Source organism: Barbus barbus (genome assembly GCF_936440315.1).
Source record: "Barbus barbus genome assembly, chromosome: 48".
NCBI lineage: Eukaryota > Metazoa > Chordata > Actinopteri > Cypriniformes > Cyprinidae > Barbus > Barbus barbus.
The window spans coordinates 18731786-18803874 of NC_136726.1; the positions used below are offsets into that span (position 1 = coordinate 18731786).

At 37.7% G+C, this 72089-nt stretch overlaps 1 protein-coding gene across 3 annotated transcripts; it reads right to left on the reverse strand.

Annotated features, from left to right (window-relative positions):
* Positions 1-9641: 9641 nt before the first annotated feature.
* lingo1a (leucine rich repeat and Ig domain containing 1a) lies at positions 9642-47675 on the reverse strand. Of its 3 annotated transcripts, none has more exons than XM_079411553.1 (2): positions 33147-33462; positions 9642-13650 (listed from the first exon to the last, which is right to left on the reverse strand). In XM_079411553.1, exon 2 carries the CDS (start codon positions 13636-13638, stop codon positions 11791-11793), a length of 1848 nt encoding a protein of 615 aa, XP_079267679.1. In that variant the 5' UTR covers positions 13639-13650; positions 33147-33462; the 3' UTR covers positions 9642-11790. The 3 variants fall into 3 exon arrangements, with proteins under 3 accessions (XP_079267679.1, XP_079267681.1, XP_079267680.1); XM_079411555.1 differs by lacking the exon at positions 33147-33462 and adding an exon at positions 47531-47675 and having other exon boundaries at positions 9649-13650; XM_079411554.1 differs by lacking the exon at positions 33147-33462 and adding an exon at positions 28281-28372 and having other exon boundaries at positions 9649-13650.
* Positions 47676-72089: the final 24414 nt, after the last annotated feature.

Here is a 72089-nt window from a genome sequence, read left to right on the forward strand (position 1 = left end):
ATTAGCTAATAGTGAACTACCACATTCGACTAAGCACTATTACTTACTAATTAATTAATCAGAGTTTCTTGTTAGTTACTAATAGCTACTAGAGTGCTAATATTGCATTACTCATGTGTTCTTGTGTAGTTATTCATTAATGATGGAACAGTATTCTAAAGTGTTACCAAATATTCTTATGAAGTTTTCTAGGCCACTTCAGGGAAAGGGCAGGGGCGGAGGCACGGGTGGGCCCGATGGAAATAAATTTTTTTAGAAAACAATTTTAACAATTTTAAAAAGACGAGTTCCAGTCTCGGGCCGAGAATTCTGATAAACTGTCGGACAAGGGCCGGGCTAGGGCCTAGCCTATTTAAGGCATGGGCTCTAGTTCACTTCATCCAACGCTGCTTTGTTTTCTGTTGTTTTCGTCTGTGAGCATGCTCTTTACCATTTTGTTGAGTATAAAACGTGACACATTTGTTCTGCTCTCACTGGTCCTCCCCAAAAAAACCTCTGTGCGTACCCTTGGAAGAAATGCTGCAGGCGCCCCTGTTTCTCATTATAACAAACAAAGAATAGACATGGTGTAAATAAGAGCAAATGTGCAGTGTAAAAAAAATCATAAAACTGTCATGAAACAAATCAGACCAGGTTCGATTTTCTGCGTTTTCGCGATCATAGCAAGCATTTTGATATAAGGATGACGAATACGAACCCCCCCCCAGAAAAACACATACGAAAATTTCGGAACTCAGTGTACAAGATCCTTTAGGCTAAAAATCATTCATAATTTAAAAAAAGGGTTTATTAGTCTAAAGAGTGCCCTTGCTAATGAAGCAGCGAAATGGCTCTATGACCAGGCATGCACTTGTGCGTTCATACTGATCAGATAGCTATCCGATTAGTTAAAACTGTTCCATGTACAAATGGCCACATAAATGTATCTCCACAAAACGAATATAAATATGACCTTCAATTCCTACGCTAATGGGAGAGTGAACATCATTACTGGTGAGAGAATTTACTCACAGTTTGTGAGTCTGCTTGCTGTAGACGTTCGTCCACGGCGGATCATATCTGTGGAGATGCGTATTGCAGTAGCGCTGTGGTAAAATTAATATCTTGTTCAACAACCAGATGCATTTACACATGTCCAGTTGCTTCTGGAATGCGTGTAGACCACCTTCTGAAGTGTTTTGCGAGATCTGATTGATTGAATGCATTTCAGACCAGTCCATCGTTCGTTCCTTCTTTCTTTCTTTTATTATTACTATTATTATTATTGAGCCTGCTGATGTGAATTATTCAGGCCCACCCACTCTTTCAGAGGCCCACCCACCAACAACTTTCTGCCTCCACCACTGCTTCAGGGGAATCAAAAAGAGAATAAGAACTAGAGTTCTACTACCGACTTTAAGCCTGTTCACCACCAAGATTCTTTTTTAAAAAACAGAAATATATAGAATATATTTACAGTGCCTTGCGAAAGTATTCATACCCTGTTGTTGCTGCCTTAGGTTAAACTGCTTTAAATTACTTTCCCCCCCACATCAATCTACACTCCATACACCATAATGGTAAACCAAAAAAAGGTAAAGGGTTTTTAACATCCTTGCAAATTTATTAAAAATAAAAAAACTTAAATGATTCCATTGCATAAGTATTCATACCCTTATCTAGGACAGTTGAGATTTAGCTCAGGAGCATTCATATTGCTTATAGATGTTACTACATTTTGAAGGTAACCTGTGGTAAATTCAAATGAATGGGTATGATTTGGAAAGGCACACACGTCTTAATAAAAGGTCCAACAGCTGATAATGCATATCAGAGCAAAAACCAAGCCCTGAGGAACTGCCTGTAGATAGAGCTCAGAAACAGGTTTACGTTTGCAGAGAAGGGCTTTAGTTAGTGTGGTGACCATGAACCTAATGGTCACTCTAGTTGAGCTCCATGATCATATGTAGGAGATAGGAGAAATATACAGAAGGACAAACATCACTGCAACACTGCAAGACTCAATCCTCTCCTCAGTGAAGACACTTGGAATTAGCAAAAAAGCACCTAAAGGACCCTCAGACTCTGAGAAACAAGACTCTCTGGTCTGATGAACCTCAATTCTAAGCATCCTGTTTGAAGGGAACCAGCTCTGCTCATCACCTGCGGAGTACCGCTGATATGGGGCTGTTTTTCAGCTTCAGGGACTGACGGACTCATCAGAATAGAAGAAAAGCTCAGTGCATCAAAATATTGAGATCCAGAGTCCAGAGCATTCAGAACCTCAGACGGGCAGAAGGTTCACCTTCCAACAGGACAAGGACCCTAAACACACAGAAGGAGTGGCTTATAGACAACTCTGTGAATGTCCTTGAGTGGCCCAGCCTGAGCTTGAACCCAATCAATTATTTCTAGAGAAACTTGAAAATGTGCATCTGACCCCATCCAACCTGACAGAGCTTGAGAGGTGAAGAGGCGAGGAGAAGAATGACAGATAATTTCCAAATGCTGATGAGCACAGCTTGTCACATCAAACGAAAAAGACTTGAGACTATAAGCATGCTTCAGCTAAGTATTTAGTTAAGGGTATGAATACTTATGCAATGTACTTATTTCAGTTTTTTATTTTTTAACAAATTTACGAAGTTGTGACAATTCTGTTTTTGCTTTGTCAATATGGGGTACGGAGTGTAGATTAATGTGGAAAAAGAGTAATTTAAAGCAGTTTAACAAAAGGCAGTAACATAAAATGTGTTTTTTTTTTTTTTTATAGCTATACGAGTATACATTTATATGTAAAGTAACCATTGTCACGGTGCGTCTGGAAGGAACGAGGGGACACGGAGCTCTCCAGCAAGTAGTGTTTTAATAATATACTTCTAAGACACGGCGCACGAGCAAGACAAACGGGCATGACAATATAATACCGGACACCAAGGCAGGGGAACACAGGGCTTATAAACACTGGGACATCAACAAGGAAGGACAGAAACAGGTGCGGGGCAATTAAACACAGGGCTAGGGACTAATTAACTAATAAACAGGGAACGAGGACAGGAACAGGAAGGCCAAATATGGACACGAGAGGCGGTGAAACACGAGACACAGACTGACAACCATATACAGAAATACACATAACTAATTTTTAAATGTTTAATGGTTTTTAAAGTTCAAATGTATTTACGTAAATTCCTATTTTTTTACATTTAGTTTTACATATATTTCGTTTTACATATTAATATATTTATATATTGCATATATTTTTTTATATTGCCCAAAATACCCTAAAATTGGAAATGCATTTTCTTGGCCCTTAAAGTACATGTTGTACTAGATAGATAGATAGATAGATACTGTAGATAGATACTGTAGATAGATAGATAGATAGATAGATAGATAGATAGATAGATAGATAGATAGATAGATAGATAGATAGATAGATAGACACTGAAAATATAGGCTATAAAAAAATTTGACCCAGTATTTGTTTTTAAATATCAGTGTTATTTGTATGTCATGTGGAAATGCTGTCTATGTAGAAAAGCTGCATGATAGTTTGGATGCTTTCTTAAAAGTCAGCTGTCTATGTAGCTAGCAGGCAGTAAGGCAGCTCACTAGGTTTGAGAACACAGCTAGTTTTAATAAAAGATTGTGGAGCACTTGAGGAATCCTTCTAAGGGAAAAACTGTCCAAAAAAGTCTCTTAATGCTCTTACCACATGACTGGAACAGAAGCTAATGAATATTGATTATTTCTACACAAAATGATGGGATAAGAGATGGATTTCCCGTAGGTGTATGTGCTCCGAGCATCAGCCGTGCATCTGTTGTGAAACGCTGTTTAAAAACCCAGCGTAAATCCATTGCTCTGACCGTCAGCTGCTGGCCTGCAGCCCGCAACGTGCAAAAGATGTGAAGCGGCCAGCAAATATTGCCAAACCATAAACAGCACGAAACTAATGTGATTTCAAATGCCACGTTTGTCCCTTACAGCTCAACCGATCCGTGAAAATGCTTTTTGTCATGGCACAAAGACAATTTGACAGTATTGATAGAGCGCTTTATGAGGATAATCATAATCTGGTTGCTATTTTGAAAGCCAATCCATGAGGCATTTTGCACTACTTAGATGACAGCAGATAACAAGTGTTAGATTTTATAATATAATCTCCTGCAGTAATCAATAGCCATAAACAGAGTGCATGTAAAATGAACTAAAAGCATCACTAAAGGAAAAGTTCACCCAAAATAAAACGCTACTATCACTTTAAATGTGGTGGTTGGCGAGTCAAAATCATGGTGAGCAGGATTCCTCAGAGAGCAGGTGTCCGTTCTGAATCTGATCATTTCAGAGGGCAAGCTTCAGAAACCATACTGTTACCTTGAATTCACTGCCATTTAAAACAAAGACTTTGACCAACAGGAATCGGCCAGCAAAAAGAAAGCAGATGAAGCCTCTTACCTCTCAGCAGGGTTTGTCAAACGGCGTGATGTTCAGTGTTTTGTGAGAACGGCAGGTGTTCATCATCTGCACAGGTGTTGTGGCCTCCTCTGACAGCAGCAGCTCTCAGCGTTAAATACTGACATCTGGACTGAGCTCAGCTGATCTGGCTTCTGATGTTGTTCGTGAACACCACCAGTTTTTACACTCTTTTTAAAATGTTAACAGTTTCTCTTCCGTCAAGTCAGCTTTGGCGTAATTGTCATTAGCAAAACATTTAGCAAGCTAAGCTAACAGCTGCATCACAGAACAATGAACAACAGAAACAAAATAATAGCTAAGTAATGCTTAAGATAGATTATATGAATTCAATGTAGTAAGTTTTTATTGTGGCAAAAATGTATTTAAAATATAATATTATGCTAAATATGCTATACAGCATAGCTTAAGGAAATATATTTCACCTTTCAAATGCCAAAATATAATGCAAAATGTACTTCAAAGGCAAGAAAATATATTTTGGGGAAATGCAGTATTTTCAACAATATAAAAATATTTACATTGAAAATAGATTACAAATGAATAAATATAAGTAACTAAAACATGAAAAATGTATCTATGTAGATATATTTAAAAATAGATTTTAGCTATATATATATATATATATATATATATATATATATATATATACACACACACATACATACATAACTAAATTGTTATATATATATATATATATATATATATATATATTTATTTATTTTTTCTCTAATACACATTGGACACAATTAACGGCACCCTTTTATTCAATACTTTTTGAAACCTCCATTTGCCAGTTTAACAGCTCTAAATGTTCTCCTATAATGCCTGATGAGGTTAGAGAACACCTGACAAGAGATCAGAGACCATTCCTTCATCCAGAATCACTCCAGATCCTTTAGATTCCCAGCTCCATGTTAGTACTTCTTCTCTTCAGTTCACCTCATTCATTTTCTACAGGGTTCAGGTCAGAGGACTGGAATGGCCAGAAGCTTGGTTTTGTGCTCAGTGACCCATTTTTGTGTTGTTTTTGAGGTTTGTGTTTGGATTATTGTCCGGTTTGAAGATCCAAACATGGCCCATTATAAGATTTCTAACAGAGTCAGTTATTTATTGATTTTTTATCTGTTGGCATTTGATAGAATCCATGATGCCATGTGTCTAAACAAGATGTCCAGGACCTCCAGCAGAAATATAGGCCCACAACATCAAACATACAGCAGTATATTTCATTGTACACATGGGGTACTTTTTATCCCTGTGTTCACCAAACCCATCTTGAGTGTTTGCTGCTAAAAAGCTCATTTTTTTAGTTTCATCTGACCATAGAAGCCAGTCCCATTTGAAATTCCAGCCGTGTCTGATAACTGAATATGCTGGAGTTTGTTTTTGGATGAGTAGTGAATAGTGAAACATAGTGAATTTTTCTTGTAACCCTCCCGAACAACATGTGGTGATGTAGGTGCTGTTTGACATTTTTTTTTTAAGGTTTTCTGACTCCGAGACTCAACTATTTTCTGCAATTCTCCAGCTGCGGTCCTTGGAGAGTCTTTAGCCACTCAGACTCTCCTTCTGAAATGACAAAAACATATGCATATATTTAATTGTTTGATCAAAATTATTGCTAGGGACAGTTTGGTAGTGGCTGGATATTGGTAGGGACACGCCCAGTTTTGCAAACTGCTCCAGGTCATTTTTGAAGGATGCTTTCTGAAGGATGCCCAACTGCTGTTTTGAGATCTCTCCACAGGTGTTCTATGGGATTCAGATCTGGACTCATTGCTGGCCATTTCAGAACTCTCCAGCGCTTTGCTTGTAACCATTTCTGAGTGCTTTTTGAAGTGTGTTTCAGGTCAAGTGTGTTTCAAGACCCATGACCTCTGATGGAGACGCAGCTTTCTGACACTGGCCACTATGTTGCACCCCAAAATTCTTCGATAATCATCAGATTTCATGATACCGTTCATACAGACAAGGCATCCAGTGCCAGAAGCAGCGAAGCAACCCCGAAACATCTTTGAACCTACACCATGTTTGACTGTAGGGACTGTGTTCTTTTCTTTGAAGGTCTCATTTCTTTTTCTGTAAACAGTGCCATGATGTCCTTTACCAAAAAGCTCTACTTTTGTCTCATCTGTCCACAGTATTTTCTCCCAGAAGGATTGTGGTTTTGTCACATAAGTTTTGGCAAACTCCAGTCTTGCTTTTTTATGCCTTTGTGTCAGCAGTGGTGTCCTCCTGGGTCTCTTACCATAGCGTCCCTTTTCATTCAGATGGCGACAGAGAGTGCGAGCTGACACTGTTGTATCCTGTGTCTGCAGATCAGTTTGAACCAAATATATTCTTCTAAACAATGTTTTAATACATTAGATACTATGTATAGATTTAAATAGACATATAATGTAAATCACCTTAATTAAATTTCTTTAAAGAAAACTCGCTTTTTTAATTAAAGTTAAAATGGCTGCTGTGATGTTAGCTTTTCAGTTCTCAGGAGGGTTTCTTTCTCTTCCTGTGTGTTAATCTCAGATTACTTCATACAAAGAGACATTCATTAGCAGGTCTGACCAAAGAAATGAAGCCTCTTTAGAGCTCAACAAGAGAATGGAAACAGATCAGTAAAGAAGTGCAGTGCGAATTCATCTAATGTCTCATAGCGATCCGACAGACCTCTCAGAATCACGGCAAACGCTAAAGCACTTTTAGTTGAATGAGAACAGAAGTAGTTATCATGAAAAAATGTACCTCAATTAAATGGAGTTATTACATTCTTTAAAACATGCCTCAAAAGTATTTAAGCAAATGAATTAGCTTGTGTTAATTTTCCCCAAAAATGTTCTCAAAGTCCCTCAAACCGCTTCCAAGATGGTTGTAGTTTGACCGGAGGTTTATAGTTGGCTTTAAAGGTAATACATGTGCAGTTTTATAAACTACGCTGGTTTAAAATGCACACTGCAGATTTAATTGTACCTCTGTCCCGCTCTCCTCCATCAGATCTGGCCTTGTTACGCCCGTTCATTCATCATCTAGTCACACATTAACATAATATTAACATAATTAACATGCGTGTGTCACTGACCAGAGGGCTGTTAAACATTGTTCACACATCTCCTCTAGCATGTTTGACATTTTAAAGTGCTGAGCGTGTAGCTTACAGCGCAGGTAGAGCTACACACACGGTCAGTAATTATGCAACATGCTAGCCTCGGGTACAGGAACTTTGGAGATAATTAATATATTAAAATTGCACTCACATCCTCTCTACTACACCCAAATGATTAGAAAAGAGAATTAAAAGATGAAATTCAGTGTGATTTTAAAAAGATTCCCCTTCAAGTACATTCCTGAGGACAAAAAAATGCAGCTAATGTTAGCAACAGCATGCTAAAATGCTACGTGCACTATTTCTGCAGTATATTGAATTTTAGTATGCACTGAATGCACAGATGACTTTCAATATTTGACAAAACGTGTAGTATACAACAGAGCATGGAGTAATGTATCCCACAATGCAATGCAACTTCCTTTTAGAATGTTGATGTTGCATTTTGATGAACATTGGATTAAAAATACTAAATGATTTGGATGATAACGCCAACATATAATGCACATTATGAGGTCATGTGACAACAATTTATCATATGACCATTTTAAATGTTTATGTAGCATGTTCACATACTAAATTCTCAAAGTAAAAGTAATGTAATCTAAAAGTAATCTAAAAAGTAGTTGGAATAGATCACCTAAAATGAGTTCTGTAATCAGTAATAGACTACAATTTGTAAGTAATATACCCAGCTCTGTATAACACCGGATGGTTGGATTTATATTTAAAAAATATATATTTTACAGTAAGTGAAGCTTTTATTCTGAGTCTTCTTTGTATTGACAGGTGGTGGGTGTTTAAATTCCTGCTCTCTCTGTCTGTGATATAAAAAATCTGTGAGAATAAGCAGGTGAGAATGTGTTACTGACAGAACGTCTGTATGCGTTTCTAATTTAGCTGAGACTCCTGAAGCAAACCCAAACTGCAGGAAATATCGTTCCTGTCAAGAGGACATCTTTAAATCCTGTTCAGATGCGTATGACGATAAAACAAAAGCTTTTACTATGTTAAAGTGCATGTCTTTTGAAGGGAAATGAGCACCCTTCAAATGGATAATTACACCTTAGTCTTCGGTTCTGTAGTGAAATCGTGAAACACGCCTGTCAGAGGAAATCAGAAATGAAAACAACATTGAGAGAGCGAATCTAAGATGTCTCTGTTTGTATGCGTCAGTCAGCATCCAATAAACCCAAAACAGTTATTTTCTATTCATTAGAAAAATTAGTCGGAGTGCCTCATTCTGGGAGTTTCCGGATGATTCTGCATCTCTAAATAAAACCATCATTTTCTCTGCCTGTCTCTTTTTCCTCTTTCGATAAGTGATTACGGAATTATTTCCAGTCCTACGAAGTGAATTCATTTTTATGCTCTCAAAGCTCTATAAAGTTCTCTAGACTGCATAATGTAATTTCAGTGGCACCTGGTTTTCTGTGTGTTCCCTGATAAGATCCTGCAGGCATCTGGTCATCAGCTCAAATTAGGATCAGACAATGACCACTCTTAAAACCAGCATAAGTATTAGGCTCTTTTCTCCTTTAAGCTTCTAATTATAATAAATCCTCCTGATTTTTTGTGATTTTCTTAAGCCCCGTTCACACATACAGTGATTTTATCATGGAGTTCATGAGGTTTCTGTACTGTTGGTTGCTAATAGGCGCTGGATGAGCGTTAATGGAAGCTTCACATCTATTGAAAATCTAATGAGATGTACTTGTGATAAAAAAAGGTGAAAATGACCTGAAACACACTTCAAAAAGCACTCAGAAATGGTTACAAACAAAATGTTCTATTTTGATAAGAAGCACCCAATGGCTTCCAGTCATTGTGTCGCTTCAAATAACTCTATGTGTGAACCCTATTATTCAGAGAAAATAAAAAATGTTCTTGCTCAGCTCTTACATATAACTTTACAACTTTCAGAAGGTCCTGCATTACCATAATGACTCCGACAGGGACACAGGAAACCCATTACGATAAATTGACACTGTTTTCTATACCTGCTGGTTAATATTATTTCCCATTAACTGCACAAATGCCAAAGTTTCCCCTACAGAACAAAATAAACAAGGCACATTTTTGGTAAAAAATCTCCATAGATTGTTTAATACAACATACCATATTTTCAACAATTCAACATCAATAAAATTGTGTTAATTAAAAAAAAAGAAAACAAAATGCATATTACCTTTATTGCACAGAACAATTTAAACATTTTTCATACTAGATTTTTTAACCTTTTTAGGTTTCCGTTTTTTCTTTAGTATAAAAGAATATAATGGACCACATTAATGCACATTATCGTCCTGGGCTGAATGTCGGAGAGGGCAGAGGTCATATAAAGATTTATTCGACGTAATAGGATGAAAACAGCAGGTAGACCACAGAGGCAGAGGATCGGAGAAAGATTCAGGTGTGTGTGTCAGATTAACGCTAAAGTGGATCAGTAAGGGTTAAACCATCAGTGCAGCTTCTCCATCTGCAGCCTCAGTCAGCAGTACAAACCACTTAGCGAGGCGAAACCCATCTACACCCGAGCAAAATCCAGTGCATAAACACAGCTCAGTGTCCTTCCACGGAAATCACCTGCCCTGCTTGGCCCAGATTAAACACACACTTAAAACACAGCTGGACTGTGGAGCGAATTCGTTTAACCGTTGCATTTCAGCACAAAAACCTGCTTCATACTCACTAACCAGTCCATTTTAACCAGTCTCTATCTAGCACATGCGCAACTGTGCTCTCTTTTCAGTGCAAAACATGCCTACTTTCAGTTTACCTACATTTTTAATTCACAAACACTGTGCTATTACCTCCTGTGGAAATAGATGCGAAACAATGTTATCCTAGAGCGCTCATTCTTAGTGAATTCCCCTCTTGCATGTAGACATCTGTCATCGTAACAAATCAGCACCATTTGAGTCCTTAGATGTGCTGGGTAGCTTTAAAACAGTTTCTTTGGGTACCGACGCTTCATATAATGTAAAGAAAAATTGATCTGAGACCATAAGACAGGTCTAAGACTAAGACCATTAGACAGGCGTGAGACCATAAGACAGGTATAAGACCCATGAGACAGGTCTGAGAGCATGAGACAGGTGTGAGACCTAACGGCAGCCACAGGTGAAGATGATTGAGTGCTGTCGAGCATATTAACACTCTCACCTTTTGATGAAATGATTGATTCTGTTAGGAACTCGCTTGCTTTCACACATACACACTTTGAGATAGAGCTATACATTCTCTGTGTAGCTTCTCAGGCGAATAAAACTCGAAATGGGTTTGTTATATAAAAACGTGATGCTGCAGTGCCGTTAAATGGGTTTAAACCTGACCAGGTACTACAGAAATGCTCACTGCAGGCTACAGTGATCATTTCTACATAAAGCAAAACACACAACAAAAGTCACATAATTACCGCTGCTTTCACTTGCCTAGCCATTAATCCAGCAATAAACAACCTCTACTTGTTTATCCAGATGCTTGAGTCATAAAATTCCCTCAGCTTATCCAACAAATGCATTCAAATACGGATCTGAAAGCAAAATGAGAACCAAACAGCAGAGTACAGATACAAAGAAAGAAATGTGCTGTGAAAGTTGCACTATACACATATTTCTCTGTGGCAGGAATAGAAATGCTATCTATTATATTCCACATTCTGTTGTTAGACACAATGACGAATTTGGGCAGCTGTTAGGTTTGTTAAATGTGCTTTTCACCCCTGATTTATCTACTGTTATTTTGTCATAAAACTTTTCATGTAAGTAGAAAACAAGAAAAGAATGGGTTAAATAAATAAACAAACAAAAAGGATGCGGGCAGCAGGACAGTAGGGAGAAGGATGCTCTGCCTTTGCATTCTAGAGGTTGACACAAAACATATTGGAGGTTCGGTTTTTCCTTTTTTTCCATGTTTTTTTGCCCATAAAAATCCACAGGAACTGAACTGTTTTAAAACAAAATCCTCTCTCAAAGATATTGGTCCCCGTAGGCTGACTTTAAGCGGCCATCACAGAGGAGTGCGCATGAGGACATTTTCCCCCTCCCATGTTCAATATTGAACAAAAGCACCGATCCCTGTGCCACACATCCATCTTTAGAAAGGGGGGAGAACACCCCTCCTCTATGGGGAGCTCTTCAGAGCCAGAGGTTGTTCAGGCAGGGAATCTCTTGTTTTTGTCTTTACGAGTCTGTTTTTGAAAGGGTCTTTTGAGCTCCCTGGCTGGATTATATCATTTTCATGTTAAATTTCCGAGGGGCATCGGCACCGCCGCTGCTCATCCCAGCGTCCGATTTGCGCGGGACATACTCTATCTCAATGTTGTGTTTGCTGTTGCCTTTGCCTCTGCTCCAAAGAAAGAGCAGAACAAGGCAGAACAGAACCACACCCAAAAAGGAGATGAAGCCCATGGTGGTGGCGATGATTAGCGTCTTTATATCAAATGGGAACGGGACTGTTGCTCTTGTTCCATTGGCTCCGTTGTCGTTGGGTTGGTTGGAGATAAACGCCAAGGTTTTGTTGGGTTGGTTGGGCCAGTCTGGCGAATAACTGTGGACGTGTAGGTGGGCCAAAGCAGTGTCGTTTCCACCGGCATTGCTAGCAATGCACACATATGTCCCATTGTCCTGAATCTGAGCATAGCGCACCTCTAAGGTGCCATCTGGGAAAACAGTGAGCCGTCCTATCGTTTTCGTGGTGATGAACTGTTTTTGTGGGGAACGCCACATGATGATGGGTGTCGGGTCTCCATCTGCTTGGCAGACGAAGTGGATGGTGGTGCCTTCGTCAACGAACTTCTGCTGGGGTTTCCGGTCTCGAATCCTAGACTTGCGACACGTGAAGTAATTGGGTTGCAGCACGTCAGGGAAGTCCTTGAACTCTTTTCCCTGAACGAACTCGGGTGAGGAGCAAGTTGGCTGCTGGCGGTTGAAGTTGAGCCTCCAGCGGCGTCGGAAAACCCAAAGCAGACGGCAGTCACAAGCCAACGGATTGTCGTACAATGCGAGGGTCTCCAGGTTCCCCACCGAATGGAACACAGACTCCTCCAGGGTGGTAAGGGAGTTGCTGGACACATTGAGGACTTTCAGGTAGTTCAGTCCTCTAAAGGAATAGGGTTCAATCATCGTCAGTCGACCGCCCACCAGGTGGAACTCTTGCAGTCTGAGCAGGTCATGGAGCCGGTTGCCTTCAATCAGCTGGATGGGATTGTAGGACATGTTTAGGAAACGAAGATAAACCAGGTGCCGCAAGGCCAAATATGGAATTGATGTCAAGTTTGCGTTAGTGATTGTTAGGGAGGTAAGATTCAATCCGTACAAGCAGTTGGTGGTCATGGTATCCAAGTAGGGCCAGTTGGCGATCTCCAGCACTTTGAGACGATAGAGCCGCTTGAAGCTGTAGTCTCTGATGCTGTTGATGTTGAGGTTTCGCAAGCGCAGTGTGACCAAGCTGTGCAGGTGCGTGAAGGCCTCTGTCGGGACAGAGGTCAGGTTGCACTTTTCGAGCGTGAGCTGCTCCAGGCTGCTGAGGCCGTGGAACGCCCTGTGGGATATGAAGACAAGGTCATTATCCCCAACCTCCAGAGAGCGCAAGTTGAAGAGGTCCTGGAACACGTAGTCCAGCAGAATTACGATCTTATTTTCACTGATGTCCAGCTTTGTTAGGTTACTGAGGCCCGTGAACACTCCCAGCTGGATGAGCTTCAGCTTGTTGCTACGCAGTCCAAGAGTCTGCAGGACATAGAGGTTGTTAAAGGCCCCTGGCTCGATGGTCGAGATGGTGTTTTCATTGAGCTCCAGCTCTTCCAGCTGCGGGAAGGTGGAGAACTCATCTGGGTTGATGGTTTTTATCCGATTCTTGCTGAGGTCCAGGAGTCGTGTTTCAGATGGGATTCCCTCTGGAACGGACATCAGCTTCTTGCGGTGGCACAAGACAGAACGCTCCGGAGCATTGCACTCGCAGCGTGATGGGCAGCCCGTGGCAGAGCCAGACAGCACTGTGCCCAGCATTAAGATTAGAATGGGCTGCCAGCATGCCACCAGGAATCTGTGCCCACTCACTTCCCCTGCTACCATCCTACCGGTTACCTGAACAGAGGGAGAAAAAGAGACAAAGAGTGCTGAGTTATAAAATATGAAATTCAAGGCATCCAAATCAATAAACAATTATACCACACAGTATTGACTGAAATTCTAGAGGGTTATTTTCTTTGGCGAGCAGGATATGGCTCTAAAACATGAGTGAATTGTGTATTCATTGAATACTATTCATTGAAAGAGCGGAGAGGGTAAAATAGTGTTTTATTAAGAATTTGACTAATATGGCAGAAATCACTTTCCATTTCCAAAGTGTCAACTGCGTGTTTCATAACATTATAGGCTCATAAAACTACTGTACTAAGGACTGTTGGATTATTTCAGAACTGTGAAAAGGAAGAGCCAATGGCGTGTACTTGCATAACCGTGCGAATCGGCACTTTTGGATTCTATCTCCTTTTTTTTGACCCCAGCTAGTTCAACTTCAAAGGCTTTTAACACACAGTAGAACTCGTGCTAACTGAGCTCAGGGACTTGACTTGGAATCCATTGCAAAGGTTACATCACCATCAAAAGATATTTATGAATCTTCTAAACCTCTGGTGCACCTTACACAGCTGAGCAGTGAGTTAGAGGGCTGTATCTGTGTCCCAACCAGCCTTTTCACTCTAAAATCATAAGTGTGTTCACACTTCCATGTCTGGGATCCATATGAAACGAAGGCACGGAGGCATTTGTGAGAATTTATCCACAATTTTCAAGGAGAACTCCACTTCACAGGAAGTCAGCAGGTGGACGCATTAAATAGCTAGCATATGCCATCTGTGAGAGAGACCAAAAGACGAGGAATTGGTTTAAGACCCATCTGAAACACTCTCGCTCTCTGATGAATTACTAAAAGTATGCTAACCATTGAAATCTGTACACAGAGATTCTAATGCTTCCTGAATCAGCAAAAAAACACTATGTCTGCATAACTTGTGAGGTTTAGCTTCTTAGCTTTGGTTTGGTTGAGCCTTCCAAGCACTTAGACCATTGTATAAGTCTTCAACATAAAAGCAGACCCTAACGAAACAAAAATATATGGGAATATATTGCAACATATAATGCGATATATTACATAAAACATTTACATATATTGGAAACTAGTGCTTATATTTTTCAATATACAGCAATATATGCATTGACAATATATGGCTATATATTGATACATATAAATATATTTAGAAATTAAGAAATAAATATTAATTGTTTGATCCTTTATTGAGTATATATTGCACATAGATGCTCCCATATAAATGTGAATGTATGTACACACCTTCACTGAATGAGTTACAGCAGATTTCTAATTCTCAGCATACTTTGCTTCTGACTTTTAAAATGTTAAAATTAAGTGTTATTTCATGTGTTTTTGCTCAATATTAATATAGGGGGAGATCTGTTAGTGTTTAATGTTGTATTATGTTGAAATGTAAAAGTATTTCTGGTATGTCTGGGGTCACCATTGCGCAGAAGAGTAGAGCCTGTGGTCAGGATGACGACTGGACAAACACCATTCGATTTATGTTATGATATATTTTCTTTGCGTAAGGGGAAACACAACTTCACAACTACAATCTTTTGAAATTCATCATTAAGTGGAAACTGTTCCAAAACCTAGTTTGCCACCTTGCTTATATAGACAGCATCCGAATAGAAGCTCATAAGGGACTTATTCTGAACAGGGCCGTAACCACCATAGACAATGACAAGTCCCCCCCCAATAATTAGAAATTGCCAAATGCCCCCCCCCCCCCCCCCCCACCCCCACAACAACCTGCAGAAAAACTGTTTGCACTACAAACCAGTGTGTTCATAATCAAGATAATACATTAAAATAATAAGGTAAGACACACCAATTTGCAATGTCAAGCAGCAAAATGAGCTGTTTTGTACAGCTAAAAAAAGCTGGATGTGGATGACACTGGAGGCCAGTCCCATAAAGATTACAAATGGCTCTTACGGGAAAAATAAGGTGGATAACAAACATAACAAAAACAGAACACACAAAAATAGTGTAAAACAGTCAATTTTAGCTGTTTTTTTGGTATCTCTTGACTGATCGACCATTTGGATTTTTTCACAGAGTTCCTTGCAGTGCATTCTGGGATTGCCTTATCTGTATACTGTGTTGCCTTAGAATATAGCTAAAAGGCATCTAAGAAAGATTTAATAATTCATAACAGTTTCTGCATAGATAGCACACATACAATGCCTTCAAATGCTGGTAGGCAGCTCACTTACGTTTTGGAACAGAGCTTTTTTTTGATTTGCCGTCACACTATTCTCTGCTGGCCTGTCGTGTCTCTGATTATGGTTTCATAACCACCAACACAGCACTGGAATACTTCTATTGAGAATGTTCATTTCCTGTTCGTGTAACACAACATCCCTGTCAATGATCATAAAAAAGATGCATAACTTGCATTAGGAAGCCTGACGCCAGTGATGATTGCTTTTGTCCTGAAAGACTGGTAAATATTATGCATTGTGATGCTGATATCAGAGACCCCCCACAAGCAAAGGACTTTTCAGTTCAAAGAACTTGTAGAGCTTTTGAGAGCCTTAAAATGGTTCTTTAGGGAATCGCAAATCTTGAAGCACAATGGCCATTAAACAGAGTCATTGGTGTGCAGAAGAACTCGACCCACCCACACAAACACAAAATACATTGCATATATCTCCAAGATGAGCCTGTTATAGGAAGCTAAAAACAGAAAAGATCTTGTTAGCCAATTCCCAGTGCAAATTAAAAGTAAAATATTCTCTGATTAATTGGCATATCCAATTAACTCTGTTTCACAAAATAATTCACAACTATGTGAATAAAAAATTATATGCAGGGGTGCACATAAGTGGTCCGCATGCACGACCAAAATTAAAAATGCGCTGTGTAAATAAGTTCTAACAGCGCATTTGCGTACCAACATGGATGACAGCTGTTAATGCACAGTTACAATTTTAGATCGACGAACTGTACTGTATAAGATTTCTATTAAAACTGAAAGTATTACATAGGCTAGCTGCTGCAGTTTTCAAAGCAAAACTGTGACATTTCATTTCATTTCACGCTCTTCCATCAGCAGCGCTAAACCCAGAAGCGCATATACTTGGCAACCCGCCAAAATAAAAGATTTTACGTATGAAAATTCAAATAATAATAATAAAAATGATAATAACAATATTAGCATTTTATTTTTAAGTTTACTATAAAATAATTGTATTTGTATGTAATACTCCCTTTTTATTTTAAAATAAAATAGTATTATCACGCTTGATTATATAGTTTATTATTTAAAAAAAACAACTAAACTAAAGTGCAATAATATTATTATCACTATTATTATTATTATTTTTTTTTTTTATAGTTATATTTTATGGGTCACACTCCATGCCGTGGCCTGTGTGAGGACCAAACCAAATCTGAGAATATAGGCTGAAAAACTTATGTGCACCCCTGATTATATGGATAAGGAACTTATCTGGAACTTGCAAATGTGTGCATAAATATCTGCATACATTCGTGTAGTCAAAAATACTATTTCCAGTTCTAATGGAATATGTATAGGAAGTGATTCACAAACATTCCAGGAGAGGCCAATTTGGATTTTTGTTTGTAATTTGCTGATTTGTAATGAATAAACTGCAGTGATCTAACTGTGAGCCCCAGTTGTTCATCAGGATCAATAATGAAGCCAGTGAAGGGTTGAGTTTGGCTGCAAGCATTCAGCATGTGGCCCAGAGGCCCCGTGTTAAACCATTAGCGCTGCTGAGGGGAGGCTGGGTTCTGTTGAAAGCAAATTAAGCAGCCTACAGTGTATGCTGCCAAAACCTGAGAACATATGTAAATGTTCTTCATATGAATCTGACATGAAAGAACTATCATCGCTGTCTGGTCATCAGGCTAGCAACAAGCTGAAAAATTATTCAGCTAATGATCTGTCTTTGGAAGTCTTATCAAATAACATTATGTATTATCTCACAGTGAAAACAGAAAAGAAATGACTGATTGCTAAGCCCTCCTACTGAAAATCCCATTGTTGGAGTCTGTGACCATCAATCCCCTGTAAAATAAAAGAAAGATAGCATGTAAAATAATGACGCAAGTGCATAAAGTAATGCAATGGGGTAGTTTGTACAGTAATGTGGTGCATTAATCTATAAAGTAATGCAGTTTGTTTGTGTGTAAAGTAATGCAGAAAACAACTATATAAAGTAAAAGAGAGGCAGAATGTAAAAGATGCAGTAAGGTGGTGTGTAAACTAAAGCAATGAGATAATGTGTATTGTAATATAGTGAGGTAGCATGCAAAGCAAAAGAAACATGTAAAGTAACACATACTGTAAATTAAAATATTGCAGTTAGGTAACATGTATAATAACTTAGTGCATTAGTGTGTAAAATTACACTGTGATAGTGTGTAAAGAAGCAATGAAGCCAACTAGTGTGTAAAAGAGAGAAAGCACACACAATAAAGATGTATGGTAGGGTGTTAAGTAACAACAATCTATCATTGAATATGACAGGTAACATACTGTAAACTGAAATAATGCAGTTTGATAGATTGCTGCATTAGTGTGCATACTGTGTAAAGTAACAGTATGTGTATCGAAAGCTGCAAAATAGTATGTAAAACAGGTAGGACGTAAAATAATATAGTGTAAAGTAACACTACAAGTAACAGGTAACAAGTACTGTAAATTAAAAGCGAAGTATAGCATGTATTTTTTATGCAGTGAGGTAGGGTGTAAAGTAACACTACAAGTAACAGGTAACAAGTACTGTAAATTAAAAGTGAAGTATAGCATGTATTTTTTATGCAGTGAGGTAGGGTGTAAAGTAACACTACAAGTAACAGGTAACAAGTACTGTAAATTAAAAGTGAAGTATAGCATGTATTTTTTATGCAGTGAGGTAGGGTGTAAAGTAACACTACAAGTAACAGGTAACAAGTACTGTAAATTAAAAGTGAAGTAGGTGGGGGGAGGGAATGTCCAGCGCTCTCTCCACCCTCAATACCACGACTGAGGTGCCCTTGAGCAAGGCACCGAACCCCCAATTGCTCCCCGGGCGCTGCAGCATGGCTGCCCACTGCTCCGGGTGTGTGTTCACGGTGTGTGTGTGTGTGTGTGTGTGCATTTGTTCACTACTCACTGCTGTGTGTGTGCACTTGGATGGGTTAAACGCAGAGCACCAATTTCGAGTATGGGTCACCATACTTGACAATACGTCACGAAAAAAAAAAAAAAAAAAGAAAAAAAAAAAAGTATAGCATGCATTTTTTATGCAGTGAGGTAGGGTGTAAAGTAACACTACACGTAACTGGTAACAAGTACTGTAAATTAAAACAAAGTAGCATGTAGTTTTATGCAGTGTGGTGGTGTGTAAAGTAACGCTACAAGTAACAGGTAACAAGTACTGTCAATTAAAATAATGCAGTTTGGTAATGCATATAAAAACTTTCTGCATTAATATGTAAAGTATGAAAAGTGACACCAACTTTTCACACTGAGAGTGTGAAAATTAACGCAGGAAACTATCAATTAAAGTAACAGGTAACAGGTACTGTAAATTTAAATAATGCAGTTTGGTAACGCATAATTTGCTGCATTAGTGTGTAAAGTAACACTGTGATCATGTGTAAAGTAACAACACATTTGTATGTACACAAGTTGTATGTAGCGCATAAAATAATGCAGGAGGGTAGAGTGTAAAATGCAATGTAAAAAATGTAATGCATGTAGCCTGTATTGTTATGAAGTGAGGCAGTGTGTAAAGTAACTGTGGTAATATGCAAAGTAACAGCAGTGAAGTAAAGAGAAACAACATATGAAAGAATGCAGAGTGGCAATGGGTAAAGTAATGTGATGGCAAACAATGTAAAGTACTGCAATATGTTAGTGTGTAAAGTAATGCAGTTAGGTAGCATGTAAGTAACATGGTAAGTTAGTATGTGAAGTAATGTGGGAAGGTGATTTGTAAAGCAATATGGTGAGGCAGTTTCTAATGAACATGACAAGGTTGCATCTTCTCTATTCTGACGTGATCGTATTTCCATCTGTTGCATCATTTACTATTATATATTTATGATACATCTGAAACTATCAACAGTAAGACTATGAATTACTGCAGTCTGGAGCAGGACATTGTTTCCCAGCGGCAACAATCCCACTTAAACATGGCAGTTAAATACCTGAGCAGCAGAATCCTCCTCACATCTGTCACTGCTAAAGGAACAGCACGCTAAGAGTCTAATCTAGTTCAGAATCAGCCTGTTCGCTAATCCTGTAAACACACACACACACACGCAAGGCGCACTAACACACATGCAGGCACTTATTTTACCTCAGCTTCATGTAGGTCAGTTCAGCACACAGACACCTCACAGTACAAACAAAGTTAAACACACACTTGGACAAGAATAACACAACTCCGGCTCATCCGTAAATCAATCTGATTAATTGACTTAACAAAGCTCTGCTACTATTTAGAAGATTTTGAGTCTTCCAAGTGACTTAAATCTCTTGAATCCGTTCACCAAAACATCAAGTACAGATTGCTTGCCAATTCATTAAATGAAAATTGCTAACAATTATGCATTTTTTAATGAGTAAAAAAAAATATCCCTCAAGGGACAAAAATCAGATGAGAGCTCATTAATATCACAAATGAAAGTAGTAAGAATACATGGAGAACTAATTGCTAAGTAAAATCATACATTTCTCCTCTAGAATTACAGAAAAGATCAATAACGTCTCAAGATGTGCTCAGATTTGACAAGATACCAAGCCTGCAATTAAAAATCAGAGATCTAAATATGAAGAATTCCTCATTCATTTCCAAATTCCAGAAATGATCTGAGTTGCCATCCATTAATTTCATAGCATTGTACTTCTAATGTATGTGAATAATTATCTCATTAGAGTCAATTTTAATTTCTCCTTATGACTTTTAAAGGTAGTACAGGCGATTTCAAAGTGGCTAGCAATAGAAAGCTAGTTTTGAAAGCATAAGATCCCACTCTCTCTGCAAATCACTCTCCAAAGCCATGCCTCCTCCAAAACACATGACCGTGCAAAAGGAGACCAGAGGCTGACCAGTAGCACAATGAGTGACGGCGGAAATATTCCAGAAATTTTGTAAACTTTTCGAAAACTGTCAGAAATTTTTGTTACGTTTCCGGGAATTGTAAAGTTTCCCCTTTGCAACCCTAGGGAAGTAAAATCAACTACCCTGCCTTTAAGGTCCAGTAACAGTGGCTCAATCAATGGCATGAGTTTGGGGCGAGGCTATCAATTAATCTGACCAATGGAAGTCAAGGCAAGTGTTCAGGAAATGTGTTCCATTATTTTTTACAATTCTTTTTGGTGATGCTAGTGGCACAGATCCGCAAAAACCACTAAAAACGTTTTACAATTATACAAGAATTATACAAGCCAGGTGATGTCCCTTTGTACAGAAATGCCTACGCACATACCTATAGACTAAACACATATTAGACATACACGAGACGTTACAGTTTTCACAAATTTGCATTTTTGCAATTTACACAGAGAAACTTTTTTTTAAAAGTTAGCATTTTCAAGCCCCCAAAATGGCATTGTTGTGTAAATGAACAGCCAAAACACACGAATAGAGTTTTGTTTTTATTTAATAATAAAAACGGTAAAATGGTGTTGTTTAAATGCCCCTTAAGTCTCCTGCGGTGTAAAAGAGCAACATCTGTGCAACAAAATGTTTCTCTGGGTTCCTCTTTAAAATCAGCCTTTGAAGGTAAAAACAACCAACAAACCAGTCACATCTCTCTGCTGCAACAGAACGCCTACCTTTCAATAAAAACAAGTGTCAGGAATGACATCGTATCATTCATTTAAAACATTTGTGCACAGGACGCAGTGTTCAAGATCGCAACACATCTAAAACTAACACACACTCACACTCCATTTCTCATGGTCCGTGGCTGAATCCGCTCATTTATTTGTTGCACTTGCTGCAGAATCAGCAGAGTGTGACTGAGTGTTCCCTCATTAGAGACCCACTACTCGCCTCTCCGCTATTATTGCGTCTGTAAAGTAACTCTGGCTCAGGGAGTGCAAACATTACACTAGGTTTCCATTCAGAGCTTCAGATCTGCCGCTGACCTTCTAAAAACATCTCCCAGAAAAACTAGCTCCATCCTACAGCCCTAACAGCTCCTCAGAGCTCAAATGTCTCCGATTTCCACTCTCTCCGCTCTGTCACTCTCTGTTTTTCTCTCTCAGAGGGGAGAGAGACACATTGACCCTGAAGCTGCAGGAAAAGCAGCATCAACACGAGTCCACAATGGCAGCTGGAATCTGGAATAACGAGGTCCAACACACAAGACGTCTGAGCGCTGAGGAATCAATCACACAGGGCAGGTTTTCTCGCTGAGTGTGAGATGAGGGTTTTAAAAGCCGGATGTACACACAAACATAGGCTAGCCTGCAAACACTAGCCTCACTGTCTATCGTATACAAAGCAAGCTAGCTTCTAGTGCAGAAATGGAGCCTTGTGAGTAATTGATCTGATACGCTCTTAATGGGCAGAAACTCCATTAACGATCCCTTTCTGGCCGTTAAGTGAACTGACTTGCCTTAAAGGGACACTCATAGCTGATTCCACTAGACTAGAGTTTGACATTAGCATGTCGCTAAGCTAACGACTTGAAACTCTGATACACAAAACTAAATTTTTACACTTTTTAAAAGTCAATAAAGATATAGCACACTTTTCCCTTATAATTTGAGGCTTTGCTAATTCTGTATAGGGCTCTATGATTTCTACGATACGAAAAACAAAGAATCCAGTCATGAAAACTGAATTTACAGTATAACGTGGAATGTCATAGATTTGGCTAAATGAATCAATCAAAACTAGGGCTGTACACTTAATCAAATAGCAATACACAGATACACACAGAAACTCAAAGTAAAATTTATGACAAAAATATATTATTAGAATGCACTTCTCAGTAATACAGTTTAATAAAATATTATAAACTTTATTTCAATTACCTGATTTATTTATTTTTTACTCTAAGACTGGCTTCCATACCCTCACTCAAACTATTTTATTTATTTCATGGAACATAAAGCTGCTTTATTTTCCATATAACAAAGCTAGTTCAGAGGCTGTCAGGCCCAAAAATGTAAATGATTACATTTTAATTTATGTGTAAACTGTGCCTTTTACATTGTCTCAGACATACCTTGCCTTAGCTATGATTTTATTCTCAAACCTTTGTGAAATTGTTTCAATTTGTTGGATAAAATGTCTTTTAGATTAATAGAGAGAGAGCCAATAGCTACAGAAACCTCAAATTACAACTGATCAAGTCTATACAGGGATGAAATTGCGTTTTGAACCGGTAATCACGCTCTGCATGCAGGAGGAGGAGGAGAAGGAGGCCTGGAGATTTGATGGAGAAATGCATGCTGGGAAATTGATAGTTTGCATTGCATTTGCCGAACAGAGACATTAAGAGATAAGTGCTGTCAGTTTGATGGATCATGGGTAAATTCACATGCACATAACCAGCAGGTTTCCCTCTTTAACTGGAGCGTACAGAGACCCCTTGACTGACTCCACTTGACCCCTGCAGACCCTTCGATCAGCAGCCATGCAGTTTTCACGACAATATTTTTGTTTAATGTGAAGAATGATCAAAAATACAGTAAAATAGTGAAATTTAACCATTTTAAAATGGACTTTATGGATATATTTAGAAAATTAAATTTATTCCTGTGATGCAAAGCTGAATTTTCAGCATCATTACTCCAGTCTTCAGTGTCACATGATCCTTCAGAAATCATTGCAATGATTGTAATGACCAGATATTTTAGTTTTTTGCTCATCGTTACACACAAACTGATCTGGTATGACCTCAAAAGACACAAAATGATAAATATTGTTGTATAATACACACTAGGAAACCATCCTATTGCATCTGTGTGTGTGTGTTTCTGAGTGTGTGTGGGTTTCTTGGTTCAGTCTATCTCATGACTCATTCACTGTTCTCCAAAGCGTCTCCCTTTTCATTTATGCGAGAGAAATTTAAAGGAAGGAGCGCATATGTTTTCACAGGCAGGTGTTACTTTAATGCAGAACCTAAAACGAGGTGATTGCTGGTGTCCTTTTACACTGCTGCTGTTTTTCAGAATATGCCTCAACAGACGTCATTCTTTCAGTATGTGCGTGTTATATAACTTCAGTACATAACCTGTAAAAGTTGACTGAGTCATTTTCAGTCCCTGCTGTCAGTTTGTTCCCTGCTGGAAAATCCAGGTAGATGTTCCGGAACATGCTAGCTGGTAATTAGCTTGTCCAGTTCATGCTGTTTTTTTAACACAGTGGCTTATGTCTAAACAAAGCTAGCATGTTAAGTTGTAAAATTAGCTGGATGTGAACACATTCACTCAGGATAAGGTATTGTAAATGCACTTTGTAGTTAAAATGCATTATGTGACCCTATATTTGTGTGAGCTATAAATAGTGAAACCATCTATTATTATCGCTTGTACTTATATTTTAAATATTATGGACCATTTTAATTGGTTAGTCATTCGTTTGCATGCCATATAAAAGAAAAACAAAATATTAAAAACATTTCTTCACTATCAGTGTGACATGAATAATTACTTATACACTGTTTGTACTGTATTATATATTAAACAATGATTCTCATTCATAAGCCACATTTCTGTGCAAATAATTCCTGAAGTATTTTAAATAGGAATCATTTTAAACAACATAGAATGGCTTCACAAACAATTTACGCACCAATTTGCTCATGACTTAGGTCTATTGTATGTTTTTGTATCTTGTACATTGTCTATTATATAATGCATAATGTAGTACACTGCATTGCTGTATCCAAGTCATTTAGCTTTAAAGATCTAGTCCATTATATTGTATTCTGTTCTAATGATAGCTGCAGATAAACTTTGACAGGGTCCATATAAAATATTGACACTGATATTGATTTAGTTTGTGCAAGGCTCTTCAATCCACACACACACACACACACACACACACACACACACACACACACACACACACACAATTCTCTTTAATAACTGTGTGTTTCTTGTCAGAGCGACTCATTACAGATTGTCATTTTAAAGAGCCGTTTTAAATTCACGCTGCACTGCCTGATTCACTCTCAGCTCTGATTTAGATGAAATACAGTCAGACCTGCATCACTAATGACAGGGATGGACTCGGGCACGTCTGAAACACCAACACAAATGTGTGAAATGACACATTCGGCAAGAGGCGTTTAGATTTGACACTCTTTCAACAGCTCTGGAAAAGCTCCTCTTTTTCACTGCCGGTTCTAGCGTTTTAGTCAGAACATGTTAATGCCTTGATGGCCATCAACAGTATTGACCGGCATCGACCGACATTCCCTGAAACACAGACTATCACAGCTGAAACCAGCCTGAAGTGGCTGCTGGTCTTACATGGTTTCCAGTTGGTCATTTATGGTATATATCTGGAATACAAGCCAGTGGTTTACCCTCACTCTTAAAAAATTAAGTTTTTTTATTGGCATCAATGGTTCTATGAACCATTATACTATAATAGGGCGGTTCTCTTAGTTTTAAGAGTGCTGGACTTGGTTAAGATAGTAAATTTGGAGGCTTATTTCTGCCCGGAAGAAAATTATAAAAAAAGTAATTGCGACTTTAAACAGAAACAGAGTTGCAAGATGTAACCTCCTAATTCCAGGAAAAAAGTTAAAATTGCAAGATGTAAACTCAAAATTACGAGAAAAAAATAAGATACCATAAATTAGGGCCGGTAGTTAATCTACAACAAATAAGCAAACAAACAAAAACGTCTGTCCTCCCACATCAAAAGCTACCAACATATTTGTTTAAAACGGTTTTTGCTTGTAAATGGTGCTTAATCTGTGCATATTTCTTTCCTGATTCAGATGCCAGAACGCCTTGATGGATTTGTTTCTTACAAACATGCAGCTTTTCCCTTCACAAGACATTAATTGATTAACTGGAGTCATATGGATTACTGTGATGTTTTTATCAGCTATTTGGACTCTCATTCTGACGGCACCCATTCACTACAGATGACCCATTGGTGAGTAAGTGATGTAATGCTAAATTTTTCCAAATCTGTTCTGATGAAGAAACAAACTCATCTTTTATGGCCTGAGGCCATAAAATGTTTAGGTGAACTATTCCAAATGCTGTTGACTAAACTTTACTCGTACTGATCCCAGAATGTTCCTTTAAAGAAATGTCCATGGTTCAAATACAGGCTCAAATGACAACTTTTGAACTAAAAATGATTTTCCCTCAGCAAAATTTGCAGTGACACACTTAAAATGGAAGTAAACAGAGCAAATGCTTTGCATAAATGCGAAGCTTGATTTTTTGTTAAAGCACTTACATTAATTATTCAGTAACCTGTTATTATTTGATCTGTGAAGTTCTCTAAATCGTCTTGGAGGTGGAGGACTATCATTTTTTTATGAGTTTGAGTCAACTGAACAAGCCTTTCTTTGGTATTCTTTTAAGTTGAAATATTGGCTATACTGTAACGTTATAGAAGCAGTTCTACCACAGCAGTTTCATGATAATACATACAAATGTAATGAAAGGTTTTTGTGAGTAAATGGAGACAGATCGTTTGTATTGTAGCGTATATGGATATACAGTTTTAATCTGACAGAAAAAACTGGCAATATTTTTCTTTTTTGAGTGAAAGTGCCTTTCCGAATCATTACAGCTCGAACCCAGAACATTCCTTTAAGCTGGTGTGACCCGGGTTTGTTCCAGCAGGGATGTGATTCATAGAGCTGATCGTCTTCCTGCGAATCCATCAAGGAGTTTGTGTAGTGGAAATCGAACTATGCATTCATCTATAATATGGAAAGACTCTGGATATCAATCCGTCATCCATCAACAAGCTTCCTGTCTGTGCTGTTAGCTGTGTCATCCTCTCTCTATCTATCTGGAAATGGAGCACAACCACACCCCTCCTTTCTCTTTCCTCTTTAACACTGGCTTCCAGGGATCTCTCTCTCACACACACACACACACACACACTTAGCTCAATTTTCACCAACAGTTTTCTGTCTCTCTCACTCAGGCTCATGAATCGCGTTCTGTCTCCAGGCGTCTGCTGAACGCCGCACACTCATCGTCTCCTGAAACGCGAATCCTTGGCTGAGATCACATGACCTCTGTAACTCCACCGCCTCTACAATGCTCTTTTCCTCTCTTCAGAACACAAACCTCGGCTCGCGTTCTATTTTAGTCACTGCCAATTGATCTGAATGATTCAGAGAGGAGAATCAACAACGTAAATCAATCCTACAGAACCACAAAACACACACTTACACACTTCATAGGCTTCTGCATAGGTTAACATTACACCGTCCCACAATGCAATGGGCCTGCTTTACCATTATACTATATGGTACGCACTATGTAGACTACATTCCTAAAAGACTAATTTACTGACAAAAATGTTTCTCAAAACTTTTTTGTTTAATTTTTGTCAACGATAATGAAGGTGAGGCGAAAATTGCAAATTGAATGATTTTAATTGAAACATTATGGAGCACTAACAATTGATTTGTTGAAACAGCATGATCATTTTAAATAATAATATAATAAAATTAATCCAATCTATTAATTATATAGTAATTAATATATAAAATGTCTGAATATTTGGTTTAATTTTCTCAATGACAAAAATATGAATAAATATTGACTAAATATTGACTACATTTGATTAAATTATATTTATTAAAAGGCAAAAACTATGACTAAAACAAAAACTGTATAAAAGTCAAAATTTACAGAATAATGTTGTTTATGTGTACTACTGTATACTACAAATAAATGCTATTATTTGAACTTTCTATTCATAAAAAGAATCCTTAAAATGTAATAACGAGGAACCATTAATAATAAAAAATGTTTCTTGAGCAGCACATTAGCATATTAGAATTCAGCTTTGCTTCACAGAAATTAATTACATTTTATATTATATTTAAATAGAAAACAGTTATTTTGAATGGTAAAAATATTTTCTCTTTTTACTGTATTTTTGATCAAATAAATGCAGCCTTGATGAGCACAAGAGACTTCTTTCAAAAACATGAAATAAATCTCAGTGAGCCCAAACTTTTGAGCAGTATGCTAGGACGTGTCAGTAACGTTTTTAAGGCAGGGCTTAGCGAAAGTGGCTACAAAAAAAATGATTATGGCCCCTTTAAGACGCCTCTGACACACCTCCTCATCTTATGTTCTCTTGGAAACATGAATTATCTGGATCTAGGCTAACGGCTGGTGCTATCGGCATATTTACCTCACACAGTAAATCCAGAAGGACTGCTGATGAATAAACAAATCCAATTAAAGAAAGCGTTAGCCTGGGAATGCTTACCTCAGCCTCTTTAACACACACACACACACACACCTTAATCTGAGCTTTAAGCAGCATCGCCATTGAGCATCACTGCACGACTCCACTGTCCTGAAGAATTTATAACCACTCTGAACTCAGATCACTAACGCCAATCACCTCGAAGATACAAACACATACACGCTACATTGTACACTCAAACACGTATATGTACACACACAAACCTTATGGGTGTTGCCATCTCATTCAGCAAGCAAAACCAGCTGCTAAGCTTCCATCGATCTACTGGCCTGAGAACTGAGAAGAATACTGATCTCTCTCTCTCTCACACACACACATGTTGGTTTTTGTGGTTTATGGGGACTCTCCATAGGCGTAATGGTTTTTATACTGAACAAACTGTGTGTGCTATTGCCCTACACCAACCCTACACCTAAACTTAGCCCTCACAGGAGACTTTGTGCATTTTTAGATTTTCAAAAAAACACCATTTAGTATGTTTTTTAAACCTTTTGAATTACGGGGACATAGGCAGTGTCCTCATAAACCACCTTCATATTGTAATACCTCTGTCATACCCATGTCATTATACAAATTTGTGTCCTCATAAACCACATAAACATGCACACACATACACACACACACACACACACACACACAGCAATCTGGTTTCCAACACAAGGACACACACACACACACACACACACACACAAACACACACTTGAAAATACATTAACAGGCTATGGCTGTTTGAGGAGTACTCACACTCTGCCTCAGATCTGCATGTTAACAGAAGCCCCGCCCACAGCCACACTACAAGCACCGCCCACATTTACAATTCAAAACTTCCTGCAGTGAGAAAATAAGCACTACCATATTATAGTACAAGCTCTGCACACACTCAAAATTCATTCGCACATTTCGGAATGTGACAATAGTGGCAGTAAATATCAGTAAAGAAGTTTAATCGCAACATATAATCAGTGCAGTTAATAGGGTTCACCGTCTGTTTGATTACATGCAATCTGTAACTAACTGCATGATTTTTACTGTTCATTTCTGTCATAGTCACCACTAATAACCTACTCCTCAATATCATGTAGAAACTTAAAATTTTCTGTAAAGCTGCTTTGCAATTATTTGTATCGTGAAAAGCGCTATACAAATAAACTTGAATTGAATTATTCTATTTTGATTATCATTTTGACAATTTATTAATTAAATACATTATCAATTTGAATAAATGTATATATTTAAAAATCAAAACTCCGAAACCAAATTTAGCTTTGCTATTTTTAAAATAGTAATAATAATAATATTAATAATTTATTTTGATTACTGTTTGGATTATTAATTTATTAATTAAAATAAATTATAATATATAATTTTAAATAAAATTTTGAAATCAAAATTACAATGTAATTTGTAAGATATTATGTAGTGTTGTTGCTAAAATAATTTTCACTTTTATCATGTCGTCTGAGGCAGGTTTTTTATTGCCTATGGTATCTAAAGCTAAAATTCTGGTACTGACTCAATTTTACCGCCCAGTGACAATACAGGCACTGCCCACAGACAGACGAAAAAACACAAGCACAACACGAGCGCCACCCACAACCCAGGCCCCGCCGCACGACTACCTGACATTTCCAACTTGTTCCCATAGTGTCTTCCATTGTGATTAACATTTACTCAGCAGGCCTAGAGCATCTTCTCCCTGCAACACTAATGAGCTCTGCTGGCTCGTTACTGCCAATTCATTTCCAGAACATCCTTCGAGTCATCATAAAAACATGAATCCAACGTTCATGTATCATACGTAAATGCAGTTTCATGTCGCTTTATGGTAACGCCTTGAACTGCACGTAATGTCTTTTTAAAGCGTAATATGATGCTGCAACATTAAACATCTGCTGGAGAATATCACTAATATAACAACTAAGAGAGGAGAATTCCTTTGACAAACGCACAGGAAATAAATTCTGATTTTGGAAATAATTGAATTTGTCTGCACCGTGCCTGACTATTCGCTAAACAGTCACAGCGATTTAAATTTCAGGAAACTAATGCAAAACTAATGGATAAAATAATAGTTATTCAGTAGGGCTTTTCTCCTGGGCAAAAAGCATTTCATTTAAAGATTAGCGGTAAGCTGCTCTATTTCTCTCTCTCGCTCTGACAATGAGACTGTAAGTGATTTGACTTTAAAGAGCTAGGGGTAAGTGAGCATGTGTGTGCGACACAGGAAGTCATTAGCAATAAGACACACTTGGACAAACTCCTCCCCTTCGCAGGCCCCTCCCTCTCATCTGCATAACCACAGACCATTACCCTGCCAATTAAAGTCTTATGCTACACAACAAGCCAGTGAATCCACCTACAGACCAGAGATCCCTGATGTTTGGAAAGCTTTAGCATCATTTCCGTACTGAAAGGTACACTTACTTAAAGGGACAGTTCACCCCAAAATAATTAGTCCATACAACTTCTGCACTATATTACAATGAACCTTTTCAGTCCATCAGAGAAGTAGCATTGAGTCTGATTCTTGAATCATTCGTTTTTATTTGAACAAATCTTTTATTTGAAATTACCTTACCTAAAATTATTTCATATTTCATATTTTCATATGACTTGTGCACTTTATTACACTATTTTCAGTTTATGAGATTCGTGAATGATTGATTCTTTTAAAAGCATTTCGTTTGTTATTCAGGATTATTTTTAATATCTTTTTAATAATTAATTAATAATTTATCTTTTTATAATTATTTTATATTTATCCAAAAATATTTTATTGTTTTACTTTAATACATACAACTTGTGCACTATCATTCTTTATTCATGTACCTGAAATTATTTCATATTTATTAATCCAAACCTATTTTATATTTATTCAAAATTATTTTTAGACTCTAAAGTAGTCCATACGACTTGTGCACTATTACTGTCTTTTCAGTTTATGAGAAGTAGCACTGATTCATGAATTATTCATTCTTTTGAACAAATCATTTCAATGAATCAGCTGATCCCTGTCACAACAACTGATACATTCACAAACTGGACACAAAGTTGACTCACTGAATCACTGATGCTATAGGAGAAGATGGTTAGTGAATAACTATTATCATAAATTGCTCATGGATATAGGACATAAATTGTACTGAACATTTTTAGGATAATCTTACACATTCTTTTTTCGAAGCTTCAAGGCTTCGGTTCTTTTGTATTCTATGGAAGAAAGTCATATGGGTTAAAAATGACATTGAGGTGAATAAACAATGACAGATTTTACATTTACCGGTAAAGTATTACATGTAAATGACCCTTTACTCCCTGAGGATTGGTGATTGCAGTTAGATATGGGGTACCCTGGGAGTGAACTAAAAAAAACCACACGGTCACCTTGTTGGCTATACAATTGAAATCACCTCACACTGTGCTGCAAACACGTTCATCAAGAAGCCCAGTCTCACAGCTTGAGTGTAAAGCCAGATATCATCGCTACTATCAAATAAAATATCTGAATCAGAGATTCATCCAGGCCCTGTCGAAATGACATCAGTCGGACCTATTTGTACATCATATTATTTGCACACTGGAGTAATGAAAGTGATTTCTGCTGCCACAAAGTGAATTCATTCTCCACCGGTGCCTTTATTGCACCACGGGTGCCGTCGATCACGCTGATTACATTTGTAAAACCAGCGATCACAATGAAACGCACATCATTTTTTTCACCATTGGAGACATTAAATGCACCGGGTCAAATGTTTGCACGACGGCAAGCACATTGTCACGTCAAGCCTGCTTTTTACAAATGCCCACGTGGGCGTAACAAATGGCGAGCGCGCTCTTCCGAGCCCGGCGTTCCAAATTTTATGTGAGGTTTATTCACGAGGGCCCTGATTTTATAGCTCACACTGTGGAAGTGGTATTTGGACCAATATTTCTGTGGGAAATCTTTTAACTCCTGTGAGATTTATATGAAGAACTAATCCAACAGCAGCAGACATAACGGATAACCCACACACACACAACCCAATATAGCCCGAGCCAGCTGAGCTGAAATTGCCCAGACTGATTTAATATTCTGTGTGGACAGAGATACCACAGCACCTGGCATCAAATCCTCAATTCCAAATCAGATCAATTCAGAAATCAACTTCACTGAATGGCACAGCACTTATTAAAGACAGCTGCTCAATCTAGAGCCTTTTGAATGATGATGCTACAGCTCTGTCCAACCATTCTAAAGCCTCTCTGCACGGTTCTGTGACTAGATTATAATGAAATGACCACGAGGACCAGCAATTTTTCCATTGATTTGATTTTCAAAGACAATTTTTGGAGCTTTTATGAAGGGAGTAACGTTCTAAAAATGTTTTTCATCCTTTAAATACTGTTCTTACATTTCATGCACTCTTAAAAACAAGGGTTCCAAAAGGAGGTTATCTGTAGTAAAGAATCGTTTTTGGTTCCCCAAAGAACATTTCAGTGAACAGTTCTTAAAACTGCCATTTTCTTTCTTACTAGTCTCAAGAACATTTTAATGACCTACAGAACCATTTGTGCGATGGAAAGGTTCCATAGGTGTTAAAGGAACTTAATGGAACCATCAATGCCGATATGAAGGCCTTAATGGGACTTTTATCAAACTATATCACAAATCAGGCTATTGGAGAAAAAAATCATTACAGGGGCATTTTTTTCCACCTTCAAAGGCATTTTTTTTGCCCTGAGCACCTCTCAATTTCTAACCATGTCTGATTTCTCCCTGCATGGTGAAATATTTGTCGTTTCTTCAATAACTACAAGACAAAATCATTAATCCAGAAGAAAGCTTCACAGTCAACACCGACTGACCCAAATGCCTGTGAATTGTCTGAAGTCTGCCAAAGATTTAATAGTAAAATGAGATAAGACAATATATTTGGTAAAGTTATAGATAGATAGCTAGATAGATGAAACGTATATTTATATATTACTTTCATTTTGAAAGACACACACACAGCATTTAGTCTTAAATGGCTTTTATAATATAGTCTCTCTCTCACACACACACGCCTTAAAATCCGTTGTGAACTTACAGCATCATTCTGTATCGCTGCAATAATACAGAGGCGGATATGTTCATCTTATAAAACGCGATGATCCGTCCACAAACACCGCTGAAAGTGCTTATATCCGTGTCTGATAAACCCTGCACGATCCCTCATAGGAACATAGGCTACATATAAACTCTCTTCATATGATCACAGACACCATCATCATCATCATCATCTTCATCAACATGATCCACGAGCCCAAGGAGTCGCACGGATATTCTGCAATCCTCCGTCTGTCCTATTAAAATCTCAGCAGTGCTTGGGTTCCTCTCCCGTCTGCAGTCTGGACTCACCCAGCGCGAACACGAGCGCGCGCACACACACATAACGCGCGCGCGTCTCCGAGTCGCGTCTCAGAAATGTCTGAACAAATAAACTGCGCCGAAACGAAAGAGAGATTCTCCCGCAAATACCGAGAGAAATAGGCTTTATCTCTCCCTCACGACAGCTGACGGCGAGAACCATATTTCCCGCCAAAATATCAGTAAGTCTGCTCTAGAATCAATCGATATTGAATGTATTAGGAACCTTTCTGACGGTTATTTTTAAGACTAACACCAAGTTACCTCAGTTTAATTTTTAGTAGCAGCGTATTTAGCATAAGCAATTGAATAAATGTGGTAATCAAACAGTAGGCTACCATTAAGCAATACAATATTCACAGCCGCCATATTTATGAGCAATAGCTGCGAATTCAAAAACTCCTGAGAAACAATAAAGACAAATATTGATCACTGGTTTGATCCACAAATAATTTACAAGCCTACAGATATGTAGTCAGCACAGACATTGCCAAATCTAACACATTCCAATGTTTACATAATTTATCTCTTCACAGCGTGAGGGAAAATGGACTGAATAATGAAAATTTGGTCATCATTTCAAGACAATAATGATAGTGTCAAGTGACATCAATCTTCTAAACAAATGAGTGACTTCATATTTCCACAATATCAAAGTACTATTACCTTCTAACATCCTCATGGTACAACCTACAGCATTTTTTTTCCTAAGGAAAACATCCAGAAGAATAATTTTCTTGCTGTTGTTGACTGCAGTACCGCACATGAGGTCCTGGGGGCGCTGTTGCTCTCACTCAGATTGCTGTTGCCTAAAAAAATCACTTTCCAGGCACCTTAAGCGTCTGCCTAAAGAAGCTGTTTGAACACAATAGCTGTGAACAGCATAAACAAACGGCCTCCCATGATATAACAGCTGTCTGTTTAAATTCATAGGGGTCAGTGCAAATCACACACACCCATAACTGCATTCAGTAAATGGGCGGCCCAGGATTTTCAGATCCTTTCTGCGTGATAAATCAGATTAAAACTGCGTTCAGGAGATTTTCCAGACAGACGTACGCCTGGATCAATGGTCTTATTCCGACTGGGCTGCATTAACATATGAGTTATGAGAGATTTCTGCAGACGCCACGGCTATGCAGAGACTAAACCTACAGGATCAGAGTCGCTTAGCACCTGAGTGTGTGTGTATGTGTGTGTGTCACAGCTAACAAGCCTCAAGTTCTCAAACTGAACTTCCTGTCACAAGATGGTATTATCTATAAGACATCTGTATCATTTGAGAGATGTGTATAGGAGTGAATTTACCAACAATATTTCATAGTGGCCATTTAATTTCTTTAGCGTGTGTGTGTACACTTCTTCTTGTATATATATATATATCTCAAAGAATTGTGAGGTAAAATTATATATATATATATATATATATTTTTAATAGTTTCAGTTTTAGTTAATGCATGTATATATGTATGTCTGTGTGTGTGTGTTAACTAAAACTATTAAAAATCATGCTCATCAATTGAAATAAAGCTGAAATAAAATAATATATATATTAGATGACAAACAAGCTTAAAAAACGTGGCTACTATCTGTTGAAGTAGTAAAATGACTAACAAATTAAAGCAAAATGTAATAAACAAAAATAAAAATTTAAAAGCTAATTTAAAATATTACTAAATACTGTAATAGTAGCCTATATTCAGTGGTACTAAAATAATATTGCTGAAAATATAGGCTACATATATATAAATAAACACATTATTATACAATACATAATTTTTCTGTTTATTAGTGATAAATGTCATACTTTACCCACAAAAACTGTAAAATTTGTGATGTCATTTGAAGCAAGCCAATCATGACGTTTGTTCATAATATATTCATTTTAGTGGCTTAAATGTATAAAACAAAAATCCTGGATAAACTTCTGATGGCATATGCACACGGATATAAAGGTATCTAGAAGACAAACAAGATGCGACAGATGCATGCTCTAGTACACGGTCTCTGTCTTCGACAGAGAGGGTTAAACTACCATTCTTAAAAATTCAACTCAAACCATGTAAAGCTGTTTTATTTACTTGCCGAAGTCAATTTCTACTCTCATTTGGTGCTGGATGTCTGCATTGGTTTCTCTGGCTGATTCTTTGTGACTGGGGAAAATGAGACCGACAGGAATAGAGCCATCAGTGAGGAGAAAACAAACATCAGAATGGCATCTTCCAAACCACATGATTTATTTCACAGTTAATGTTGGAACAGCATGACAAATCGGAGTAGTTTGTAAGGCACAGGACGTTGTGATGAGGGCAGAAGCATATTAGGCCTAATCTGACGTCTGAGCGACACTTGATATGATCTACAAGTCCAGTGTGACACAAACTTCATTCGCACACACAATGGCTTTCAGTTCAGAATAATCCTGCTCTTTTGCGCTCTCTCCATCTCTGTCTCGCCTCTTTCCAGGGCTAGAAATGTCAAAGTGACGCGCACAATCCAATACAATACTCTCTAGTGGAGAAACTAATGGCTTCTACTGACAAAAACAACAGATTTTTGATTATTGCCCATATTGTGTCTTATTCTGGTCTGGTCTTGTATAGCCAGACTCTGACTAGCAGCATTAACTATTTTGGCCAAGAATCCCCCATCTGATCGACCAGCTGACCAACATGTCAAAAAATCAACCACAGTTTGTTGTACGTGCAGCTATTCTAAATAGTTGATTATTAGAGAGTCGAGGAAATAAAATATGTTTAAATAATAAAATGAAAATTTAAACTATTGGAAAATGGCACGACAGTGTCCGTATGCTGGTAATGTTGAAAAAATACAACAAAATGAAAAAAAAAGAAATATATAGGCCTAATGACAGCAGCGTCAGTATGCTGTAGTGCATCAATGAAAAATATTTAAACAAATAATAAAAATTAATTCACATACAGCAGTGTCAGTAAAGATAAAGTATACAAATAATTCATATAATAATATTTATATAAAAATTCAGCAGTGTTGGTTTTATAAAACATTCACATAAAAATAATGTGTAGACTGTAGACTTTGTCCATTGACAATTAATAAGTACTACAGTAAAAAAAAAAAACAACAACAGTAAAAAAAAAAATTGCCTTTGAAACCATTTTCCCTTACTAATAAATTTTACAAATAATTACAAAGAAATGTTAAGTAACACTTTTTAAACATTTTTAAGTACAACTAGTTTTTTCTTGCAAAACATACTTAAACTGTTATTTTATGTACAACTTCGAAAATCTTTTTATTTATATATTTACACTGTAGACATTTATAAAACAAAGTACAATTATCCTTGTGGATAATTTAGTTTACTAGCAACTGAGCATCTCCAATTAAATTCTGGTTACACTCTTAAAAATAAAGGTGCTTAAAAGGTTCCATAGATGCCATAGATAGAAGAACTAGTTTTGGTTCGACAAAGAACCATTCAGTCAAAGATCCTTTAAAGAACAATCTCTCTAACCTTTTTATAATCTGAAGAACCTTCTTTCACCACAAAGTACCTTTTGTGAAAGTTTCTTCAGATGTTAAAGCTATGGTCTACGATTTCAAAGATTGTTCATTATTAATAACCTCGTTTAGATGCTGGTTATGGTTCTACAGTACAATCCTAATAATATGAAGAGAAAAAAGAATGAAAAAAATCCATTCACTCTATTGGGTGTACACCCGCAGAGAAATTGACCAATGTAAGCTGTCCGGCCGGACAGTTTACATTGGTTAACTGCTCTCATCCAATCCCCTGCTCCACTCGCGTCTCCACCCACCGCACCCCACCCCGCCCCCTCCTGCGACATGAAATTTCGCGCGAAAGTAGGCAGCATCAACTCAGCAATGGAGAAAAACCAACAAACAGACAGCAGCAAGCGGCCCCTGCTCGCCCCAACAGTCAAGGTTGGAAGAAAGAGAAAGTCAATTGAGGAAAGAGCAGAGATTAAAAAAAAATGTGAAGAACGCCGGACTCAAAGCCGAATCAATATAGGGTCCACCATTGCCCGTTGGAGGAAGCTTCAGAGAAACCTTGGACTTAAAACCGACGCTGACATGGCTGACTTTTTGTTGAGCAGGTAAGCATTTATTTATACTTTTATGGTGTGGTGTATTACATAAATAGTGACGTTGTTCAGGTCGTTTCCCGGTGGGAGGGATCAGGTAGTACAGAGGGGAGGGGTGTGCGTGTGGAGGGGCGGGATGAGTTTTTTAAAAATTATGGCTTTCTCGACTGATTTTCAACATCGTAGACTACAGCTTTAAAGTTTTTATGGAACCATTTAGACAAAAAAAGTTCTTCTATGGCATTGTGAAGCACCTTTATTTTTAAGAGTGTATCTTTTAAAGATTTAATGCAGCTACCCTAACAAATTTTGAAAAACATATGGGACTTTCTTAATAGTTCTCATTTTATCAACTTTGCACTGCCAAAATTACATGACTTTGTTTCCAGATGGACTAGTACAAAAACCTACACACCGACTCCGAGAGGTTTCGTGAAGCTGCCAATCAGATTTGAGCTTGTCAGATCAAAGCAGCGAGGGAAGGGAGTGGAGAGAAATGGCTCGGCTCACTTTAGCTGGGCTCACACACAATACACTATGTTGAGATATTTCTCTTTGTATTACTGATGGCATTTCCCAGCTGCAGGCTGCAGTACAGAGACAGCAATAGCTACTTTAAAAGATGTTTCCAGCACAGCACTCATCTCATCTGGAACCAACAAAATCTCATTCTCTTGTTCTGTATTCTCTTGCTATGCTGGTAACAATCATATCTACCCACAACTGACTCAGATCACACACACACACACACACACACACACACACACACACACACCGAGTCAAAGGCTGTCAGGATTACCAGCATCTAATTTTACAATCACCGGTTCATACTTGAAGATATACTGGAAAAATAGAGTTTTGATTTTCTTTTAAGGTAAAAACACATTTCAGAATGTTTTCAAAAAAATTTTTTTTTCATTTATAAGGAGTGATGCAATAAATCCAACCACATCTAAAAATGTTTATTCACGTCAATGTTCATATAAAGCAAGAATGTGCTTTAGTGTAAATTAAACACCATAATTTAATACAAAATAGCACTGACAACACTAAACCCAAATATAACCCTTATAAACTACCAACGGCTATTTATACTCTTACAAGTACCCATTTCTTCTCCAAACCTACTTAATTATGTATGCAGTCAAAAGAACCAATAGCCATACCACAAACACAGTGGCCACTCCTACAAAACACAATGCACAGACATGTCCAGATCAGCTGACATATTAACTTCAATTCATTTACTTTAGCTAATTGAAAACACAGACAATATATTATTTTGTAAAATGAATAGGCAAGAGGACAAATGTTAAACATGTTTTATAAATATAGTCACTGAATGGAAAAACCCATGAACCAGTTTTGGAGTGACCTGTTTTTCCTCTGTCTCTATGGGCACAGGTCAGGCTATAGAACATAATATATAGAGTTTTGTATCCAGAGAAACCAGTTCAAATCCTGCCTCCAGACCTTTCAATGATTAAAACTGTCCACATAAAAGAAATTACACGCTCTTCTACATTAGGTCTCAAAACCAGAGATGTCTCAGTCTTACAACACATGCTGTCAAACTCTAAGCCTCAACAGTACAGTGAATTATTTCGGTAAATCCGACAGAAGAACACAAGCCTTGTAACCTTTGACTGAGGGTCATGAGGTCATTGTTAGGGTTTATATAATCAGTACTCACTGCCTGCCCACGTACATGCATAATATTCAGATTCTCTCTCAGAAGAGATTTTACACTTCATGAAACACATTTTCACCCAAACATCAAAGCCAGCAATTCTTTGAGGAATAAGCCCTGCATTCAGACCTTACAATAATGAATCCCTACAGCAAAAAAGACTAAAGTCATACATTATTAAACCCTGCTGAACTGATATTTTACAGTATTAAAAGCAATGAATATATAGCAAGGATAAAGCAATGAAATCTTACGTCACTGAACCCCTACAGTGCTGATGTCTTTCATTTAGACTGTAAAGTACTGAAATATTATAGTAATAAAAAAAAAAATCACAGTACTGAAATCATACAAAACTGTACAGTACTGACATTTTATCTTTTGACTGTAAAGTACGGAAATGTTACAGTTATTAAAACATGAACAAGTAATTTAATATTTAACTCTGCTTCACTGATATTTTACAGTATTAAGAATGTAAAGTACTGAAATCGTAAAGTACTTCATAGACACCCAACAGTACAGAAATCTTACAGTACATAAGAAATATTATAGTAATAAAAAGCCACAGTACTGAAATCATACAATACTAAAACAGCATAGTACTGACATTTTCCAGCATTAAGAATTGAAATATTACAATATTAAAAACTATAGCACTAAAATCATACAGCACCAAAACTCTGACACAGAATTTTACATAAACTCTATAATACTGAACTTTTACAGTGTTAAAACTCTGCACTACTGATATTTTACAGTATTGAGACTGTAAAGTACTGAAATATCATAGCATTAAAACACTACAGTACTGAAATCATACAACACCAAAACTCTATAATACTGAAATTTTACAGTGCTAAAAAGCTACACTACTGACATTTTACGGTACTGAGACTGTAAAGTACTGAAATATTATAGTAATGAAACAATACTCTACTGAACTTTTACAAAATTACATAAACTACAGAAATGCATTCCTACAATACTGAAATCTAAACCAAAATAAAACCTTACAAAACTGAAACCTTAGGATACTGAAATGTTACAGTAAATCCTACAGTACTGAAATCTTACAGCACTGCATCACTGATATGAAATCCTCTTCGGTTTCAGTGTTGGGATGAGAATTGATCATGCAGCATCTGTGTGGAAAACCAATAGTCTATTTTTATCCTGCATCTCAGTTACAACTTCAGTAAACAGAATTTCCCAGATGAATGCTCAAAGTGAGATCAATTAAAAACACTTAGCTTATGAACAAGGCAAATTAAGGAAATTCATGGCAACAGAATATAGATGGACAGCAGAATTTGGATGCAGATCAGCTTGGAGCTTGGCTGAAAGTTTGGCGTCTGTTTGTGCCACTATGGCTAGTCACCATCAAACCACTCTAAGAGAATAAACCAGCACAGGCTATTTTACAGATCAATGACGTTACATTATTGCAAAGTGTAAGTATGCATGCGTGTGGGCATCCTCCTGAACCTCCTAAGTACGTTCATAAATATCTTACGCTGGTACAATGATCCTGCAGTAAATGTGAGGATAGATGGATTTTTTTCCTCAAAATCTCTCCTCATATCTCTCAGACAGATACATAATGCTGTGTACACAAATCAAATGCAGAATGTAGCTGAAAACATCAGCTGTTTCTCAGGAATGGATCAGCATCATTCTCTCAAATTACCAAACAGATCTGTTTTAGCACCTTGAATTTTAACTGTATACAGTTATTGGCATAGTTATTGATGCATGGACAGATCTTTTCAGAGTTGAACGCCTCATCTCACCCTCATACACACACTGCTCTGCATGTTTAGTGGACTAATGATGCCTGCAATGAACTGTAATTTGCTCCTTGAAGATCAGGCATGTAGCGGTCCTATTAAGAGACCAGAAACATTACAAGCCGGCTTTTATGTAATGGTCAGGTATTTAAATTTATAAGGATGGGCATTCATCATCTCAAGGAGCGCACCTAAACTTGCGCACCCAATGTCAATGGCTCTACTGATTATTAATGGTAGCCATCTAGTATTGTTGCACCACATACAATGTAATGCATATGCAATGCATCCAAAATTGCTTCTCTACATGCACTACTTGACGTTCGCTATATAGGGAATAGTAAATGAGTGCTTGTTTGTTGTTGTCTCTTAGATCAGGGGAAATGTGCAAATAATAATGAAGTAATGATTTTTTTTTTTACATTCGGTACAGAAATCAGTGACTTTTTTACCATGTAGAAAAAAATAGCATATAATTTAATGGAAAAAATATTTTGTTTAAATATTAAAGTCATATTTAAAAACATACTGTCAATTGTCAATAAAAAAAAATCCATTTAAAAAGTAAATAATATTTTCAATAATTTGCTTTAGGATAAAGGCAATGTAAAAGCCAAAAATTAGAATAGAATTTAGTTTTTCTGTATAATAAATCACACTAAGTATTTTCCTAACAGATTATAAATGTTGGAGAACAAACAAACAAACATGCATGCATGCATTAAGTGCATATATGAAGAAGGTCCCTTCCAAGAGATCATCTTATTTTTGGGTCCTTGTCCTCAAAAAGTTTGAAAAAAATCACTACCCACTGCTTTTTGTATTTATATTTTAGACCTTTAAAACACATATTAGGCTACTTCATATTAGTTCTTAAGACAGGGATCACATTAAAGCCCAAAGAAAATCTTAGAAAATGATAATTGATTTGTGGGCTGGATTTAAGGATAAATGACTAACACTTGAGGGGCTGTATGAGATTATCTCATAGTTTGAGACCCTTGCCATTGGGAAAACCACACTGGTAAACACCGGTGTGGAAACAACCAGAAAATCTTTACCAACAGGGTGTTTTACACAGGGACAAGGAACCAGCTGCAGGTCAGAAGGTAAAAAACAAAGCTCTCAAAAAAAGTGTTTAGAAGGGATCACGGGGTTATTCGATTGATTTCCTTTAGGTAGATCCTCACATATCATCCCAATAGACAAACTCAGTCTAAAGACAATTTAATTAAGAGGCAGATGGCAGCAGGGGAGATAATCCTGCAGAGTTTGATGTAATTCAGAGATGATTAAAAACCCATCGCTGCATTCCCCAAATGGAGCGACGGCCTCACTTTGACCACACCGAGGGTGCGAATCACAGATTTACCCACAGGCCCCTCCTGCGGCTGCACTAATCAGCTGGGCTCATCTGGAATTACCACTTGAATTTTCCATAAGAAAGATCGAGTCAGTGTTCCCTTGTGACCCGAGGAGATAACTGGGAATTCTGTTCCTACATGACAGAGCCATTGTGGGCAAATGTAATCACGTATCTGCTTGAATATTGGTGTGTGCTTTGGCTTCATTTGCACTCAGCCATAATGTCCGTATGATTAGCAACATCTCACGTATGGGTCTATTTTCAGGCAGGATATTTATAAACCTGTATATTTAAAGCCGTCACAGGATGGTTTGGATCCATCCCAGATTTATAATTATAATTTCTGGAAGACTAGAACCTACTAACTACAAACTGTTTGTCAGCATATTATTGTTGAATTACTGACAGCGGTGATTTGTAACCTAATTCAATTCAGAATGAATTATAGCATTTAAGTGTTTCATGATGAAAACCAACAAGAGTGTTTTGCATTTTACATCAACAAAAATTATGCATATTTTGGCACATTAAATCAGCAAGTGAGTTTGAATGTGGCACATCAGGGAAGACAAATCACATTATTAATTAATATCTCAATTGTTTCACCTATAAATCAGTGAGTTTAAATGAAGAGCAAACAAAGCTACACCAGAAAAATGCCCTATTATGTTTGCGAAGAGCTCTCAACACAGGCCCAGCGCTGGGGTGGGGGGGGGGGGGGGGGGGGGGCAGAGAGAATTTGTGCCCCCTCAGTTTTCTTAACAAACTTGTTTATTTAAACCATTAATGGACGATTAATTGGAGGAGCATGGCCGCACCGTCTGCAGAGCGCATAAAGTTGTGTTCGATTTGAGCAGATCAATCAGCGCCTGACTTGAAGCAGTGTAGCTAGCCTATCAAAGTAGGTTACCGCAAGAGCGATTCGCCAGCTGTAAACACCGACCCCCTCGACCTGCACGCGATCAGAGATCGCACCCCCCCCCCCACAATTTATTATTTATTCTCTTGTTTTAGTTACCGAAACTTTACTAAAACAAGGGAACAAATTATTACAATATGGCCATAATTTACTTAAACAAATGACTGAATTCTTAATTTGTGGATTTAACTAAAACAAGGGAACAAAATCTTAATTTGTATATTAATATGTATACTTCTAAGGAATAAGGAGAAACAGTTGACACTTCAATGAAACATAAATGATAACTCCAAGTTTCCCAAGCTCCAAAAGAGCATTTTCTTTTTGTTTTTGCGCATTACTTCAGCAAACATGGGGAGCATTCTCTGAGAGGTCTGGTCACCGGTTTCCCATTCCAGCTCACATTACCACCCTCCAGATTCATGCATGTGTGGCATAATCTCCAAACTCTTTCCGTTCCCCTCACCACTGGCTACAAATCTCCTTCCCAGCAGCCCCCTCACCACCCGAGAATGTCTTCACACTGCCGCCTCTCAGAGGGAAAAGACTGACCTTGACGACAAGTCCCCCTCTTAAACGCAGATTACACCAAATCTTTCTCCAGCACACATGCTTCCAGAAATCCATTTTTCCACCTCTGATGGTTTTATATCTCAGCGGCAGCTATTCAACAACACAGGACACTCAGATTACAGTCAAATTTACTGTGAGGCAGCATAAACACTTCTTTATCTCATTAAGCATGCATGGATTCATGAACATGAATATTCAAACGTTCATATGAATATTCACAAAGTACCGCTTAGTTTCTCAACCTTTACTCTTTTCTTCTTTCTTCAGTCGCACACACACTAATCACATGCATAAACACAGGCGAGCGGGGTGTCTTTTGCTTGAGTTTTCTAACAATTACAATCAGCTTTTTCAGCAGAGATCTGCAGCAGTTCCCAGCATGCATCAGCACCTTGTGTTTGTAACTCTGTATGTGTTAGGTCTTGAAATGACGCTGTTCATCAGCGCTGTTCTGATCTCATTTTGCTCTGATTGTAGGCGAGCACCGAAGTTCAGCTGTCAGAAAAAGCAGATATTTTAATAAATCACTGAAGAGCCACTGCACAGAAACCATCTGCCTGTGTATTAATATTACCAGTCCATCCTGAGAAAATGGGATATACAGGTGTTCAAGTAAATTCCATAAACCTCAAAAATGGTCGGTTGGTTGATTGAATGGATGGATGGGTAAAAAGGACAATTTTTTGCATCAAAAATGTTAATAATTTGGTAACACTTTATTTTGAACTTTCTGTTGACAATAAGTAACGTTGCACCTACATGTCAACTAACTCTCATTAGAATATTAGTAGACTGTCTGCTTATTTTCTGCTAACGCTTTATTGTAATGGTCTCCCAACAGACATTCTACTGACTGTAAGTAACTTTGCCAGTACATGGCAACTTATTCTAACCCTACCAGTCTACTAATACTCTAGTGAGAGTTAGTATATATGTAGGTGCAGCGTTAGTTACAGACAACAGAATGTAAAAGGGAACAATAAAATAAAGTGAAACCAATAATTTCACTGTATACATGCTGTAAAAAGTATGCACTGTTTTATTTTATTCCAATATTTTGTTTTGCTCAATATAATTTCTTCCATAAATTGGTCAATATTTAAATATAAATCAATAGTTCATATTTTTTACACCTCAGTCAACATTTTTAATTTTTTTTACAGTACTGCACCATAAAATTATTACTAAAACATAAATTATTCAAATGATTTTTCAAGAGAAAAAAAATATTTTCCTGTTTAGTTCATATGGCAAAGTAGTAGTCACACATATGATTTCATTTTACTTCAAGATGCTTGCTATTATTTTTGTCGTATATCTTTAGCCTGAACTCAGCTGGCAGTGTTTAGAGTCAATTTAATTGGATGCTTTTATGGTGTGTGATCTGACAGAAAGAGTCAAGAGAAAATGGAGCTCCTTAGAACATCCACAAGACTCTGAGCACCAAAAACCATCTTTCAAAAGCGGAGAGAGAGAGAGAACGGCCCAGCCATCTCATCTCACACTCAGGCAGAAATTGCGCTCCTATCTTTTTCCCTGTTTTTTTTGAGGAAGAGATTCATACATGCAGAATCTAGCGTGTCGTTTGTCTTCAGTCATGCGAAATACCGTCCGTCAGCTTTACTGCAGCCTGGTTTCCTCTCCGCACATACGTCACGATAAATGATGGAGAACGGAAGCAAGACGAGGAAAAAAGAGAGCGAGAGAGGCAGGGCTGTAATGTTTCCACACAGATATGGCTTTCAAATACTGGCTTATGGGTTGGAATTCATACGCTATCATTCAAAATGACAAACCAAAATAATACAAGGTTCATTTATCCTGCTGTTCTGGACGGATCCTTTTTACCTCATGGTTTCTACAGCTACAGAGGTGCAAAAATAGCCTAGCGTAAAGCAAACTATTTTACAACCAATTACATGGAAATAGCCATTACAGCATGTTGGACCGAAAAGACTCAAGAGTCCATCAAATAAAACTCAAACAGTCTTGCATAGCCAGACTTTTGACTATTAGCATAAATGCTAGTCCACAAAGCAGCTCATTCTAGCTCCAAAGTCACTTGTGTTGTTTTCTGTCATATGAGCACACACTTTCCATAAGTAATCGCAAAATATGAACTTCAATTACAAGGCTAATCTCCTCTGTGTCTACAGGTACAATGCCGAAATTCATTCTCGCACAAACTCACTTACACTAAAACTTTTCACAGTCTACCAACAAACTACAAGGTGTGTCTATAATTAATTTATTTTTGGCTGACTCATTGCTGCTCACTGATCGCTAATCATTATAGTATACGCAGTTGTCCAGTCTAGTCATCTGTGCTACAATTTAGGGTGTTTTGTCGCAATCTTAAACAATTAATGTACAAAAAAATGTAGTCTTATAATGAACTCTTTGTTTTCTCAAAAAGAGAATTAACATATAAAGCCATTAACATTACATTCAATTAGTAATTACGTCCAGTTTGAAATAATTTTGGTTTTGTCGCAATCTTAAAACGAGATGTACACTTGCTGAACTAGCAATTACGCAAATTTACTACAAAATATACACTTTCCACAATGAATCGCAACATCTGAATGCGATTACAAGGTCATTCTCCTCCTTGACTGCAGGTACAATGGAGAAATTGAAAATGTGTCGTAGCATCTACGCTACAATTTGAATCATCTTTTGCATACTTAAAACATTAACGTATGGACAAATGTAGTATAATGCTTGTGTTGGTTTAGATAGCAAGATCAACATGCAAAGTTAAATTCATTTTCTCACAAACTCACAAGTTAATTCTTGACAATCTATCAAACTACATGGAGACTGAGTTTGCATTCTTTCTTTTTTATAATCGCAATTGGCTAGTAGGATAGTGCACACATTAAATATAGTTAAATCCAGTTTAAAATGTGCTTTGGAATCTATGCTACATTTTGGGTTGTTTCATTTCATACAAGCATTAATGGATGAAATTTTTTAAATTGTATAACATATGTTTAGTTTTAGACTAGAAAAGAAACAAAGCGAATAGCAGTTAACCGAAACTGAACAGAACACACAAATTCACAACAAAGCTCTCTGTAGAATTCAAAATTAAAAAAACGCAAACAATCTCACAATCTTCTCAGACTTTTCCTCAGAAATGGACATTTTAGCCACCCAATACTTTGTAAACATGACAAACCACTAAAACCGTGAACCATGAATTACATAAAGCCAGCCAATCAGATTACAGCTCGGCATGCTGTGCGCGAACGACCTGTGGGCGTGTCATCTGAAGCTGATACGTGTCGGTGGGCGTGTTTGTTCTGCTCCGGCTAGGTTTGTGGGTGCGGACACATTTGGACGTCTTCTGGTGGCCCTGAACGCTTCAGACGAACCCTTGTAAACTCCTACGGAAGCTGCTGTCTGTCAGATATGCTGACATCACTCACCTCTCTCACAGACTGTCAACGCGGCACCTCTTTTATTCCGAAATCAACTCTATTTCTTTTCTGGCACATTGGCTTTAATATGATTTAAAGTGTAGCTGGAGGAGACAGCAGTATACTGAGGAAAAATACCGTGCCAGCACTTACATAACATCACAGAAACACAAATCACTCGCTCTGTAGGAGAGGCTGAGTTGTACTCACGGGCAGTAAATGCTTCTTTGCTCTTAAGGATGGAGGCTGCTGGTTCACAGGGAATCGTGCAGGAGACGGAGACACGTTCTCTCCTGCGTCCACATTCCCCACAGTCTTAATGTCTCCTCAGTGGAAAATCCCAGAACAGATGAAACTGCAATGAGAAAAACAAAGCAGATGAGAATATTTCAGGACTAATGCTACAGTATGTCATCATTTGGGTGCATTTCATTGGATTGAATTATCATTTATTAGCCACGTTTGCTAATAAACATCACTATTGGTACTCTTACTCAAACTGAGGGTTAAGGATTTGAAGAAACGCCATTGAAATTTTATAACATATCTCACCCTGCATGCTACAGAAATGAACGATATCTCAAATTAAAGGTGTGCTATTACTTTCCTATGTTATTGGACTTGGGTTTTTCTTCAACTATTGACACTTTTGTTCAAGTGGACTTTTAAGGCAAAGTCTTAAAGGGGTCCAAGGATACAATTTCTTGTTTTCCTTTTCTTTAGTGTGTTATGTAGCTGTTTGTGAATGTATACAATCTTCAGAGTTACAAAGCTCAAAGTCTCCCACAAAAGGATTGATTCTATATAAAAGTGAAGCCTGATCCAGACCGTGCTAAAACGGCTCATTCAAACACATGTCTACGTCACGATGTGGAAATATTTGTGTAATGCCACCCAAACCGCAGTAGTGTTGATGCAGCCAGGGACAGGGAGACGCTGTGTGTTTCTATACAAAAGCAAAAGCACTTTATTTGGCCTTCCGAAAAGTAGATGCAATTAGGAATCATTATTAAGATTTGTTTACAACAGAACAGCACAACCCAAATGTTGGAATTTGTGCAACGCATTTTATGGATGACAGTATCGTGAACCTAGGAGAGTACAAGGCTGGCTGTGCGCAAAGGCTATTTCAAAAAAAAAAAAAAAAAGAGGTCAATTCCTACATTGCTGTGACAATCTGGCGCTTCTGAATCAGTGACTGTAAGTGTGTTTTATTATTTAAGTATTTGCTATTGACTGTTCAAATGCGGAGTTTTCCCGCAATGTAGAGTAACGTGTGTGTGTGTGTGTGTGTGAGAGAGAAACAGGGTCACATCACAGTGGAGTCAGCTTTCTTAACCGCGGCTCGTGTACTGCGAGTACATAAGAGCATCATCCCTGTGTCTGTCACGCGACTCTGTTCCCCTCTCGGGCTTGAACTGATGGTAAAACTAAGGACATTATTAACTGTCTTTATATTTACTTTGAAAGCTGAAGCTCGCGATTATGGTAAGGGGTGTTACATTTCTGACGCGCGCTTGTGGTGTTCGGCCAATCGCAATGCACTGTGTCAGTTGGCCAATCAGAGCAGACTGCGATGGTCGGAAGGAGGGGCTTTGTAGAAAACGACGCTTTTGAGAGAGGCGGGGCATAGAGGAAATACAATAATGTACAGTATTTGAAAAATAATGTTTTTTGAACATTAAAGCATGTCAACATATTCTGTTACACCAAATACACAAAATAATGATCTTTAAAATTGCATCATAGGACCCCTTTAAAAAATTCATTTTTAAGTTGTTGTTTTTTTTAAGCATTTTGTGTGGTGGAAATGCATTTTAAACACTTTTGGAACAAAACGGATGATGTCTTTGCCTATTTCACAGCATTAAATATATTTTGGACAACATTACAGCTTGACTGGAAATGAAATAATAAACATTGTTCACAAGTGGTATTTACCTTGGTTTTGTGATATTTACCTCAATTTTACTTTGTTTTCTTCACACATCACGTCTCAAAATTCATCTCAAGATTAATTTGGGGCAAAAATTGTTGGTTGTTGTGAAAATGACAAAAAGCTGTGAGGATTTTTTTATTTAGATGTATCAAACAACACAAAACTAAATCTGTATATTTTTTTCTTTTTAATAAAAATCAGGCCCCAAGTTGAAGAAACACCCACTAATGACTTGCACCTGATGGATGATAAAACGTGACAATCCCATAGACTTACATTGAAGCAAATACTCGAACCGTGCCTATAGTGAGCAGAATGTCACATACTTTAATGCCTTAGCAACCACACAGACCACCCTAGCAACGGTGTTAAAAACCCCTTAGAGCAACTTAGCAACCTCATGGTGACCCAAAACAATATTTTTTGCTGTCGAGAAAGCAGTAATAATATAGTCCCCCAAGAAATATTTCAGCGCCAAGCCTTTATTAACGTATCCGCTATGCATATTTTAAATTAAGCTCCATTACATGAATTCTCACATGGCTGCAACAGATGCAACCGTTTCTCAAGGTTCAACAGCATTCGGTCTATTTTAAATGAGACCTGCGGTATTATAACTCATAACCCTTCCATTCGATTGGCTCTGCTGTGAGCGTCCACGTTTACTGATTGCCTCTGCTGGGAGGGTCGCTTTGTCTCCTCTCGGCCACACAATTAGAGTTTTCCACTCTCTGATTGGTCACAAGGTGAGTAATACAGAAGTCGCATACACGCTGCGAGACCATCTCGGCCACCATTTTCCAAGCGAATTTCCCACTGCGGCTTCATCTCCACCTGAATCCCACCAGCACACATCATCAAAGCCACTTCCTGTATTGCAGCTCCCTGCACGGTGGGTATTTTTAATAGCCCTGTGTGTGCAGAATTTATATATTGCCAAGACTTGTTTATTACAAAGTGTTGAGATATCATTATGTTCTCCACTAACTTCACAGGACAAAAATGGATTAGCAATCTACCTAGAGTTACGGCTCTCCCAAATGACAATTTAATGTTTAAATGGGGTTTTTGCAAAGCTAAAACATCCATTTAGCTTCACAAACAACAGTTCCTAGGTCAACCGGCATTAATGTGCGCTGGGAAATTCATGCAAGTTCAACAGGGTATCAATATCTCACTCTCAGCTACGTGAATGAAAGAAAATCTCATTGTAATGCTGAGAAGTATAGCTTTTTTCTTAGTAAATAAAGAGCTGTTGCACAAAACACTCTATAACAGTAAAGTTAATAAAAATGCATGCTGCTTTCAAACAGAAGACTGTGGTAGCAAGCCAGAGACTATAACTAAATCATCTGTGAAAATAGCCTGAATGGGTTTGAGAGAACAAAGCAGGACTGGATTGACCATATGGGCATTTGGGCACATACCCAGTGGCACTATGTTTAAGGGGGCTACATGGGAGGCCAGAAAGATGAAAAAAATTGATCAACGATGGATAAATGCAGCTTGGAGGAAAGATTATGGCTCATATTTTGCTCTTTAAGAATATGAGTTTTCAGTTATTAACTTGCTGAGCAACCAAATTAATATGAGCACAGTTTGAGATCTCTTCTAAAACTCCAAAAGCCACATTATTCGGTGAAATTATTAAGGTTTTTTTTCCTCCTCAATTCTGGCCAAATTATATTTCAAATACATGCTAAATATATGTTGTAAAAAGTGTGACTTAAAGAAAAATATATATTTTTCAAATCGAAAATATATTGGAGACCTTCAAATGCTAAAATGTGCAAGAAAATTTATTTACAATCTGAAAATTCATTTATGGTAAATGCAAAATGCTTATTATAAATATACATTTTAAACAACATAAATATATTTAGATAAATATATATTTAAAAAATTAGCAAAACATATTAGAAAATGCAAGTTACTAAAACTGATCAAATACATATTTATTATATATATATATGCTAGAAACAAATGAAATATTACAAAAAGTCTTTTTCTCTTTCCAGTGAAAACTAATTTTGACTCTCTTTAAAAAGGAGTGTGAAAATTACAGCTCTGATTCGAGTCCAAATAAAACAAAGGCTTTTGCTTTGCCATCAACCCTTGGAGTCTGACAAAATACTTTCTTTTTAAAGAAACAATTTTGCACAAAGCCATTTACAACAGAGGTTCCGGCCCAAAAATATCCTGCTCTCCATATCCTGATGCGGAAATGAACCGGTGACCCACAATAAGATCAAACAAGCAATTAAGGACTCATAAATGTACTTGTTTGCTGTGTCGAAAAGTCGAGTGGCATGCTAAGAGCCAAACCATGATCTCTGGATATTGGAAAAGTAATCAAACGGAAGACTAATTAATGAGCTTTTGAGTTATTGCTCAACTTGACACGAATCCTCACGGGAAAGGAGTTTAATCTAATGCTGAGATAAGTCATAAACATTCTTACAGACGGAAGATGCTCTCTGATCAGTCAGCACAGACACGATTAAACACATCAGGATATCAGATGTTTTAGGAGTTGGAAATTAAAGCTCTTGAGTTCTTGTTAGTCAGAATGCATGTGTGGCCCAATAACTTACGACGACCAAAGTTCATGCGATAGAGCAAATGTCAAGATTTTCTGTGAGCAAGCTAAATCAGTGGAAGGCAATGTCGGTCCTGGCGTGCTGATATCCTGCAGAGTTTAGCTCCAACCCTGAAAAAAACCTCACCTGCCTGTAGCCCTAGTAATTCTGAAGACCTTGATTAGCTTGTTCAGGTGTGTTTGATTAGGGTTGGAGCTAAACTCTACAGGACAGCGGCACTCCAGGACCGACATTGCCTACCCCTGAGCTAAATTATAGTTTGTACCTCACACAAACCAACTGTATGACTTCAGAAGACTTAAAGGAATATTTCACCCAAAAATAAAATTTGCTTAAAATCTACATACCATTGGGCCATCCAAGATGTAGACTGAGTTTGTTTCTTCATTGTTTACAGATTTGGAGAAATGTAGCATCACTCACCAATGGATCCTCTACAGTGAATGGGTGCCGTCAGATTGAGAGTCCAAACATCTGATAAAAACATCACAATAATCCAACAAGTAATCCACACGACTCCGGTCCATCAATTAACATCTTGTGAAGCGAAAAGCTGCATGTTTGTAATAAACAAATCCATAATTTTCAACTTTAAACCATTGCTTTCAGCTAAATACGAGTCCTTTGTCCATAATATTGATTTGTCTTGGAAAAAGTAATTTTCCCAAGACAAGTGAAGAAGTGTTATTATAGATTATGGACTGGTATTTTGGCCAGAAACAACAGTTTAAAGTTAAAACTTCTTAATGGATTTGTTTCTTACAAACTCGCAGCTTTTCGCTTCACAAGATGTTAATTAATGAACTGGAGTCATGTGGATTACTTGTGGATTGTTGTGATGTTTTTATCAGCTGTTTGACTCTCATTCTGACGGCACCCATTCACTACAGAGCATCCATTGGTGAGCAAGTGATGTAATGCTACATTTCTCCAAATCTGATGAAGAAACAAACTCATCTACATCTTGGATGGCCTGAGGGTGAGTACATTTTCAGCAAATGTTCATTTTTGGGTGATTCCTTTAAATATAATGCATGAATCAGAATCAGAATCAGAATCAGAATCAGAATGAGCTTTATTGGCCAAGTATGTTTACACATACAAGGAATTTGTTGTAGTGACAGAAGCTCCACAGTGCAACAGAAAGACAGTAACAGGACAGGACACAGGTAATGAAACAAAATAACAGGAAATAGCCAATAGCCAATGTACAAAGCAGCAAAAAAAATAAAAAATACACAATATATAATATATAATATAATATAGGCGACTATGTATGTACAGGTGAAGTATGTGCAAATTAGAAATGAGAAAATAAAATAAGTGAGTGTGGTGAATGGATAATGTATTAGTTGTGTGTTCTACGTTTATTTATTGAGTGTTCATGAGATGTATTGACTGAGGGAAGAAACTGTTCCTGTGTCTGGTCGTTCTGGTGCTCAGAGCTCTGTAGCGTCGACCAGATGGTAACAGTTCAAAGAGGTTGTGTGCTGGATGTGAGGGGTCCAGAGTGATTTTACCAGCCCTTTTGCTCACTCTGGATAAGTACAGTTCTTGGAGAGTGGGGAGGGTTGTACCAATGATTCGCTCAGCAGTCCGGACTACCCTCCGTAGTCTTCTGAGGTCAGATTTGGTAGCTGAGCTGAACCAGACAGTTATTGAGGTGCAGAGGATGGATTCAATGATGGCAGAGTAGAACTGTTTCAGTAAGTCCTGTGGCAGGTTGAACTTCCTCAGCTGGCGAAGAAAGTACAGCCTCTGCTGGGCCTTCCTGACAATGGAGTCAATGTGAATATCCCACTTTAGGTCCTGAGAGATGGTGGTGCCCAAGAATCTGAATGACTCCACTGCAGTCACGGTGCTGTTCATGATGGTAAGTGGGGGGAGAGCAGGGGGGTTTCTCCTGAAGTCCACGATCATCTCCACAGTTTTGAGCGTGTTAAGCTCCAGGTTGTTGAGACTGCACCAGACAGCCAGCTCCTTAACCTCCTGTCTGTAAGCAGACTCGTCACCGTCCTGGATGAGGCCGATCAGTGTGGTGTCGTCTGCAAACTTCAGGAGCTTGACAGAGGGGTCTTTAGATGTGCAGTCGTTGGTGTAGAGGGAGAAGAGCAGTGGGGAGAGTACGCAGCCCTGAGGAGCTCCAGTGCTGATGGTTCGAGTGCTGGATGAGAATTTGCCAAGCTTTACTAACTGCTGTCTGTCTGTCAGGAAGCTGTTGATCCACTGGCAGACGGAGGTGGGGACGGAGAGCTGAGTTAGTTTATTTTGAAGGGTTTCCGGGATAATGGTGTTAAAAGCAGAGCTGAAGTCCACAAACAGGATCCTCACATAAGTCCCTGGTCTGTCCAGATGCTGCAGGATGAAGTGCAGTCCCATGTTGACTGCATCATCCACAGACCTGTTTGCTCTGTAGGCAAACTGCAGGGGGTCCAGTAAGGGTCCAGTGATGTCCTTCAGATGAGCCAGAACCAGTCTTTCGAATGATTTCATGGCTACAGACGTTAGTGCCACAGGTCTGTAGTCATTAAGTCCAGTAATTTTGTGTTTCTTTGGGACGGGGATGATGGTGGAGCGTTTGAAGCATGAGGGGACTTCACACAGCTCCAGTGATCTATTGAAGATCTGTGTGAAGATGGGGGCCAGCTGCTCAGCACAGATTTTTAGGCAGGCTGGTGACACACCATCTGGACCAGGTGCTTTCCTTCTTTTGTTTTTCCTGAAGACCTGGCACACATCGTCTTCGCTGATTTGAATTGTAGGTGTGGGGGAGAGAGGGGTTGCTGGAGGTGTGAATGGTTGTGTGGAGGGGTGTTCTGGGCGGGTGTGGGGTGATCGTTCAAAACGACAAAAGAACTCGTTTAAGTCGTCTGCCAGGTGTTGATTCTCCAGAGTGCTGGGGGGTGGTGTTTTGTAGCTGGTGATGTCCTTTAATCCAAGCCACACTGAAGCCGGATCGCTGGAAGAGAATTTGTTCCTGAGCTTGTCAGAATAATTCCTCTTTGCCACTCTGATCTCCTTTTCCAGTGTGTATTTGGCCTGTTTGTACAAGACTTTATCCCCCTTTCTGTGAGCATCTTCTTTGGCCTGACGGAGCTGTCTGAGTTTGGCAGTGAACCATGGTTTGTCATTGTTGTAGAATAGATGAGTCCTGGTAGGAATGCACATGTCCTCACAGAAACTGATATATGATGTTACAGTCTCTGTGAGCTCGTCCAGGTCATTTGCTGCAGCTTCAAAAACAGACCAATCAGTCAGGTCGAAACAGGCTTGTAAATCCCGCTCTGTTTCGTTAGTCCATCTTTTAACAGATCTTAATACAGGCTTCGCAGACTTAAGTTTCTGCCTGTAGGATGGAATAAGATGAACCAAACAGTGATCAGAGAGTCCTAAAGCTGCTCGTGGAACCGAGTGATATGCGTCCTTTATTGTTGTGTAACAGTGATCCAATATATTACTGTCTCTGGTGGGACATGTAACATGCTGTCTGTATTTTGGCAGTTCACGGGAGAGATTTGCTTTATTAAAGTCCCCGAGAATGATTAAAACAGAGTCCGGGTGTTGTTGTTCACTCTCTGTGATCAGATCAGCGAGTTTCTGTAGAGCTGTGCTCACGTGCGCTTGCGGTGGAATGTAAACACTCACGAGAATGAACGAGCAGAACTCCCGCGGCGAATAGAACGGCTTGCAGTTAATGAAGAGCGTTTCTAGATCTGAGCAGCACATCTTCTTTAACACAGTTACATCTGTACACCACCTCTCATTGATGTAAAAGCATGTCCCGCCGCCGCGCGATTTCCCCGTTGATTCTGTGTCCCGATCTGCTCTTATCAGCTGGTAATTAGGCAGATGGATCGCGCTGTCCGGTATGTCGCCATTCAACCAGGTTTCCGTGAAACATAGAGCAGCAGAGTTAGAAAAGTCCTTGTTTGTCCGGGAGAGCAGAAGGAGTTCGTCCGTTTTGTTGGGTAGAGAGCGGAGATTCGCCAGATGGATGCTAGGCAACGCCGTTCTAAATCCGCGCTGACGAAGTTTCACGAGCGCGCCGGCTCTCTTTCCCCGTCTGCGCCTCCTGAAGCGTTTGACCAGAGCTACAGCTCCGCCAACTACAATGTCCAGCAAAACGTCCGAAAAATCAAAAACCGGTAGAAGATTTTGTGGTGTGTTCTGCCGAATGTTCAGTAGATCATCCCTGGTAAAGCTGATCTTATTTGAAAAACAAAAAACAGGAAAAACAAACAAAAACAATACAAACACCGAGGAGCAACGCACAATAGCTGCCATCAGCGGCGCCATTTTGTTTGGAAAACATACTGGATTACATTTGGACATTTGAAACATACTGGATTACATTTCTGATGCTTTCACATCCTTTTTGAAACTAAAAATTCTCTTTTTTGTTTTCTGCAAAAGAAAGTCAGTCATACAGGGTTTAGAATGACATGAGGGTGAGTAAATAATGACCGAATATTCATTCTTATGGTGAACTGTCCCTTTCAACAGACACACACCCAGACACAACACATCCTCATTGATCTATTTGACTGGATCTCTTTTAATTACTCAAGAGCCTTATGAGCATTTCTGATCATTTCTGTGTCACGCACAGGAGAGTGATTACCACACAGACCGAGTGCCATTCAAAGGCCGTTGAAATCAAATGACACAATTGAGAGGTACGCCGCAATATTTCGGCTTTCTGCTGCAAATGAGATCCTGTTAAAATACTGCGGAGAATTTAATTCCCCATCATTCCAGTTAATGGCCTCCGGCATTTTGCGGTAGGGCACATATGAGAATTACTCCATTCTTCTTCCGCAGTTACGGCCATCTATCAGTCCAAGCATAATTATTCCCTGGGCGCCGGAAAGCTGACAGCCCTATTGCCGGCTCATTCTCCATACAATAGAGTCTAATCTTGCCAGTGAGCTGTGTGGCAAGGCGGCCTTCAGAGCCTGGCACTCATGAATGGAATGGGGTGGGGCTGGAGGCGGGGCTTACAGACAAGCAGGCTGTGTGGGTGGAAGCTTACTATTAGATTCTCATTCATCTCAATGGCTCGGCTATCACCTGAGCTGTAAATATGACTAACCAGTCTGGAGCAACAGGAAATAATGTCATGGTGGATGGCACAATCCCAAGCCCTCAGTAGGGACTATCCTGCACTGTGACATCAAAGCAACAGACAGGGTAAAAGTCAAGCTTTTTTTTAATTTCTTAAAAATTTCATGCCTAAAAGGGCACTCGAAAAAGATTTTTATATAAATATCTGTGTTTATTTTTGTAAACTAAAACTGAAACTATTAAAAAAATAATTTGCATTAATCAAAGCTGAAATAAAAAATAAAATTGTAAATGAAAAGCTTGGTAACTAACTATAAAAAATATTGGCTTCTAACTGTTGCTTAAAACTAAAAACTAAATTAAAGCTAAATGGAATTTTTTTAATGTAAACAAAGGGTAAAAGTCAAGCTTTCTTTAAACTTTCTTAAAAATGTCATGTTCTTAAGGACATTCAAAAAAGATTGTTACATGTAAATCAGTGTGTTTATTGTTTACTAAAACTGAAACTATTACAAACAAATGTTCATTAATTGAAATAAAGCTGAAAAAAAAAAAATAACAGTAGAAGAAAAACTTAAACTTGGCAACTAACCATTACAAAATCTTGGCTTCTAACTGCTGAAGATCTTAAGGTACTAAAACTACAAAATAGATTAAAACTAATATTTAATGCAAAGCTAATAAAAAATGACAAAAGCACACAAAATTTATAAAATAATAGTATATAAAAAACTAAAATAACACTGATTAATATATACAGTGCCCTCCAAAAGTATTGGAACAGTAAGGCCAATTCCTTTATTTTTGCTGTAGACTGAAAACATTTGAAAGTGAATGTGAGTGAAGTGACATACTGCCAAGTATGGTGACCCATACTCGGAATTCGTGCTCTGCATTTAACCCATCCATCGTGCACACACACACAGCAGTGAACACACACACACCGTGAACATACACCCGGAGCAGTGGGCAGCCATTTATGCTGCGGCGCCCGGGGAGCAGTTCGGGGTTCGGTGCCTTGCTCAGGGGCACCTCAGTCGTGGTATTGAGGGTGGAGAGAGCGCTGGACATTCACTCCCCCCACCTACAATCCCTGCCGGCCCGAGACTCGACCCGCAACCTTTGGATTACGAGTCCGACTCTCTAACCATTAGGCCACGACTTCTCCTAATTTGGGTTTGACATCAAAAGATGAATATGAAATGAGAGATTAACATTTCATCTTTTATTTACAGGTATTTTCATCTGGATCTGATACACAACTTAGAAGATAGCACCTTTTGTTTGAACCCACCCATTTTTCATGTTACCAAAAGTATTGGAACAGATGGAATTAACATAGATTAAAGTGAAAAAGACTTAATATTTAGTTGCAAATCCTTTGCTTTCAATAACTGCATCAAGCCTGTGACCCATTGACATCACCAAACTTTTGCATTCTTCTTTTGTGATGCTTTTCCAGGCTTTCACCGCAGCCTCTTTCAGTTTTGGGGGGTTACTCCCTTCAGTCTCTTCTTTAGCAGGTAAAATGCATACTCTACAGGGTTTAAGTGTGGAGATTGACTTGGCCAGTCTAAAACCTTCCACTTCTTGCCCCCGATGAACTCCTTTGTTGTTTTGGCATTATGTTTTGGGTCATTATCTTACTGCACGATGAAGGATCTCCCAATCAGTTTGGTTGCATCTTTCTGTAAATTGTCAGACAAAATATTTCTGTAGACTTCTGAGTTAATTTTGCTGCTGCCATCATGTGTTACATCATTAATGAAGATTAATGAGCCTGTCCCAGAAGAAGCGATGAAAGCCCAAGCCATTACATTACTTGTGTAATGTGTACTATAATGTACACCTGTGTACACTGTGTTTCAGATGAGCTTGTATGTTTGGGATCATGAGCAGATCCTTTCTTTCTCCAAACTTTAGCCTTTCCATCACTTTGGTCCATAAAATCAGTCCATAAAACCTTGTCCCAGAATGTTTGAGGCTCGTCGTCTCTTGCTAATGAGTGGTTTGCATCTTCTGGTGTAGCCTCTGTACTTTTGTTCATGAAGTCTTCTGCGAACAGTAGATCGTGATACCTTCACTCCTGCCCTCTGGAGGTTGTTGCTGATGTCACTAACAGTTGTTTTAGGGTCTTTCTTTACAGCGGTCACAATGTTTCTGTCATCAACTGCAAATGTTTTCCTTGATCTACCCGTTTGAGGTGTGTTACTTACACCAGTGGTTTCTTTCTTCCCCAGGAGATTCCAAATGGTTGTACTTGCTATTGTCAGTGTTTGTGCAATGTTTGATTGATTTTTCATCTTCTCTCAGCTTCACAATTGCTTGTTTTTCACCCATAGACACCTCTCTGGTTTTCATGTTGGTTACACGTCTAACTAACTATAAATGCGCTCTGCACGGATCTGAAACTGAGCGCAGATATTCAGTGCTATTTATTGTTTGAATAATCAATTAATAGGACACACCATGGCAACAAAACACACCTGTCAGTCACATGGTCCAATACTTTTGGTAACATGAAAAATGGGTGGGTTCAAACAAAAGGTGCTATCTTCTAAGTTGTGTATCAGATCCAGATGAAAATACCTGTAAATAAAAGCTGAAATTTTAATCTCTCATCTCATATTCATCTTTTGATGTCAAACCCAAATGTTTTCAGTCTACAGCAAAAATAAAGGAATTGGCCTCACTGTTCCAATACTTTTGGAGGGCACTGTACATATACATAATATATACATATATGTATATGAATCAAAATTAATCACCAAACATATTATAATATTGTTTTTATTGTGATAAAACACACAAGCAACCATCCATAAAAGCATCCTAAAACTACCCAGAATGCAGTAGAAACTGCATCCATCCATCCATCCATCCATCAGTCTCAGTCTATCCATCCATCCATCCATCGTTTGAACTTCAAGCTTTTAAAAATACTTCAAACTTAAAGCTACTTCAAGTTTAACACCTTCAAACTTTTAATAAGATTTTACAATTTCAGACTATACTTTGTAAAGTCAACATCAAAGTTTGTATACAACATCTGAATGGTTAAAACAAGCAGAAGCAAGGTGATGGAAACAGAGGCAGGCAGGGATGAGATGACTGGGGTGGAGCAATGTGCCAGGCTTATAGCTAGAGCAGGAGATGGTGGGCGGAGTTAAGAGTCAAGGAAGGGTGAGTAACAACAGCAGCGTGTCTGAAGCCAGAACCCGCTGGCCTCTTGCCCTCCTCCTCCGGGCAGAAACATTTCTATTCACAGCTGGCTTCAACTCCCTCTGAACACCTGCCTTAGCGTGGCCATGTTCAGGGGAAAAAAAATGACATCTTCTACTGTAACCTAAAAACTTTGAAATCTTTCTCCCTGACAGGAGCCGTGCTGTGCTCTAAGCTCTCAAGCTCGTCTGTTTGAAGCTCCACATTTTACATTCTCAAAGGGCATTTATTGTGTGTGACACCTTTCCAAAGATTCTGTCAGGACTCTCTGTCAGAGCATTTTACATGAAATATATTTCTATAAGACTTGATCAAACTCACCACTGCAATGACGCTGCTGATGAATCTATTAAGGAGAAGACAGATGACTCAGAAAGTCTGTTTCTCACCATTTCTTTACTAAAGAAGGGAACTTTCATACAAGAGCTTTATTTGTGGACCATGTGTCATCTATGAAAGCCAGTTTCCATGTTGTGATAGATAGATAGATAGATAGATAGATAGATAGATAGATAGATAGATAGATAGATAGATAGATAGATAGATAGATAGATTTTTGTGCAGTTCTTAAAAAAAAGTCAGAATTGCAAGATATAAACAGAATTGTGAGAACTTGTAAAATTCAAAGAAAAAGTCTGAATTGAGATAAACTTAGAATTAAAAGAAAAAAAGCAACAAATTCAAAATTCAACAAAACCACATTTGTCCATTCTTACAGTAATCATACTTCAGGTTTATTCCTGAATGGAAGTGATTTCTGGTAATTTTAACCAACACAGGAGATGGAACATGGAGTTCTGCTCTAGAGCTGCACACAATAGACAATGCTTCCTGACGCTGTAGTGGTAAAGCAGCGGTAATGAGTTCTAATGTGATGGAGACATGAATTGAAACCCCCCACTAGCCCACCCAAAACACATCCTCAACAGCAGGCAGAGCAATAACCATTACTTGCACTCCAACCACCAGTGATGAGTGATGATTTAATTTAGTTAGTTCTGGGTTTTTTAATGTGTAAAGAATGTGATGCGTCACATTGGACTCTATGTGGCTGTTTATATCAGTTATATGGAGGCCTTCAAAAGCTCAATTGTATCTGTGTGCAACTGTAATAAAGCACATTTTTCTAAACGAAAACTGCAATGTAGGAGGCGGAAATAGGATTTGAGTGAAAGTAGTTTCATAATGTCATTTTTAATACTTACAGTATTAGATTCTCCCAAATTCTAAGCAGAAAGAGATATGATATACCTTCAAACAAATCTTCTGCCAGCTCATTTCCAATTATAGAGTAAATCATGAGATTTTTATAATAAATTATTTTTAGATTTCTATCTATCTATCTATCTATCTATCTATCTATCTATCTATCTATCTATCTATCTATCTATCTATCTATCTGTCTGTCTGTCTGTCTGTCTGTCTGTCTGTCTGTCTGTCTGTCTGTCTGTCTGTCTGTCTGTCTGTCTGTCTGTCTGTCTGTCTGTCTATCTGTCTGTCTGTCTATCTATCTCTCACACACACATACACAGTGGTGGCCAAAATTATTAGAACACTAGTATTTTCACCAGCTAAAAAATGGTTTAAATCTGTTATTTCTATATTTTGCTGTAGTGTGTTTCAAACATTTTCAAACATTCATTTTGACTTCAAACCATTTTTTAGCTGGTGACAAGTCAAGTGTTCTAATAATTTTGGACACCACTGCATAGTTTCATTTTTGAAAATTTTTGTGAAAGTTACAATCCTGTACATGACCAGATTTGAAACTTTTGCAATGACACCGCTGTCAGCATCCGCTGAGACCTGAGAACTGCAGACAGAAAGGTACAATCAATTGTGCTTTCGGAAATCCAATTCAATGAATTCCTTAAGTTCAACATGACCTGGCTCTTTTCACAGCATTTCAAGCGAATCTTATGATTTTCTATCCATCAAATGCTCTATCAATGCTTTCTTTGGCATATAAATGGTCTATTTCAACCAGCAGAAATCAAATACTCAGCTGGACTTCTGCTTGAACTTGTATTGTAAGTCGTTGAGATGTTTTATCAAACCTGTAGACACGCATCAGCAAACCAGACACCGGCTGTCTCGGTTCATGACACCCCTGGACTAAATTTAGCAGGATATTCAGGTAGAATATCATGACACCTGTTGACAGACAGCCTTACAAAACCACAACATTAATTTCCAAATTATAATTCAGAATTCTTGTGGTATAGAGCATAAAAAGTATCTGTTTGTTAGCCTTGATGACTTATTCATTAAAGCCAACGATGGCAGAACAGACAGAAGCGCCCGAATACCCAAAAACTTTACAAAGTGCTTGTAATCTGATGACCTCAGATTTTGAAACGGCAAAATCTCCTCTACACTTCCACTGTGAATAAAACCCCCCTACAGCAGATGTCTGGATAACAAGATCTTTGATTTAAAGTGTACAATCAGTGTGTGAGAAATCTGTTACTTCAAGCCATGGGGCAAAAGGGGAAACAAACGGCATATCAGTGCACTGTGTAGTACTGCTTTTGCTTCACAGCATGCCGATGGAGAAAGTATTATTTAACCGGACCTGCATGACAAAGCTGTCTAGTCCAGTTCAGTGTCCAGTCACACGGTCTTAATTTCTTTAGAGTGTGTGTGGTTTGGAGTGAGTATTGAGTCATCATAAAACTGGATGTGTAGATGATACAACTTTCACTGCTGACCACAGATGACCAGAACATTTGAGCTGACCGGGACGAAACTGACTCAAGGCCGAGGCTACTGCTGCTGGTCTAGACGGTTCAAATGCTAAAGTAAAGCATTTTTTTAGGAACATGATCTGAATTGTGAAGTAAATTTAAATTTTTAAAAGGCTGACTTAACATATCTTCTGAACCCTAAAATATGCAACAATAGAGTTTGAAAGCTACGATTTCTTAAACGACTGACTCTACATCTGTTCTGAACCCTGCTCTAACGATTGAGTCTGGATTCACTTTAAACTCGACAGATTCTCAAACGACTGACTCTACATCTGTTCTGAATCGTATACTTAAACGATTGAGTCTGGATTCACTTTAAACTCTACAGATTCTCAAACGACTGACTCTACATCTGTTCTGAATCGTATACTTAAACGATTGAGTCTGGATTCACTTTAAACTCTACAGATTCTCAAATGATTGACTCTACATCTGTTCTGAACCTAGAATACTAGTATGATTGAGTCTGGATTCATTCTAAGCACTACAATTTCTCAAATGCTTAAGTCTACATCTGTTTTGAATCTCAAAATACTCAAACTTCAGTTTTCCAAACAATTTGCTCTACATCTTTTCTGAATCCTGTACTTAAACAATTGAGTCTGGATTCACTTTGAACTCTTCAATTTATCAAATAATCGCCTCTACATCTCCTCTGAACCTTAGAAAACTCATGGTTGAGCCTGGATTCATTCTAAATACTTCAATTTCTCAAACAATTGAGTCTACATCTGTTCTGGACTTTAGAATACGCAAATGATTGAGCCTGGACTCATTCTGAATTTTTATCAAATGATTGACTTCACATCTCTTCTGAAATTCAGAAGTAGAAACTCAGACTGGATGCACTTTGGACTCTTCATTTTATTAAACGATTGACTCTGAAATCTGTTCCAAACCCTAAACTCAAATGATCAAGTCTGGATTCATTCTAAACCCTACAATTTCTCAAATGATTAACTCTACATCTGTTCTGAACACTATACTCAAGAGATCAATTCACTCTGAACTCTTCAATTTCTCAAACGACTGACTCTACAACTGGGTTAACTGGATAACCTCAACAATTTATCAGACAAAATTCTTTTAGAACTCTAGAATTCTCAAGACAGTTCATTATTAATATATTACTTAATATTAATAATTAATACTATATTAATTCAGAAATCTCAGTAAATTGAGTTATGATCAAATTAGAACACTAGAATTCTCAGACATTTAACTTAAGATTCATTTTGAACTCTACAGTTCACAAACATACACTGTTTGGAGTATTAGATGAACCCATTTTCTCTCTCACACTCACACACACACACACACACACACACACACACACACACGTGTCTGGTTTGCTATCCTTGTGGGGACTCTCCATAGGCATAATGCCTTTTCTACTATACAGACTGTATTTTCTATTGCCCTACACCAACCCTACACCTAAACCTACCCCTTACAGGAAACTTTCTGCATTTTTAGATTTTCAAAAAACGACATTCTGTGTGATTTATTAGCTTGTTTATCCGTGGGGACCTCAGATTAGGTCTCCACCGTGACACGAGTCCCCACGAGTCTGTGTGTATTCAAGTCCCCACCTGAATAGAAAAACAGGCACACACACAAACACACACACACACACACACACAGAAATGGCTTCTCTGAGCTTCAGATCGCCTGTGAACACTAAAAAACCCTTAAATTCATCCCATCTGAATGATTAATAAGGCCAGCAAATATTTTATCACAAATGCAGCGATTCTGAGGACTTGTGAGTTGTGCTCAGCAGCAGATGGCATGAGCTGCTGAAGGTTTTTATCATGAATACAAAGATTAAAAATGCTTGTGGAAGGACTTTAACTCCGCTCACCAGCAGAACGTGCTGAAAGTGCAGTGAAGTGGCTTTCTCCTCTTTCCTTCAGATGAATGTTAGAATGAAACGACTCATCGGGCTAATTGAGAATGAGAGAGAAAAATGGGAGGAGAATGGAAGCCTCTAGAAGCTCCTTCATCAAAGTCCAGTTTGCATCACGAGCCACATGGAAATGATAGCCAAGCTTATACAGACATTCTGAAAACCTCAAATAAATCCACATCATCATATTTGGATAAATGAAAGTTAAATGTGTTTATTAAAAATACATATCACCTGTTATGCACTCCATGACTGTCGTTTTATTGATGTAGCTCTCTTAGTTGAAAATTAAATGGTAGTTGAGGTCAGACCAGCAAGAATCTCATAACTCATATAATCATGATATGATTTGAATCCGTGTTTGAGCAGAAGCTCAGGAGTCAATCCTCACTGTTTGAATACCCTTATCAATGCCCTGGAAGTGAAGACAAAGGATTGTAGGCCGTAAAGGGCCAGCGGCACTGACAGCGGGCAAATAACGGCTCAGTCCAGCCATCACCCCCCGAGATAAGAGCTGCCATTCAGAGAGACTGACACACCAAAGACTGTGAATTCAGCCATTCTAGTACCCTCAAACGTACAAAAGACTTCATTTATCATCCTTAACACTCTTAACAACCTCCAGACCAGTGGATCAGGACATTCCTGGAGGACATTCCGCTAAGAACCACCTGATGAAAGCATAGTGTCACTTAATTCATTACATTTTTGTAATCATTAAAAGAATTATATAATAATAATAATAATTCTTATTATGAAAATGTTCATTTAAAATAAAAATGAAATAAAATGAATGCAATTAAATAGTATAATTAGTTATATATAAATATTAAATATAAATAATGACAATATTAAAATACAAATCTAAAAAAGTTAACTGATTTAATAATTTTGTAAACAATTATGTATGTCATGAAAGTTTATTGCAATTTAATTCAATCAAGCATGCAATTTTTTGGAATTTGCATTGAAATGTGTCTATAGCTGCCAATTTAATAAAAAATATTATTATCATCATTAAATATATATAATTTATAATGAATTATATTTACATGTACAATATAAATAATTACAATTATTATTTTCAAAATAAAAATCTAAAAATGTTAACTAAAACAAATTTAAATATAAAAAATACAAATGATATATAATAGAATATAATATTTGTTTAATTTGATAAATGTGAAAAAAAAAAAGTTGGCATATCTGTTATATATTTAACTGATTACCAGGCCTAAAAATCTGAAGTGGCCTGTGCAGGACTCTTTTGTGTGTTTGTAATGCTGTATATAAGTGTTTTAAAAACTGTAATTCAGAGCTGAGTTTGATTTGAGACTCTCGCTTTGTGCTGGATGGCTGTTAGCTGGAAAATAGCTCTAAAATGCTTTTTAAATACGCTGCATGACATGTACCAGCCACACTCTGTGTTTTCCAAGCACGCAGACAAATGAAGGGCTGAAGAGCCGAGAGAACAGCTGGGAAATGTTCTTTTTTTCACCTGAATGTCCTTCAGAAAACAGCGGCTTTCAACACTACCGCAGCAGGAAAGCGATTGCAGAGTCTGCATCAAATCAGAACATCCATTCATCACAAGCCGCGATGTTGAACACCCCGCTCTCCTCTTAACGTCCAGAAAGACAGAGAGCTGCAAGCAGCACTTCCACAAACACACACAAGAGCAGCAAAATAATATTTAGATCCTCTGCTGAGTAATTGTGCTGATTACAAACAAATTCATGTGTACAAAAATGCTGTTTCAAACCTGCAAGATGAAACACAAAAGAGGAATATTTAAAGAGATCCTGGTCATGCTTTAATCACCTAATTCTTTCACCACCAATTTATACAACTTTTAGTATCACTATGACAGATTGCATTTGTTAAAGAGGACTAAATAAATCTCAAGACTTCTGAAGTAATATGATGATTTAAGCCATAATTCATGAAAAACCTTGAGATCTGCCATGGCTCTTTGCGAGAGAAGTAGCAAAGTCTGATTTGTGAAAGAATTACTCTCTTTTCAATAAATCATTTGATTCAGAAAATGGCATGAAGTTTTGTTTCACAAATCGATTCTTGCGTTTAATTTGCTGTTTCAAATGATTCACTCATTGGTTGACTGAAATCACATTAATCTGTACTTGAGTTCAGCTCACTGACTCAATGGTTCACTCATTGGTTGACTGAACTGAAGTAATCGGTTCTTAAGTTCAACTCTCTGACTCAATAGTTCACAATTTGTTTTATTAAATCACATTAATCTGTTCTTGAGTTCAATTTGCTGACTCAACGATTCACTCACTGGTTGACTGAATCAAAGTAATCGGTTCTTAAATTCAATTTACTGGCTCAATAATTTACTGATTGGTTCACTGAATCAAAGTAATCTGTTCTTGAGTTCAACTCACTGACTCAATGATTCACTTTTTTATTGAATCACATTAATCTGTTCTTGAGTTCAACTCACTGACTCAATGATTCACTTTTTTATTGAATCACATTAATCTGTTCTTGAGTTCAACTCACTGACTCAATGGTTTACTCATCAGTTGACTGAATCACATTAATCTGTTCTTGAGTTCAACTCACTGACTCAATGGTTTACTCATCAGTTGACTGAATCACATTAATCTGTTCTTGAGTTCAACTCACTGACTCAATGATTCACTTTTTTTATTGAATCACATTAATCTGTTCTTGAGTTCAACTCACTGACTCAATGATTCACTTTTTTTATTGAATCACATTAATCTGTTCTTGAGTTCAACTCACTGACTCAATGGTTTACTCATCAGTTGACTGAATCACATTAATCTGTTCTTGAGTTCAACTCACTGACTCAATGATTCACTTTTTTTATTGAATCACATTAATCTGTTCTTGAGTTCAACTCACTGACTCAATGGTTTACTCATCAGTTGACTGAATCACATTAATCTGTTCTTGAGTTCAATTTGCTGACTCAACGATTCACTCACTGGTTGACTGAATCAAAGTAATCGGTTCTTAAATTCAATTTACTGGCTCAATAATTTACTGATTGGTTCACTGAATCAAAGTAATCTGTTCTTGAGTTCAACTCACTGACTCAATGATTCACTTTTTTATTGAATCACATTAATCTGTTCTTGAGTTCAACTCACTGACTCAATGATTCACTTTTTTTATTGAATCACATTAATCTGTTCTTGAGTTCAACTCACTGACTCAATGATTCACTTTTTTTATTGAATCACATTAATCTGTTCTTGAGTTCAACTCACTGACTCAATGGTTTACTCATCAGTTGACTGAATCACATTAATCTGTTCTTGAGTTCAACTCACTGACTCAATGATTCACTTTTTTTATTGAATCACATTAATCTGTTCTTGAGTTCAACTCACTGACTCAATGGTTTACTCATCAGTTGACTGAATCACATTAATCTGTTCTTGAGTTCAATTTGCTGACTCAACGATTCACTCACTGGTTGACTGAATCAAAGTAATCGGTTCTTAAATTCAATTTACTGGCTCAATAATTTACTGATTGGTTCACTGAATCAAAGTAATCTGTTCTTGAGTTCAACTCACTGACTCAATGATTCACTTTTTTATTGAATCACATTAATCTGTTCTTGAGTTCAACTCACTGACTCAATGATTCACTTTTTTTATTGAATCACATTAATCTGTTCTTGAGTTCAACTCACTGACTCAATGGTTTACTCATCAGTTGACTGAATCACATTAATCTGTTCTTGAGTTCAACTCACTGACTCAATGATTCACTTTTTTTATTGAATCACATTAATCTGTTCTTGAGTTCAACTCACTGACTCAATGGTTTACTCATCAGTTGACTGAATCACATTAATCTGTTCTTGAGTTCAACTCACTGACTCAATGATTCACTTTTTTATTGAATCACATTAATCTGTTCTTGAGTTCAACTCACTGACTCAATGGTTTACTCATCAGTTGACTGAATCACATTAATCTGTTCTTGAGTTCAACTCACTGACTCAATGATTCACTTTTTTTATTGAATCACATTAATCTGTTCTTGAGTTCAACTCACTGACTCAATGATTCATAATGAACAGCACACAGGTTGGTAACAACATGAGGGTAAGTAAATAACAACACAATTCTCATTTCAAGTTCAAGTTCAAATTACTTTATTTGTCCCCAATGGGGCAATTCATTGTGCAACAGAGTAGTACAGTACAAATCACACACAATACAAAGATTGCCTACCTTACAGGCATGGCTAAAAACAATAAAAACCAATAAACAATAAATTTTTGTTTTAGTTCTCTCGTAATTTGTTTTAACTCATTCTGTCACCTCAGGCACTCAATAAACATGGAAATCAATGAAATAACCAACCGCAGCACAAACTATCGAGTGGATTGAACAAACAACAACGTTGAGGTGGCGTCTCACTATCTGCCTCGAAACAAGATGTTGGTCTGTTTTTGTCTGTCACACTCACAAATGAAGAATGGACGTCTAAATGGCTGCCTCTGACTTAATAAATATCGTAATGCAACATAAAATATTTCCAACGCAGTATTATGGAAATGTGGTGGCTTGTCATTTTTAAGCACTGCCGGGATAAATAGTAGAATTTATTTTAGCCTTTTGAGCATCAATAACACTGAACAAGATGTTATTTGTGATGAATTCCCCTGATGGAACATTATCTTCCTTAATTACAGCAAACAGAACCTGTTCGTCAACAGAGCAGCTTTTTTTTCCTTTTGCTACAACAGAAATTAGCAGCGGATTTCCTACAATAGAGCTCTATTTATGGACTAAACATAATTTTTGCCCTCAAAATGATTCGTCCCAGTTGACCCAGTGGAGGTCAAGTATGTATCAAGTGCGTTTGTGTAAAATAATCACATCCATCATTAATTTTCTGGCCTCTAAATGTGGTGGGTGGATCTACATCAAGCCCCCGGGCCCTAGAAAGCTCTCAGGACCAAACGCCACAGATCCTGGTCATTTCCATAAGCCTGATATCCAAAAATAGACTTCACGAACCAAGGTCAGTTATACTAATAGATCAGCGACTTATAGAGGAACACTGCTTTATGAAGAATATCAGAGTACGTGTCCTGTACACGTGTTTTCTCTTTTGAAATGCGCAGGAGTTTTTGTTTATTCTGATCAGCAAATCCCAGTATATCAGACAGCGGAGTGTAATCTGCGCATCATGAAGTCGGCAGTCGTGTTTGACCTTCATACACACTCTGAGCATCAATTATCCAGGCTGCTATTGATTTTTCTGCTGCGCTGCTCTGCTCTCTAATGCTGTCAGGACCGTCTGAAGAAATCATCTGTGCAGGCTGCTCCACGCTCAGCAAACCGTCTCAGTTCTGCACTAAATTATCATAAAACCAACAGAACTAGACCTTATCATACTTAGATTGATCATATATAATTAAATGATTATAAACCCTACAGATTTCAACAGAAATAGGCTTTAAATATAACCAGTCAAGTATAAATATAATTAGAATTCAAAAGAATTTGACTTGATTGATCATATTTAATGAAAATGATTATAAACTCTACATATTATTTCAACAGGATTAGACTTTAAATTTAATCAATCAGAAAAAAAATTTAATTTCTTCTGCAATACACAGAACTCAACATCAATGGACTTAATTGATCATATTTGAATAAAATTACTTGAAACTGACAGATTTCTACAGAATTAAATCAAGCACAATTATTATTCTTTGGAAAATACTCATAATTCAACCAAAAGTTGACTTCAATCATCCTTAATTGATCATGTTTGAATACAATTATTACAAAAACTGCATATTTGAACAGAATAAGACTTTAAATCTAATCAGTTAAGAATACATACAGTATAATTATTGGAAAATATACAGAAATCAACAAAAATTGGATTTAACTATACATTATGAACACTATCGCAACTGATCATATTTCAATAAAACTGATGTAAGATTTCAACAAAATTGGACTGTAAATATAATCAAGTACAATTAAACCTTGAAAAATACTGATTTATTGATTCAAATTATTACAAAGTCTTAATAAATTACTATTATAGTTTATTGATCTTATTTCATTAAAACAAAATAAAATATTTTTCATTGATGATAATTTAAATGATTATCATTTCAATTCATACATCTACAGAAATTGGATTGAATATTATCTAATTTATCTCTTGTTCTTGCATGTGTTTGGATCTTCACTGAGCAGCACAAAACCTTGGCTTTACATCAACATGAAAACAACCCATTTTACTTCAATAATCTGGCATGAAAAAGTATTTTCAATGAAAAAATACATGAAGAAAAACTTGATTTTATCAATCAGGAATTTCATCAACTGACTGAATTGTAAAAAAAAAAAAAGTGTTGCATACCAGCATGAAGTTAGGTGATTGAAAGCAAGGGGCTGAAAAGCAAGAGGGATTTGTGACATCATCCGAAAAGGAAATCTGTTTCAGAGGATGAGCAGGTTATTACATTCTGATGAAAAACATTACAAAGATTCTCTTCTCTGGAAAAACACGCACCGACGGGTTGCGCACAATGACACCAAGAACGCACGTTACAAAAGTAAATGGGGTCAATTTTGATTTGTTGGTCATTAACATAATTTTCTGTCGCCAACATACTTCTTTTATTCCATTATTGAGTTTCGAATGCGTTAAGGATGTTTACCCAGCAGGCAGCGAAGCCCATACAAATCACTCTATATTCCTTAGAGCTCATTGTTTTGAAGGTAGACACGCTGTTGTGTTACACTCTGATATTTACGCTCCAGAGGTTTATATTCATCTCAATATTTCATGTTTCCCCCCGCATGGAAGCCACCATTTTAAACCAGCGCCTCATTTATGACTCCACAGATGCATGTAAGCAAGAAATGTGTCCTGTCTAAAATGTCTTCTGTTTGTGGTGTAAATAGCTCGGCTGTCAGGTAAACATCTCAGACGCCGTATGAAGACTGCTGAAAAACATTTCCCATCATCAGAAGAACCAAATCTCTCGTCTTGTCTCGTCTCAGGACAGTTTTCTTTGATGTTACTGGCCTCGCTTAAAGTGCAATGACAAAGTGCTATGACAGTGTCAGATGGTAATACTATGGTACTTGTAGGCTATTATAGTTTACATAGAATTTGCATATCATGCATAGGTAATTCAAAGACTACCATTGTTTTTCCATTGCAAAGACATATTACTTGTAGTAAAAGTGACTTTTTTTGTCAATGAGCATGTGTGTGTTTTTGTGTATACTTCCTG

What these genes read in the sequence shown, in the direction of transcription:
- lingo1a (XM_079411553.1), bottom strand. Translation starts at nt 13,638, where the DNA reads ATGGTAGCAGGGGAAGTGAGTGGGCACAGATTCCTGGTGGCATGCTGG.